This window comes from Paramormyrops kingsleyae, chromosome 10 (assembly GCF_048594095.1).
Source record: "Paramormyrops kingsleyae isolate MSU_618 chromosome 10, PKINGS_0.4, whole genome shotgun sequence".
Taxonomy (NCBI): domain Eukaryota; kingdom Metazoa; phylum Chordata; class Actinopteri; order Osteoglossiformes; family Mormyridae; genus Paramormyrops; species Paramormyrops kingsleyae.
This window is the reverse complement of record NC_132806.1, coordinates 9,026,497-9,096,346: the sequence shown is the minus strand read 5'-3', so window position 1 is coordinate 9,096,346 and position 69,850 is coordinate 9,026,497. Positions and strand designations below refer to the sequence as shown.

General features: G+C 48.5%; 3 protein-coding genes and 1 long non-coding RNA gene across 21 annotated transcripts in view; 1 reads left to right on the top strand and 3 right to left on the bottom strand.

The window, feature by feature from the left end:
- The first annotated feature begins 9,305 nt into the window (after positions 1-9,305).
- LOC111855157 (uncharacterized) lies at positions 9,306-39,777 on the top strand. The gene is made up of 2 exons (XR_002840820.2): positions 9,306-9,440; positions 38,585-39,777. It is a non-coding gene; the product is annotated as an uncharacterized lncRNA (long non-coding RNA).
- On the bottom strand, positions 34,868-45,190 carry LOC111855156 (hepatitis A virus cellular receptor 2 homolog). 5 transcript variants are annotated; one of them, XM_072717273.1, is made up of 7 exons: positions 44,951-45,190; positions 42,950-43,282; positions 41,861-41,920; positions 41,283-41,368; positions 40,541-40,574; positions 40,211-40,423; positions 34,868-34,989 (listed from the first exon to the last, which is right to left on the bottom strand). In XM_072717273.1, exons 1-7 carry the CDS (start codon positions 45,006-45,008, stop codon positions 34,976-34,978), a joined length of 798 nt encoding a protein of 265 aa, XP_072573374.1. In that variant the 5' UTR covers positions 45,009-45,190; the 3' UTR covers positions 34,868-34,975. The 5 variants fall into 5 exon arrangements, with proteins under 5 accessions (XP_072573374.1, XP_023689653.1, XP_072573373.1 ...); XM_023833887.2 differs by lacking the exon at positions 34,868-34,989 and adding an exon at positions 41,038-41,152; XM_023833885.2 differs by lacking the exon at positions 34,868-34,989 and having other exon boundaries at positions 39,831-40,423.
- A 3,877-nt stretch (positions 45,191-49,067) lies between these two features.
- On the bottom strand, positions 49,068-58,268 carry LOC111855186 (uncharacterized). 7 transcript variants are annotated; one of them, XM_072717267.1, is made up of 9 exons: positions 57,931-58,267; positions 57,249-57,584; positions 52,371-53,186; positions 50,966-51,043; positions 50,434-50,514; positions 50,060-50,097; positions 49,908-49,983; positions 49,578-49,611; positions 49,068-49,348 (listed from the first exon to the last, which is right to left on the bottom strand). In XM_072717267.1, exons 1-9 carry the CDS (start codon positions 57,983-57,985, stop codon positions 49,270-49,272), a joined length of 1,593 nt encoding a protein of 530 aa, XP_072573368.1. In that variant the 5' UTR covers positions 57,986-58,267; the 3' UTR covers positions 49,068-49,269. The 7 variants fall into 7 exon arrangements, 6 of the variants coding, with proteins under 6 accessions (XP_072573368.1, XP_072573367.1, XP_072573369.1 ...); XM_072717266.1 differs by having other exon boundaries at positions 50,434-50,520; positions 57,931-58,264; XM_072717268.1 differs by lacking the exon at positions 50,966-51,043 and having other exon boundaries at positions 50,434-50,520; positions 57,931-58,268.
- A 2,791-nt stretch (positions 58,269-61,059) lies between these two features.
- Positions 61,060-69,850, bottom strand: part of LOC140593275 (uncharacterized) — a 12,022-nt gene continuing 3,231 nt past the window's right edge. For 2 of the 8 annotated variants that reach the window (XM_072717258.1, XM_072717260.1), the window contains exons 4-11: positions 63,567-63,695; positions 63,282-63,347; positions 63,016-63,105; positions 62,749-62,856; positions 62,600-62,616; positions 62,444-62,519; positions 61,684-61,717; positions 61,060-61,392 (exon numbers count right to left, since the gene is read on the bottom strand). In XM_072717258.1, coding sequence (XP_072573359.1) covers positions 61,263-61,392; positions 61,684-61,717; positions 62,444-62,519; positions 62,600-62,616; positions 62,749-62,856; positions 63,016-63,105; positions 63,282-63,347; positions 63,567-63,695 — 650 coding nt within the window. In that variant the 3' untranslated portion in view covers positions 61,060-61,262. The remainder of the gene's footprint in view (positions 61,393-61,683; positions 61,718-62,443; positions 62,520-62,599; positions 62,617-62,748; positions 62,857-63,015; positions 63,106-63,281; positions 63,348-63,566; positions 63,696-69,850) is intronic. The other 6 variants (XM_072717261.1, XM_072717263.1, XM_072717262.1 and 3 more) reach the window with 6 other exon arrangements.

Genomic DNA, 69,850 nt, shown 5'->3' with positions numbered 1-69,850 from the left:
CCGAAGAAATAACGCACAAACATTCAGGTAGACTTGTATACATATAGGCCTATATAAACATTTCAATATCATTACTGGAAATCAAATTTAAGACTTAAGTTATTAGTTTTAAGACTTTGATTGTAAACCTATATAAAATGTTCTTTTTAAATGCGCAACCTTTGCTTCATTTTAAAATACCCTATTTTATGTTTAGTAGTGTATGTATGTATTTAGGTATGTATGTATGGATGCATGTTTGATACATATAAACATATAATATCACTTTAGTTTCAGCTTATTGGTGCGTATTCTATTATTTTATCCAAATTGTGCTTTCTTTGGAGTGCAAGAGAGTTATCAGAAAATGACGTGTAAGATGACTGTAATTACGAAGCGCTGGAGCGTTAATTAAATAGGAAGATGTTATTATTATTATTATTAATAATAATAATATATTTTTCTTGGTTAAACCTGTAGTTACAGCAAACAACGATCATCGGACCAGCCTCTCTTCATGTTACAGGTCATTCCTTGCAAATATTTTTCCTTTCTGAGGTTCAGTCCAACTTAAAAAAATTGTAACTTCTGAGACTGTCTCTTTTAATACGCCTCATTCGTACATGAATACTAATGTAAAATGCTAATGTCGCTCTCTGCTCAGACTAATTTCTCTTGTGCGCGGAAAGATCAAATGATATGGGAGGCCTCTTCCTTCTCTCCCCCCTGTTTTCTCCCCTCTTCTTTATAGCGGCACGGCCTCATTATAGACGGGATCCAAAGTGGTCCTTCTCCGCTTTGGTTTGCCTGCGCCTCTTTCATGTGACAGGCATGTGGGGAATATATAGCGTGTAGCCTGTGCGATTGTGGCAAATAGAGAAGTAAATCCGTTCGCCAGTATCTCAGTGAGGGCGAGATGATGAGAAGGCATCGGTGTTTGTGGCCTGCTTTTGACGTTTAGTTATTTTTCCCCCTCTTTTTCTAAGCCGGTATGTTGCAGTCACGGGGTACCTGTTGCGCCGTACGACTGATGCCCTTGAACTTTGTTGCGTTTCGTTGCTTTTCGCGACCAGGCCTCTGTATTCTCAAAGCAAAGAAGAACCGATTTCGACCGTTGATTTCTAGTTCCGCTTTATCATCATCACCATTATTAATAATACTTTTGTCATTGGCCCAGCCTGGAGTAACTCTTGTTCGGTTCTAAAGCTGCACAGCATGTACTAGTCTTGCGGGGAGGGACCGATTCTGACTTGCACAGACACGCATTTTGATTTGTTGGCCAAGAAATGATTTTAATTACACATGAGCACTAAAACCTAAGACGTAGGCTAACCCTTGCATCCCCACGAGCCTAAGTATGCGAGGTATGTAGATGCAAAGCTATGATTATCTGAAAAAATGTTTCATGGGATAGAAGATGAAATCCATCCATGTGTCTAATTCATATTCAGTTACCCAGTACAGGGTTGAGGTGAGCATGGGGTACAGTATGTCTCAGTACGCACATACCACATGGCAGTGGACAGCCTGGATGAGATGCCACCTCAGTGCAGGGTGCACATCACAAGAGCGAAGTTGAGACACCAGGCCACCCTGTAATACGCAGCTAAAAGTGCAAACTCCGCAGCCACAAGACTTAGGGTGAGAGACAATAATGATGCATCTGATGGTTGAGTTCCTCGGCACAGAACTTGTGCTGTACTGAATATTACCGGTTTTGTGGATATCCCACCATAAGGTTGCTTCTGAGCGGATAAGAACGTCATTACAACGTGGCATCTTTTACTGACTGCGTTTGCATATTCATGATTTCTGGCTGTCGTTTGTCTGACAGCCTGCGCTGTAATCTTCTGATACGGCCCCGGTTTCGCTGCAGATGTTCTGCGCATTGCCGGTGTTTGGCCGACCAGTAAGTTGCATCCGGCGGGTAAGTGCTGTTACGTCCTGCAGAATGCTGCGCTACTGGCGTGCAGATGGCAGTGGCTGTGAGGAATCTCAGGGCTGTTGGGGAGGTACATGGCTACGACAGCAGAGCCCCCCCAGCCCCCGCCCCCCAGCCTCTTTGAGTACGGTGAGTCCGCTCCGCTCATCCGCTTGATGCCCATCCGCTGGAGCTTCCGCAGGGACCAGCAGAGTTCCGTGGGAAATGCGATGTATCGTTCGGTGGTGTCAATTAGCCACATCCAGCGGCGCGCAAACCGCTGTGACTCCCCGGGTAATGCCAGGCGGGGGGTGTGGGCCGTGCCTGGGTCTAATGGGAACACACATCCTTTCAAATCTAGGCTATGGCATGTAAAGATTGTGCAGCCGCTCAGAAGACGTGGAACAGCAAGTGTCTGGTTATCTGTTACTATTAACTGACTGAAGTAAATGTGATGAAGGAAAATGCAAAAGATGTGAGGTAGATAAATGGGAAGGTAACTGGTAACCCGAGTGATTGGATCCAGTTTGGCTGGTTTTCACCAGTGGAGAATCCCTCATATCATCCACTTCCTGGTAAGTGGTTATTCTGTGGATGGCTTTTCCAGGACTACAGCTGATGGAGATTATGGATCCCATGATGGGAAGTCGGGTAAAGTCACAGGGCTTCTTGTGTCGCTATGGCAATGAACCCCACAGCTGGGTGTCATGAGTCATGTGACCCTTTGGATATTTTGGAATGTTACAGCACATTCCTGCAGTTGGGTTGTGGGGTCCGCTTTGTTTGGCTTTCTTAATTTGGGTCAAGGTCTGTTGTCTTTCCATTTAAACTGGGGCCACTGAGCCCCAATCCTGCCACGACGTGTGTAAGTGACGCACGAGCAAACGGCACGCGGGGAAGGATGTCCCGGTAACGAGACTCTGCATCATTAAGGAGATGAAATTACAACATTTTGGCTCACGCAGGGTAAAAGCACGCACTCTTAATTACGCTAATTGGATGGAATGGATCCAAATTAAGCGTCTCGTTTAACTCGCAGACGCGCGAAGGGCGGTGCTTTGCGAATCGGACTCTTTTTTTTCCCGCACGTTGCTCGTCCCTCATGTTACGCGGCACATTAGCAGAGCAGCTTGTCTCCTACTGCTTGCGTCCAGCCTGGTGATAAGGCTCATGCCCTCAGTGATAAGGCTCATGCCCTCAGTGATAAGGCTCATGCCCTCAGTGATAAGGCTCAGGCCCTCAGTGCCAGGTACAGAACCTCCTGTGCAGGAGGGCATGGTCACCGTTCGGTCCTGTCCGCCCCTCTGAGCCGAACCCTTTGGCCTTTAACTAGCCCTTTGTGCAGTATGCTGTTTGAAACCCCAGCCCCCCGAACTCTCCCTGCAGTGATTAAACTCTCCTTTAATGTGTTCCCGGAGCCGCCGTGTGCCGTCGTCCCTGCCTTTGCTGCCGTAAAAGGACAGCCTCGGAATCGCTGTCCCCACACCTCAGCGGCCCGGAGAGCTGACGCACCGAGCGACTTGCCTCCGCAGGGTGTCCCGCCTGACTCACTGTAAATGGCCCCTGTATATATTTCTGGTTTGCATTTCATATTCGTGGGGGAGGCGGGCTGCCTCCAGCTATTTTCTGTTTTTATTTCCAAAGATGCAGTGCGACATGCTTTTGCCCTTGAACAGCTTTACGAAGGGAACTCGCACGGATACGCGGCAGCTGTGCGTCGGTACGTGTTCTCTTTGGACTCCAGGTGCCTGATCGCCCATCCCTATAAGAGACGGAGACGCTGCTCTTCCCGCGCGCGCTCCAGCCCACACCGCGGGCCTCTGAGGATGCTTAACGCTTTTAAAGCCCTGCTGCACTCTGGAGTTTCCAGCTCGGCGTTCGGGATCCTTCCATCTTTTTCGGGTGTATTCCTGACCTCAGTGTTTTTTTAGCGACGGGGCTTTGGGTTAATTCTCCTCTGGATGCTTTCGGTGATGGGATTGGTTAAAAGACCTTGATTGGTTTGCTTGCTCTGTGATCTTAAGGCCGTGATGTGAGGGCAGCTGAGCTTTTTGTTCAGCAAGTCAGGGCTGCTGTACTGGACTCCATGTTCACAACTCTAGTGGTTCTGCTGCGTACTTTTCTGACTAATTGCACGAAACTCTTTGTCTATTCATCATGTCGGTGTTGCACTTCAGCCTCACAGCTCCAGGGCCGGGGGCTCGATTCATGCTGCTTTCCTAGGATGGCACCAGTCCGAGCTTGTGGTGGTCGGCGAATCACTGTGTCCTTCTTACTATGCAAACCCTCACACCTTCTCTCTGTGTGGTGTTTGTGGGTTTCTCTTGGTAAATGGTAAATGGACTGCATTTATATAGCGCTTTTTACTACTCTTACGAGTACCAAAGCGCTTTATAGTTATGCCTCACATTCACCATCCACACTCACATTCACACGCTGGTGACAGAGACTGCCATGCAAGGCGCCAACCAGCTCACCGGGAGCAATTTGGGGTTCAGTGTCTTGCTCAGGGACACTTCAATGGGGTCAGGAGGACCCGGGGCTCGAACCTGCAACCCTCCGGTTGCCGAACGGTAGCACTACCTCCTGCACCACCATCTCTTCACAGGATCTGGTGGATTCCTTTATTTTCCCTGGTATTCACCTGCAGACATGTAGTTATGTCAGTAGATATCACCAAATCAAGTGGTGTGTGTGTGTGTGTCTGCACCCTTCTTGGACCACAGTGTCCCCTTGCCTGTGCCCAGTATCTCAAGGCCCTGTCCTCGATAACCAGTTATGAAAATGATGAAATGGATTCATTGTACATCTGTGTGTTTGAGGTGGATGTCAAGGTACGGCTTCTTCTTCAAGGACACTGAGAGGGATTCCCTGTGGTGTCCCCCCCCGGCCCATGCTGACCCACAGTGCCTTACGCTCCTCTCACACACGATCGAGTAAGAGTGGGGGCCGTGTTAAAGGAATGCATCTGTTTGCTTCTGTAACGTGACGGACCCGGGGCGCGGCGTCATGGAGAGCAGCGGGGAGCTTTTAGAGGGGGAGGGGAGTGCGAGGGAGAACACGACAGTGGTGGTTGTCCTGTCAGAGGGGGTGAATATGTGGGGGCTTTTAGCAGAGAGGTAATTAAATTACGCGCACTCAGAGAGCGAGCTCACAGCCGGCTCTAGCACCGAGGCAGCCGTCCGGAGCGGTACGGTTCAGCGGGATCTACACCCTCACATGACACCTCAGCTGTCACGGCTCTCTGTTTGTTTGCGCGCTTTTCCTGCTTGTTAATCTCTGTGCTCTCAGGCCTCCGGCTCACTTCACGTTAAACAAACGACCCTCGGGTGGCTGTGAGTCACGGGTCTGCAGGTGCGATGCCTGGGACCAGTCCCACGCGGTACCAGCGGGACACGGCCTTCGACTTAATGCCAGGTTGGATTGTCTTTGCAACCCCAGAGAGATGTGAGATCTCGTCGGCTCCCACTGGTGTATGAGCTGTCCCTGACCATGGCTGCTTGTGGGAAGGATCCCGCGTCTAACAAAGGGCTTGGAGTTTGCCATATTTGATATCCCAGTCTGGTTTCCTTGTATCGATTGGGAGCTGGGTGAATTTTTAACCTCTCATCTGCTACCTCAGACGTATTTCTTCATATAATCCACTCTCTTCTGTTCTCACAAGGAGGATGGTATAGATGGTGGTTATTGTGGTTTTTATTCTGGTTGTAGGCTCTACCAGTGCTCCCAGACAGACTCGGTACAAAAGCAAAGGTGGGGGCAGATTTTGATGTGATGGGAAAGAAAGGGATCTTGACCACACACCCAGATGGAAGGTGGCAGAAGGGGTTGGGTTATATATTGCATTTTTAGAGGCACTGGTGAAATGCTGAGGACTTCACAGAACAGCTTATTTTTCCATATTCCTTCCCCCTCTCTAAGAGTTGGGGATGCAGGGAAAGTGGGCGGAAATTGTCAATGGGTTCCTCCGACTATAGGTTGGTTTTCACCCCAGCTATGGGCGGGGTTTCCCCAGCTATGGGCGGGGTTTCCCCAGCTATGAGCGAGGTTTCCCCAGCTATGGGCGGGGTTTCCTCTGCTATGGGCGGGGTTTCCCAACTAAAGGTGGGGTTTTCTCTGCTGTGGGTGGGGTTTCCAAGTCATGGATGGGGTTTTCAGCTTCACATTGTTAGTTGCAGGAGAGGTTCCCCCTGGGCTTGTCCTGCTCTGCATTCTCTCTGGTGGCCATATCTTAAGAAGCTTCGGTCGACGTGTGTTGGCTCGGAGCCGCGACACATTGGTCGTGGACGTGGATGCAGCTTGGAGGCCATTCAAGGGGTGCCACCATTGTCTGCCCCATTATCTCGCCGGAGTGAGGATGTTCTGTCCTCTGAGTACCAAACACCGCTGAGGGTTCTGAAGCCCTACATGACAGGCCAGGTTTGTTAGAGGGGGAGGCAGTCAGACTTAAGCACATTTGCCTGATTGTTTTTTTCGTTTGTTGTCCTGTTGGCACTCTAAATGGCCGGGGTAAAGCAGGGTCACATGGTCTCTGCCGGGAGGCCCACATCTGGCTGTTTCGCTCTGTGTTAATGTCAGGAACTTGAGGTGTCAGTTCAGACCAATGTCACCCAGCACCCTTCCCTCCTCCCAGCCCCCTGCGGGGAGTGCAGGCTGGCATCCGCCTTTCTGGAGTCAAGGCATTAAAGCTCATGTTGAAGAGACAGATGCTGAACATTTTCGATTATGTGGTGTAGACCTGCCCGGGAATTTTAGTAGCTGCACTGGGAATACCCAAAAAGGGTGACGCTGGCGATGGGAATCCTGTTATTTCGAATCTTCTCTTCAGGTTTGTTGGCTTTTGGTGCATAAATAGATTGTCAGACCCCACTGCATGTGCAGCCTGATGGATACGATATGCCACTGTCGTTCCCCCTCCTCCTCATTCCCTCTGACTAATGGGGCCTGTCACTGTGCCGTTCATCAGAGCAGGATAAATGGATCCCGTCAGGCATTTCGGAAGAGCTGTCTCTTCCCATCAGGCGACGGCGGGCAGCCAGGTACGACTCCCCTCCACACGTGGTGACACCATGACTGGCAGCGCGCTCGTACCGTCAGCCAGGCTAAAATGATGTGCAGTGCTGCTGCATAAAAGAGAGCCAGCTGATTGGTCCTCCTCACCAGATTGCTGATCGTTGCATTTTGGATTCCGACGTCTGCCATTGGCTACCCGCCGCCCAGCATGTTTTGCCATAGGTCTCCAGGGATAAGAAAGGATTTTCGGCCTTTTGCGCTAAACCCTGCAGACGCGTCCAATCAGCTTGTGTTAATTCTAGGGCGTGTCCAGGGTGCGGGTGTCTGCAGCTGGCCCAGCCCACAAATGGCTCATGCCTGCTCTGCTCTCATCCCACTCCAGTTCCCAACCTTCGATGTGGTCGCTTGTCGTCCTCGTGTTTCTGGGTGTTGGGGTGAGCTTGCAGCCTCTTCTGACCTACGAACTTGGCCACCGGCTAAATCTATGACAAGTTGTGGCGTGTGTCACGTCCCGATTCGAATCTGATCCGCACGAGCAGCACCTCGCACGGCTGCGGGGCAGGTCGGCTTGGTGACCGCTCATACTTGCGCAAGTGGCAGGCAGGCAAGTGGGGTGTTTTTCACTGTCCGTCAGCCGGGTTCTCCTCGAGAATTTCTGCAGTGAATATCAGGTAGCCCTCATGGCTAAATGTGCCGCTTCCACCATGGGCCGAATCCCGCCGGGATGCCTAACCCTGGTTAACGTGGTGACTCCCGCCAGGGTGTCGGGATCCGGACATGGGTGGAGAAGCACTCCTCTCTCGGGGTTCCCAGAGGCTGCTCCCGGACCCGGGATTCGGGGTGGAGGAAGTCACACATGTGAGTGTCTGCCCTCCTCCGCACAGCTGTCTCGAGTTCCGTGAAATCATGGAGGGTTATTTTTGGGCCTTGAAGCGGAGCCAGTGGCCGTCTTCACGCCTGAAGGTCTCCTGAGGGGCTTAGGGGCATTAGGACAGATTTCGGGGTATCTGCCTCCTCCAGGCCCCTGTTCCCATGCTCTCATCCCAGCAGGGTGAGCGAACGTAGGAGAGGTCTGCAGAATCTGTGGCTTCTCTCTGCCGTGCCGCAAGCCACTCTCTCTTTCCGATCCCTTCGTGGCGCAGCTCTCCAGCTGTTCTGTCCCCTGCACCGTGTGAGATTGAGGACGTTGAGCACACAGGTTTTTGTGCCCCCACTTGGTGCTGTGAGTATGCTTATGACCCCAGTTTTGGTCTGTGTTGGACCAGGGAATAGAGGCAGATTCTGGGGGGGGCGGAGGGGGGGGATGGGAGTGTTGTTTTTTTTTCAACTGGCAGTTTCCAGCATTTTGACACGGCTCACATAAAATTTTTCCCGTGGCAGAAAATCCAGATGAGGCTGCGGACTTGAGTGCCTCCGGAGTGTCAAGTGGCAAACTATAAATACCCCCAAGTGCCCCCCCCCACCCCCCCAGCTCGGTTTACTCCCCTAATGGGATTGAAGCCTCTGGTAATTGTGCTGAAGAACAAAAGAGCGGACTGGATGGTGATTTTTCTGCGCTGCCGGATGGAAATATCTGTGCCGTTAAGTGTAATTCACATGCCCGCTCCCCCCCCCCCCCACCCCCCGCTCCACCGTGAAATAGCACCCCGCTCTCCTCGCCGTGTTAGCCGTGTCGCACTGTGGAAATTGACACAACTGAACCCCCCCCCCCCCCCACCACCACCCCAGGCCTTATGTAAGCTGTGACTCGCGGTACGTTAAAGCAGCGAACTTCGGAAAACCAAGGCGGGGGGGGGGTGGGGAGGGCGCTCTCCCCGTCTCTTTCTGTGCCTCCCCCGTTATTAAGCAGCAACTGGCCAGTATTTAATCCCAGGCTGGGCAGTATTTAATCCCCCCCCCATGATGCACAGAAACATCACACAGACAGTGAAGTGAGGCCCTCTTACGCTACCCTGTTATGTGCCCCCCCCCCCCCCTGCTCAGTGACACTCTGCTTAATGTAGCTTAATGTAGAATTCTTTCTCCTTTTGAACTGGAATAACAACAGTGGTGAAGTTAAAAGCTTCTGAAAGGTGCTATTTTACAGCTGAGTGCTGTCAGTGTGCATGGGGGGGGGGGGGGGTTAATTCCGTTTCTCTTTAATCCTGTCATTGCCATATTTTCCTTCCAGTGGCCCCCAGCCCCCTTAGGAAATCTTGCTTGAAAATCCCCTGTATAAAGTCCTGAGTCAGTGGGAGCCCCCCCCCCCCCGGGGTGGGTTAGGTAGCACACAGGAATGCCAGTTACGCCATGCACGTGACTGGTGAATGACTGGGCAGGAGTCCTCCACGGTAACATGAGCCGGTCGCGGGATGGGGGGGGGTTGGGGGCTTATACGTCAGAGCCCCGACAGGTCTAGACTGTGCAGAAGGGACACCCTCCTGTTCGCAGGACGAGCAGCACCAGGTTGGGGAAGAACAGGGGAATATTTTCTGCAGTCTTTATAAACAGGGATGGGATGGCGTCACACGGCCTCCTGGGAAGCTCGGTGAGCCTCTGATTTGTCCGCCTTTAATGAGGCAGTATTGCTTTACCCTAATTCCTCACATGCTTGTACTGGATAATTAGGGAGTGGTGTCAGTCGGCGTCTGTTTTCCCCAGAGGGGCACGGTGCTGTCCCGTAACTTTCTCTCTCTTGGTTCCTGTCTCTCATTTGACGTGGGGAGGGTGCGGCCGTACGGGAAGGCTCCCGTGCTCTGCTCTGCTCCGGCGTGTTGCTCGCCTGAATCGGGCTGCGGTGTGACCGCAGGCGGCTGGGCCTCTGAGGACTGGTTCGGGGGGCCCCGCGTCTCTCGCTGAGATGGATGGGATGAGCAGTCCCTAGAGCTTTCCCGCTGCCCTCCATGGCTAAAAGGAACAGTGGAGCAAGGCCGATTTGCCGGGGGTCCTCGGGGGGGTTTCCACAGGATGTCAGAGAGACCAGTGTTTCCCATGCTCCTGCAAGTCAGTGAGAATCTACTGGCGTCTCCATATCTCGCGCCTCATTTACGGGGAAAAGAACTAGGTTTAACTTGGTGCCAGTTTCATGATAAATAAACAGGAATGAGCAGAGTGCAGCTGCCGTTCTGCAGCCCTGTGGTACGCGGTGCGGCTGCCGGACGTGTCCCAGGCCCTCCGGGGGGTAAGCGTGGCCGAGCGCGTCTGCTGTCATTGTTTATACGGCATCAACCGCCCAAACCTCTTCTGTTTCCAAGTTTCGTTTCCAGCGGCGACTTCCCTCCGCCCCGGTGCTGCCTGCGCCCAGGCCTGCAGCCTGGCGCTGCCATGCTCTCCTCCTCCCCTCCCAGGACGGGCAGCGGCACTGGAGCTCGGCTCTGTCCCGCCCGCCCGGCTCTGCGGCCGCTCCGCAGCCTCTCTGGGTCATGTGTTCCCTGCTCTGGGAGCCAATCAGCAAGGGGAATGTCACTCCCCTCAGAAGCCAGCCACCTCTCTGCCCATAAAAGGTTCTTCCTGTCCTGACACTGGTCTTCCTGCTGGCTATGTATGGTGGTTCCTGCCCCTCTCTTCTTGGCCGCCTGCCCTGGCAGGCTGCTCTTAATATTTTCTCTCTCTCTCGCTCGCTCTCTCTCTCTCTCGCTCTGTGTGGAACGCGGGCCAGGGAGTTGGATTAATGATATCTGCTGCGTGAAGGAACGAGGGCCCTGCTGCTGCCTCACCGTACGCCGTGAGGCCAGGGTGGGGGTGACAGTGTAGCCATTGTGTGCAGATGGGGGGGGGGGGGGTCTCAGAGAGCAGGGGGGCTACCATGCTGTTCCCATGATGGACAGAATCATGACCTATGGAGGGCAATAGATATGCTCACACACAGTGTTGTCGGGTTGGGGGGGGGGGGGGCTGTACATGTCACATGTGTCTTTTACTAGGAGCTTCAGGATAATTACAGCATGGGGGGGGGGCGGATTACACTCCTATGGTAAACGAGGGGGCAGGTCTCAGATACGTGTGCGCCGGTCCTCGCAGGTTCTGCTGCACGCATGCTGCTGGTCCGCAGCACCAGTCCGTACTGGTGGATGATTTCATTCCTCATAGCAAACTGGGATGAATTTACCTGCGAAATGGCAGCGATCACAAGACCACGCGCCATCCAGTGCATCTCTGGCACCACGCCGTTATCCATGCCGGTCTGAGCTTTGGGGGCCTTTGGTCAGATAAACCCCCACCTGGGTACATGTAGACCCATCAGGGGTCTCAGCGGGTTTGACCGCTGTGCCCATAATCGGAAGGTCGCAGGTTCGAATCCCGGTGTCAGCAGAGTGATTTTACCATAGGGCCCCTGAGCAAGGCTTTTAACCCAAGCTGTTCCAGGGATTGGCTGATCCCGCTTTCTCAGCTGTTTGGATCAAAGTTTCTGCTAAGCAAATATAACATGATGGATCAAACAGGAAAACATTTTTCAGAGGAGGTCAGAGAGGGAACACATGTAGCTGGATGCCCAGCACTTTGAGGATAAAAGTCGGTAATATATCTTGCTGTTGTACTGTTTTATCAGACGCTAAATCACTGCTCTCTCTCTCTCTCTCTCTCTCTCTCTCTCTCTCTCTCTCGCTCACACGCACACACATACACAGGATCCTGAACCTGAGCTTCCAGCCGTATTTAGGCAACCGTTACTTTGATCGCATTCGCTGGCCCCCAGGGCAAGTGAAATCGCCTGAGTGGCAGCCGTTAAATGGCTCGACTCCCCAGACACGGCTCATCCTGCTTGCATTTCCGCAGCGAAGCTGCCCCGTCCTCTCATAGTGCAGGTAGCGTGCCCGCACTCTCCAAGTCCGTCGGCGTGCCTCGGGGCCTCGATACAGTGGGCTCGTGGTCCCGAGCAGCTCACTGATCTTTTGGGGAAGGCGTGTCAGCTTGGTGGGAGGCTAAGGATGCGTCGGGACAGGAACGAGCCTTCTCCTAACTTCGTTGCAGCACAGAGCACGCCGCAGCATGGACGCGGAAACCCACTTACGGTTGCGTGGGGTGACTCTGAGGCCTCGGTCTGAGGGCCGAGCTGACGATGGGGTTTTTGAGCATTTTTTTTTTTTTTGCGACGATTTCGCTGTGCTGGGCTGTTCCCTTCCCAGCTGAGGTAGCAGGGGTCATGGAATAAAGAGTTTTGTTTGGCTTTACGGGCTCCCGTCCTGCTGCTCTCTGACAGTCTGTAGCTGAGAATGGGAAGACTGGGCCCAGTGCGAAAATCGGACCCTGGGGACAGTATCGCCAGAGACCCGCTCCAAATGCCGCACACCTCTCTGTCCACGCGAGGACACATCCCATAACTCCCCACAACACTCCCAGAAAATCTGCAGAGGTAGTACTTTAACTAGTACAATAGTTCATTTTTTCCAATGTTTTTTTCTTTGGTAAATGTTACTTGCCGCTCCCGGTCCTTCGGAGTGCCCTGCGCATCCTCCGCTGCGTTTGCACAGTTCTGTTCCGACGCAGAAAGCCAAAAAAAAGGTGTTTTTGGCAGGGCGGCCTGTTTGGCAGGGCGCCGGCCGGCTGGCCCGAGACCGGCGCGGGATTCTGCCGTCTCACTGGGGTGCTGCATTTGGCAGCAGTACTTGGTCTGGGGTGAGAGGCGCGTCCTGGAAATAGATTTGAGGAGCGGGGTGGCAGGTCTGACGGCGAGGCGGCGGGGGCGGGATTCCTCCGGATGGCCACAGCCTGGATTTTAATGACCCCCCCTGTTTGGTGGCTCTCCCGCGACGAGCCTCCGCTCTGCCGTTTTCCCCTCATGCACCTGTCGCATTCAAACCATCTGAGTCTGTCTGCGGCGTGAGGCGTAGCAGCCCCGGTGCAACAGGAACCTGCACTTTGTGTCGTCCTGCATCGCGCAGGATCGCCGGCACCCCAGCACGGCCCAGGAGAGGGGCGCCGATCAAAAATACAGGCTTCCTCAGTCAATGGCCTGTGATGTATTTCTAGTGAAGAATGATTTGGACCACAGCCTCCCCCCGGATCGCTTCAGAACCTCACGAATCAAAGTCGTTTAGTGTGTTTTTCATCTCCGTCTTCGCAGGACGTTGTCTTACACTGCGACTGATAAGATTAGTTTCTGAAAAAACGCACGCATACATACACACGCACGTGTGGTTTCCTCGCATGGCCGGCTGTCAAGCAGCAGTACATGACATGCGGTAATTGCAATCTTTTACACAGCTTCTCCAGATACACTTCAAAGAGACCCAAACGCGTCTAGTGCCTCAATTAACGAGACCAACGGCATTAAGAGTGACCTGCCGACCTGGGTCTGCTCCCGTTATTCTGATTACAGCCCGACCCAGGGGAGGACGCTGGAGAGTCGACCCCTGTGCCGGGACGGGCTACCGGCAAGCGTGCGAGAACTCCCCAGCGAATCAGGGGTTTTTGACACGGCCCGAGCCCCTGGGGGTTGGGCTCCTACATGCACGCTGCGAGGCACGTTCATATGTGGGCGGAGCGCCGTGCACTTGTTTACCGACATGCAAACACTGCAAGCATGCAAGAGATGAAGCCCCCCCCCCCCCAGTGCAATGCAGGCTCTGGGAAGGCGTGTGACACACAGGGGAGAGGAGTCACCACGGCAACTAGGAAGAAGAGCTGTCAGTGCTCAAAAAAAACAGAAGAAGCCAGCTTACACAACACGCTTCTCGCACAATACTCTGCGCTGGACCGTTACACAACGAGGCATCTGCGAAAACCCACTCACTGGGCGAGTCGAGGGGCCTGGCGGGCGGCCCGTCAGCCCAGCGCCCGGCGACGCCTTCGCTCCGCGCCCAGTGAGCACTGCTGACACCTAGAGGCGAGAATCTTCGCAGCCCTGACTCGTGGATCCTTACCATCGCTCACCTGTGCCGTCGTTTGGCACGGAAAGCTACGGTTTTCATTGCACTCGTGGCTGAGCGAGGTACGGCCTTGAGTGTGAGGTTTTCAGAGGCCTTTGTGTGAAGTTCATCATCCCCCCCCACCCCCCCATCCACCCCCTGTCACCATAACCGGCTGCCAGGGCCAGTAACACAGGCTGATGACAGGTTGGACTAAACCACTTTGATGTCGGTGGGGGGGTTGATTCTAGGGCATCACTTGGGCTCGCGCACATGGTGACAGACTGCGGCCGGCGAGCGGTCGGGCCATGGGACAGCCTCTCACGTCGAGATGTTGCCCTGCTTCCTCCATGCTGCTGTGCCCCATCACCTTCCAGATGGCAAGAATCATGTTTCTAAAAAGACGCCCGACTTCTTTTACTTAACCTTTTGAACTCATAAAAGTCTTATGGTTTATTTAACAAAAGGAATTTTCTACACTTTCTTTCACTTTGTGTTTTGCTTGATGCTCCATGTAGATTTAAACAGTAGCCAGGATGTCAGTGGGTGGGGGGGGGGGGGGGGGGTAGCATTTAGGATCCATTTCAGGGGGCATTGGGCTTTTTTAGCACGCCCCCTCAATCTGCCCGTTACTACTGGGGCTTCTTCTTTGTAGAAAAACGTCATGGGGTTGTGAATGGGGAGAACCTCCAGCGACAGCCTGGGAGAGTGTGCTGAATGGCGCCCCTTGCAGGGCAGCACTGAAGGGGCGGCTCAGGGTAATAGTGACACAAAAAAGATGTGTGCCCTGGGCAATGTTACCCCCTCCCTCAGCTGGTCTGTACAGCCTCTTGAGATGGAGAATGCCACACAGCCTGACCCCCAGATCTTACAAGCGCACTGTTCTTCACCTATTTGTCCAAGTGGTCTGCTTGTGGGGGGGAGAGGGAGGGTGCGGGACTTCAGATCTGTTATTCCTGTTTTGATCATGGATGCTTGGGAGGGTGTGGGTGCCTTTGAAGGTTAAGGTTTTCTTAAACCTGTCCTTCATTGTAAAAGCCTCCGTGGACATTAATCTCCATGGTCCTGGCATCCTGGAGATTTTTTCATCGCCCGCGATGTGTGAACTGCATTCAGGCAGCTCCGGGATGCGTACAGTAACATATCGCCGAAGTAGAGACCCCGCAAATGTGGCTGTTACCCCCTTGAAGGGGGATAATGGCAGGTAATTATGTTTTCCCTCGTTTCATACGTTTAATCTGCCCGGACCATCGCTGTTCGAGAAGTAAGTGTGAATTCGGCAAATGAGGATGCGTAATGAATCCGGCTCTGGAGAGTGAAAACACGGCACATTTTTTCACTTGGATATCCTGTTGTCTAGACCAAATTATTATGGGGTTTATACAGATCGCGTCAAAGCAGTAAAACCTTATTAGATGGCGTGTTCTTAAAAGGGCTGTCGCGTTTGTTTCATTTCAATGCGAGGTGTAGAGTGGTGACAGAAAGGAGGAGGGCTACTCTCAGTGGATTTTTTGGGGTGCATGGGGAGTGTGTGACGTTTGAAAGTGTGTGTGTGCGCATGCATGCGTGCATGAATGTGTGTGTGTGCATGCGTGTGTGTGCCTGCATGCGTGCATGAATGTGTGTGTGTGTGCATGTGTGTGTGTGCATGCATGTGTGTGCATGTGTGCGTGTGTGTGTGCATGCATGTGTGTGTGTACTGTATCTTTCACTTGGGGTATCATTGTGTGTTTACTTCACACACAGCCTGTGCAGTGTGACAGGGACACTGTCAGACTCTATGCTGTATGTGTGTCGTCCCGCCAGGAGCCTGTGAAGCTGCCCTGAACCACAGAGGTGCGGTTGCTCCCTGCGTATTGGTGTTAAAACTGCCCCATGGCCCTGCGGCCCGCCTCTGGTGCCGGCATGTCTGTGCTCGGCTGTCAGTGGGCCGCTGCTGTCTCTCGGACACCTTGGTGCGTGGCTGGAATGCGTCTGTGCCCAGTGCCAGCCAAGCCCCGGGTCAGCGTCTGGCCATTACAGTGGGATGAGTGCGGTTGCTGGTGTGCGCACACACACACACACACACACACACACACGCACACACACACACGCACATGTAGGATAAACATTTCCTTATGGGGACCGCTCATTCATTTCAATGGGAAAAATGCTAACGCTAACTATGACAACCTTAACCTCAACCTTAAGTTTTTGCATTTTTAGTTTTTTCATAGTAGTCACCGATTTTTATAAAATAGTGTTTTCCCTTATGGGGACCAGGAAACGGGGGGAAAAAATGGATATTTATTATGCTCGCACACACACACACACACACACATTCATTCATTCGTTCATTCGTGTGACGTCTGCTGGGATGACAAACCAAAAGTCCCATATGGGTCGCGAACCTGCGATCCCCGCAGTTATGCATGAAGCCGGCGCATGGCCGCATGGCCGCATGGCCGCTGCACCCTCTGTGTATGCTTTGATGCTCGCCCTCTCGGCATCCTTCGAGGGGCTGTCTTTGGTCGCCCCCTGTTACGCTGTCGCCAGGTACGACAGCTGTGACGAGGGCCTGGAGGTGGCATCGTCCTGCGCGACTGTCACGCTCCCCCCCCCATGAGAGTGGCTCTCTTCTGGAGGACATTGTTGGTGATGTTCCTGCCCAGTAGGGCGGATGGTTTCTGCCCCACACAGCAATGGCTGATGGGTGTCTGACTGTACGATCAAACTCCCCCCCTAAATCCCTATCTGCTCGTCACCTGCTTCCCCGTTAATCACCCGTCATTTTGCGGATGTACAGTTTCCCGTAACCTTTGCATTACACATGGCTGTCCTTTAAATGTTCTGTTGCACCGTTAGATTTCTTGGGCGGAGTCTCTCTGCTCCCGAGATCGCTCACTGTGTGCCTGTGGGCTCACTCCTGTGTCATTGCGGAGATCAAGAGTGGACCCCCCCAGCGCTCCTCCTGAAGGACCCCAGCCCCCCCCCCCAACCCCATCTCACGTGTGCGTCATGCAGTATCGTCGCTCTGGTTTGGTGGCCGCACACCAGTGCCCGAGGTTCGAGGCCGGGAACCGGCTTTGGCAGACCGTAACCCAAACAGCATTTAACGTGGTTTTCAAATGCATGGAATGAAACTAGGGTGGTAAAACAGCCAAACACATTTAATGTGTTTTTTTTCTGCTTGCCCATTTCTTCCATGGGGTGGTGGGACTGTTTGCCTGCTGGTCCTGGGGGGCCGAGCGGATTGCTGTTGTTACGCCAGGGTTTGAGCCCTGGCTCCCTGATGCTGCCCCCGGAGCCTGTGATGGGCAGCCCTCGCCGGTGGGGACTTTCCGAGCTCTGACTTGGCAGGGGGCCCGTGCTTTGGGCTGGGGTCATCCGCAGCCCACTGACTCACTGCCCCGGGCCGCCCGCAACTGGGACGGGGCCACGCACTGTGAAGGCCAGGGGATTTCTGGGAAAGCAGAGAGAGCTACGTGATCTGCATGAGGGATTAGTCAGCGGCACCTCGACGTTACACAGGCCTAAGGGGGCTGTAATGAGGGTCCCCTTAGCCCTTTAGCGAGTTTCGCTTCGGGCCCCCTGTGCTTGACAGATGCCTGGTCTCATTCCATGAATTCATTCCAAACCGTGTTTAAATGAACTGTACAAGATCTGAATATTGCTTTTATTTGTCCATATACAGTGTTTATGGGGTCACATATAATTTGGAAGACTGAGAATATTGGTCAGTTCTGTTAAAAAGGAGATTTATACTTGTAATTTTTGTTTGTATGATTCTGTAGTGTTCCAGAAGCTCAGTCTAAATTCTGTGCCTAGACTGCCTGGGGCAGCGGAAGATTAGTGCGGTAAATGCTTGCAGCACTGACTGGGTCACCACACCAATTAGCAGCCATTGTTTGTCTCCTTGGCGCCAAAATGGGGGGGGTCGTGGTCCCATCAGCCGCTTCTAAATATTTCCTTTGCAAATTCGCTCCGCGCCGCAGCGCCGAGAGGGGGGGAAAGCGCTGACTCAGGCTCAGCTTGGCAGATTATGACCAGTCTGGGAAGTTACCTCGTGTGCACACACACGGTCACACCCCCACTCTTTGTCTGTCAGACACACGCAACCTTCACCCTGATTTAATATGTCACAGAAAAATGTGAACTCGCAGCTTGTGCCGGGTCCCTGCCAAACGCCCGGCCTATACCTGCCCCCCCCATCCTAACCGCTCCAGCCACACGCCCTGCCTTGACTCACTCAGACTCTGTCCCAAAAATGCTGTTTGCAGCTCATGACACATCTAACTTGTGTTTCTTTCAGTGCTATAGCTCACACCGAACTTAAGTGATTCACTAAATTTAATATTTAAAGCGGGTAATCGGCACATCAAATGTAAATGTGTTCCAAGATGGTGCCGTTTTTGGCTGCCAGTTCGCTATTTTGTGCTTTGATTTAGCTGTTTTTTCTTCCGTTTTTGTCTCAATGTTCCTTTTCATTTAGTCTGATCTTGTTTTGCGCTAAATTTCCTTTGTTTCCTTTTGTTTGGCTTTTCATCACCAAAATGCTTAGCGCCCAGAAAATGGACGACAGGACCCAACATAGGGCACCCCGCCCCCCCATCACGTTGGCACCGAGAGAGGGGGAGAGAGAGAAGGACAAACAGCCGCATGTTCTGCCTGCTCGCAGCTAATACGGGGAAAGTGAGATCGCTTCCGAACAAGACAACAAGCTCTCCACCTTGCTGAGGAGCCGGAGGGAATACGGGAGCTCAGCTTAATGTGCCTCTAGAGTCACGGTTGGGAGGGGACGCCCCGGACCCGCCTTTGCCCTAGAGGTCCTGTAGTCTGTGGAAGAGCGAATCTGCTGGCCAGACGCTGAACCGCCGTCTCCAAGCCTGTGGCTGTGTCACCTGTCGCGGCAGCGTCCTGAGCACAGCCGCCGTCCTCCACGCCTCACGGGAACGCCCTGCGTGAGGGCGACGTCCTCCGCCGCTCACGTGCTCTGTAGAGCGACATGCCGGCTCGCTGATAGTCGCCTCAAACCTCTCCCTGCAACACAGCCCCATACAGCATGATCCGCATCAAAAAGCAGGCAAAAACGCTCCTTAGCGTGAAGAAAAAGAGCATTTAGCATTGGGGGGAAGGGAGGAGGACGGGATAATGCAGACGGAGGAGGAAGACCAGGGACAGGAAGATGGACAGAGGTGGAAAGTTCATGTCCGGAAAGTACAAATCCAGACCAAGATTTTGTTTCAACCAGCCATTTGAGTATAAAGAGTCACAGTCACAGAGTACTCAACTGGTTGGTTGAAACAAAAACTTGGTCCGGATTTGTACTTTCTGGACCTGAACTTTCCACCTCTGAAGAAGGAATATAGGACGACTGGACAGCAGCATGAGGGGGGTGTGGAAAGCGGTGAGGAAGATCCCGGCTCTGTTTTCCCGTATCACACATGACTCTGCTAACCTCTCCCTAAAGAGTCAGCCTTGTTGTCTGTTCCCAGGTCTGTCTGTCTCCCTCACTGGGGTTATACAGTAGGAGTGTTGAGATGGGTGTTTGTGGGTGTGACTTCGGCCACCCTCTTTAAAAGCCTTTTCCTTCCACCTGGGAGAGACCCTTTAATTTGTCCTTGTCCCCCTCCTCTGGAAAAGTACAGGCATAGACCATGGGCCCAAGGGCCTTTAAAGGGTCCAGACCAGTGACCCTATCATCCCATATAATGAGAATATGTGAGAGGTTCGATGTGTTTACAAACAAATTTCCACCTCGTTTGTATCAGCTACATTGTGCCACATACCTGTCTGTCTGCCAGCCAGTCAATCATTCTGCAGAAAGCTAAAATCTGACGGGCTACAAACATCCCCCTGCCCCAAGTCTGATTGAGGTAGAGGCTGGGTGTGAAGCGGTCAGGTCGGAGTTGCGTCGCTGGTCAAAGACGTAGCCTCTTTTCTCAGCAATTGTAAAAATGCAAATTACTTGGGCTTCTGGGAAATCGTCCTGTGACGTGCTGGGTGGAGATTTGGTGAGTATGTCACCCACAAAGAAGCAGCTGTGATCCAAACCAGTGTGAGGAACTGCCAGGTGGGTTGTTAAAAATAACGACCGAATCATACAGAGATCGAACTGACCTCTGTTGGTTAACAGGGCACCGGTTCAGCTTCCCGGGACTCTGACAGATGAAAAGGTTTTATAATGAAAAGAAAAATATCTCCCATCTGTGCAGTGTTTGGGGCGGATGGGATGGTGCACACATTGACTGCTCTCATGCTCATGTGTTGTGGTTTTCCTGCTACGATGTGCGTATTAGGATGTTTACCGTCCAGCGTGTCACGACGCGACCGTCCGCTGGGGCGAGGCCCGTCTGGAAGCCCCTGGAATCCCTGGAGCGTCTACTCAGAAAAGTTTAGTCTGTGTTTTTTTTTTCTTTACAAGTCGTTAATTTGGTTGTTTTGCGTCAAACAAGTCGTGTTTTGAAAAGACAAATTCAAACTGAAGTGAGCCTGTCTCATTTTATCTTTTTTTTTTTTTTAAGACCGAAATTACATAATACGCTGTAGCAAATGGGTGTTTTTTTGAGACTTGTAGACATGTTCTAATATAAGTTTGGGGGGTCGGGGGAGAAGCAAACGAGAGGCTGGGACGCAGACGACATATGGTTGTGTTTGTTAGTTCAGTCAGTCTGACTTTAATGACACTGCCAGCCAGACGCTGCTCGCAGGACTTTGCAGGTCTGAGTAATTTTGGTGAACCACACATATTAAGGGTTCTATTTTTAGTGCCCTGTGTGCAGAACCCCTTCACTGGAATTTCATCACACGCGGGCCGGCCCGTTTAGGCCCGATGGTGTCTGGGGGGGGGTGAGTGCTCCGGTGGCCATAGGCTGCCCTGAATTCGCTGAACACTGCAGGAAGTTTGGGGTTTGACTCTGTGAAGGGATGCGAAGATCGGCACCGGAGGTCAGGGAGAGACCTGTGGGCCTTCAGGCTTCTCACTGTGGTTCTCGTTTCCTCGCCGAAGGTACATGTGCTCTTGTAAACTTTTTAAAGTCTCAGATAAGAGCAATAAAATAGCAATAAAGTTAGACTTGACTAAACAGTTCATTGGCTTCTCTCCCCCAAATGAGGCTCACACCTTTAGGTAGGGCTGGCAAGGGGGTCCAGGGAGACTGGGTGGGAATTAAGGAGGTTCTGCGCCAGGATGGAAAGTCTCCCATGCGTAGCGGACCGTGGACCGGGATTGACCCCGCCGCTGCTCCCGGTCCCACATCTGCTCTCTACCCCTGGCAGCAGCTGACAGACAGGCCCTACTCCTCTGGGGGCTGTGGCCAGGTGGGGGGCTGGGAGCACACCAAGAGGGGGGTGTTCACGGGGAGCAGGGAGATGGCCCTCTGAGGAACTCTGCGACACCTCCAGGCTTAATCCACACCAAGCTTAACGGGCACGAACCTCCAAAACGCATCTCGACGTCCGGTATAAAAAGCAGCTCGGTCAGCGGTAGGATGGTAAGTCTGTGACAGCTGGCTGTCTCTGTGGAGAACCAGGAAGCTGAACCGCCACGGAAATGCACATTGTTTTAATTTGGGGGGGGGGGGGGGGGGGCGAAAATGGGAAACGCACTCCGTGTGCCTTTGTTTTACAGGTTATTAAATCCTTCAACGGCTTTGAAAAGTCCGGTTCTCGGTTCAGGAGGCTGGCATATGTGCAGTGCCATATCGGAAGCGGAAGCGTACGGGATATCCTGTCCCTATGAAAATCTGCGGAACAAGGGCCACATTAAGAGGTCCTGGAGGAGGATGTGGTTCTACTAAATCTGCTTTGGTGGTGGTGGGGGGGGGGCAGTTTAATGTGAATGCCGGTCGCATGCTGATGGGGAGGGGTGCCCTGCCCGAAGATGGGGGCATCTCGCTCGGCCCCGGTATGGAGACAGGGGGCAGTCGTTAAATCATTGATGTCCCCGGAAAGGTCTGCGGCACTGGGAACTAAATGGCAGGACGTGCGGTAAACACAGCAATCCACTGAGATGGGGGCCGGTACCATTTACATCGCTGTGTCTGGGGGCTGCGGGGAAGTATGGAATATTGGGCGAGCCGGGTGGAGAAGAGGGTGATGATCTGGGGACCTGGTGACAGGTACTGTATAGCGAGACTTCGAGCCTCGGGTAGGTCGGATTACTGAGGGCTGCCAGTCACTGACTGGTTTAATTTCTCAGCTCCCACTGGGTCATTGATCGACAGCAGGGGATAATCTCATCCTCTGCGGGTTTCAAAACCAAGTTTCATTCCATTCGGGTATAAACAGGTCCTGTAACCATAGTAACAGGTGGTGTATGGGTGGAAAGGACTAATTGGTGGAGTTGGGTCCTGTGTTCTACGGTTCTTATGCAGGTCAGCAGTACACAGAACACATGGCCGAATGGCCTGAGTTTCTCTCCTGGCCCGGGTACCTGCAGTCCATGTTATGTCAATATTATCCAAGGCGGTGTGTAGGTGCGAGTCGGCTCTTCCCGGTTTTTGGGTGGAAGTGAGGGCAGGTATTAGTCCTACCAGGCCGGTGTGAAAGGTCCCGGCCGGGGACCAGACCCAGGGCCTGCTGCCGCATCGCCGCGTGTCGCGCTGAGCCCCCGCTTGGCTGTCCGTCCATCTGCTGGGGTCGCACTGCCTTTGGGTTGCGTGAACAGCAGGCAAAACTGCAGGCCCCCCCCCCGCCCCGTTCCAGTCTGTGGTTTATCTGCTGTGGGATTGTTCTTCACTTATTTCTTTCATGTTAGTCAGTTAGTTCATCAATTAATTAAAAATGTGTTTTGGAAACAGCAGAACCAGCTTCTGTCCTGACAATAAGCCCCCCCCCCCCAACTTGAACCAACAACCTTCTGCTCTTCAGTCTTTAAGCTTTCAGCGCTAGCCGCCTGCCTCGCAGTCCGGCTCCGCCACCGTAACACCGTGTCTTAGCCCCCCCCCCCCCCCTCGAAGGCTGAGGTCAAGGCTCCCTCATGCTGCCAGGATCGCATGTGTACAGCAAGCCAGACGGGCACCTAGAGACCTCTCGCTACCCCAATCCATCCCCCCCCCCGCCCCACCTGCATCAATCTCACCCACATCAATAAATCATGAAAGTTATTTTCTGCTGAAGGCTTCGACGTTGCCCCTGAAGTGGGAAAAGTAACACAGGCTGAAGGGAAAGGCTATAAATGGGGTTATGAAACTCGGCGAGTGTTAGCTGACTGGAGACGCCATTCACGGGGAAAGGTCGCGCCCCGCTGGATCGCACGCCTCTGACATTTGGGAGCTGAGCGCCGCAACATGTTGTTCATCTGTTACCCGTCCGCCGAGCGCCGCACGGCCTGCGAGTTCTCTGCCGTTTACCCAGAACGCCTTTCTCTTCTGCGCAGCTCTGTGACTCACGGAGAGACAGGCAGAGCGGGAGGTGGGTGACTCAGTGTAGCGAGTGATTGCAGTGACCCACAGCGGTCCACGGGGCGTGAGGAACAGGCCCCCTGGTGGTTTAAAGGTGGTACGGCAGATGGAGGACGTGGCTCCCTCCCTGACAGATATGAGGTGGTAGTGTCATGTTCCCCCCCCCCCAACCCTGAGCCCCTCTGCCTGGAAGTGTGCGGAGAGGGGGGGGGGGGCGGTGACGCCCTTTCGCTCTGCCGAAGAACATATTACCATCAAATTAGCGAGGGGCATGGAGAAGGTGCCCCTGTTATCTCTTACTATTCACACTTTCCCCCTTTTCCTCCCCTTATACCCTAATTGGGCCCGATTGCCTTTGACAACGGTGGTGTTTGATTTCTCCACCTGTAAGAGGAGGAGGAGGGAGGGGTGGAGATGAAAACGAAGCCGGGCTGCAGGGGCACGACGGCGCCACCGCGCGCGGAGATGAAGGCGGCCTGCGCATCTCATCTTCGGCGGGGGCCGGGGCGCGCGACACAGGAAAGGCGGAGGGCCCGTTCCGGAGGCGCCCTTTGAAGAAGAAGGAGGAGGGAGAGAGAGGGGAGAAAGAAAAGAAAACAAGAATGAAAACAAGAAAGCAAGAATGAAAGAAAAAGCAGAACAAAGGCGGCGATGGCCGTGCTGCGCTCAGCGACCCGCTTCGTTAGACGCGTCTGCAGGCATCTTGCGGGCCGTAGCGGGCCGGCTCAGAGTTTCAGACTTCAGAAGTGTTTGCACATGTACTTCTAAAATAGAGTGAGATTACGAATCGACAGTTTGTAAATGTGACGCTAATTGTGATGAGGGGGTGTGCGAGCGGGCCCCGCGGCGTGTCGGGAGAGTGAGGTCATCGGGAGGTGTGCCGTCGGTGTCCTTTCGCGCCGTGTCGCCGTGGGGCTGCTCTGGGCGCAGACTGCCGGTGCTTTCCAGGGTGGCGTTCAGCAGAGCCGGGGCCAGTGGGGGGGGCTCCGGCTGCCTCGGTGCGGTCACATGATCGGCCGTAAACACCGCTGCACCGGCGTTGCCTCACTGCTACTGGGATGTTTTTGCAAGCTTCTGGCAGACGGCCCACGCGTGCGGTCAGGGCCTGTTTACGTCTGTCTGGGCTCGGCAGCGGAGACACCAAAAAAGTCACAGCTAGGGGCAGACGGGCTGGACTCTGAGACCTCACTCCATAAACCGTCTGAGATGTGACATCAGCAGCCTTCCGCTCCTCCTTCACTTTCAGACTTTGTATGGTTTGCCAACCCCCCCCCCCCCCCACATACAGGGCCCTGCCCCGTCTGCACATTCCAAAGAAGCTGTTCATTTCTGTCAAATGTTTCAGATGTCTGTCGTGTCTGAAATCTTCTCGCCTTGGAACAAACAGGGTCCCACCGAACAAGTGGACTGCCCCCCACCCCCCCCCCCTCAAAAAAAAGGGGCTCCAGAGGCAAATCTGAAAGTAGGTTTGGCGTAAATTAAAAGGAAGGGGAAAAAAAAGCTGGGAAAATGAGTAAAAAGATAAAGCGCAGATCTCAATTGGCTCTCATCTCGGGAAAAGCCAGGGGCTGGGGGGGGTAAGGAGGGGGCGGGCACCCAATCTGATATATTTCATTTCTCTTGTTTTGAGTGAATCATCAAGCGGATAAGTGTCGGATGGTAAGCTAAGAGGGAATAGAAGAGAGGAGAGATCGTCTTTACGAAAACGAAGAAACGGCTCATCTGTTCCCTCGCTCTCTCGGGTTCCGCAGCCCCTAATGAGGCATCTCGGAAATCCCATGTCCAAATGCACGCCTGAGACAGGCCTTCAGCACCGGAGGGAAAGCCGGTATCATTTCCCTGGTGACTGTATGTCCCTCAGTGTTGTTGAGCAGTAGGTGGGGGGTCACTGAGCTGTGTGGATGTTTCCTGTTACCTTTCCTTGCTACCTTTTAAATAGATCGGCTTTAATGGCCGATGCGGATAAACCGTCTCCTTTTGGACTGAACTCGGGTTCGTGGTCCTGATCTCAGCCTCGACTTTCCGCTTCATGACGTCTTCTGGTCCATGCGGGGGGGGGGGGGGTTGTGGGGGGTGGGGGTTTTCAGCGACGAGCTCTAGGTAGAACAGGTTTAGCCAGCTGTTGATGAAACACAAGGTATGAAGACTCGTAACAGGAGACACAGGCAATTAAGATCGACAGTGTGGTGATAACCAATAATGCGGAGAAGCATGGTAACATGAATCCACGGGACCCCAACGGGATAGGCTGAGATGGGATTAGGGAGGGGCCTATCCGACCCTGCCGACAATGGCCGTTGGAAGAGCCAGATATTTCCTTGACAAGACGTCTCTATCTGCCTTGTACAAACTTGTCCTATTTCAGTCTGTGCGGGTAATCCAGTTTTCTGCTTGGCAGACCACCAAGAACAGTCAGTTTGTATTAGCCTGACTGAAAAACGATGGAAAAAAAAACAAAATCGCAAAACAATCTTCCACGTGCAGACGACCGTTTTTTTAAATTTTTTTTTTTTATATTTAATTGGAGATCAAAATACGTTAAAGGAACAGCCATGAAAACAAGGAACAAATGTTAGGTGGCTACTGCTTTTTATCTGTGTTCAAACTTTTCTGTTAGCTTCCCGCTAATAGTGTAGGAATAAGGTAATGCTGTGTCTCTATGGCACAGTCAGTCCATCCATGCGCTTCTCCACCGTTCAGCTTTTAATAAGCGCTAATCCAATCATCTGGGCCTGTTGTGAGCCCCTGTGTGGTTAATGTGCCCCAAACGCGGCACTGCTCCCTGCGCTCTGGCACGAGGGCTCGCTCCCCGCGAGAGAACCCGTGTGTGATTTCGCACAGTAAGGTGGACGCCATCTGAACATACTCAGCCAAGCGGAGGTGAGAATCTGGCGTGTTCGTCACGTTCCACTCAGGGTCCTCACCCACACATGGGTCGACCCAAAAACTGAAAAGTCTGTTATGATCACTTTGACTGAAGAGAGGAATTTATGATTGCCCCGTTTAAAGTATAACAGTCATTGCCTGCTGACATTGATTAATTTTAAATCAGAAATTTTATTTGAAACTTTCTCTGGTTGAGAAAGCCTGCAGAAAATGGGATCTTTATTGGGGGAGGGGACCCTGGGCTCTTTTCAGGGGTAACGCGGATCAGGTTGGAACAGGCCGCACAATTGATAAAGAGCAAATATAGAAAACTAAAGATGGAGGAGGGTGAGGGACACATGGAGAGTTGGGTCTCCTGGCCACGGCCTCAACATTAGGAGGCATATAAAGACAAAGGAGGCTGCGATTCAGATTGAAGTTTCAGCTGATCAGCACGCAGACGCTTTCCGCATTTTAACAAAGGCTCTGTCGACATCAGCATGATCACATTATTACCCTAACACCCTTTCAACGCAATGTTAAAAAAAATTGTTTTATTATAAAAACACTATTTTATGAAAGCACTCTGTGTAGTGAAAATGCGCTGTGCAGCTTTGATCCCAGGATCTTTAAGCAGTCGACAACACCACCGGGGGTGGGGGGGGATGGGGGGGGGGTTGGGATGGGGGAAAGCTACCTGCTTCTCTCCTAAGTCCGTTATTTGATTCTCTATTATTATGTTGTGGTAGTAGTGGGAGAACATTCTCGGAATGTAAGGAGAACTGCACACGTTGAATGTTTCCATACCTTAATTGTAACGTAAACGTTCCTAGAATGAACAAAGTTGTTAGCTTGGGAGTCACTGGACTCGCACACCATGTTCATTGGTGATTAGTGAGCCGTCTCTGGTAACCGACGTGCATGTGGAATCTATGTTGCAGGTGAATACATTTTTTAAAGTGACCGTCTGGTTGCTGGCTTGTAACCCGTACATCTGGAGCCTTTGCTTCTGATGAAAGAGACGGATTTTTATTGCTTTCTCTTTCTGCATCCTCGGGTGAAGGTTGTTTGGTGTGAGTAGGAAGGAAATGGAAAAGCGAGCTCTCCAATAAAAGAGGGTGACACGGACAGACCCGAGACCCATCTTAAGGGCGATGTCTTGTCACCCACGCTTCTGCTGCTGGCCTGGAGTATCCGTGGACCTGAAATCGCAGACGCCACTTAGGCTTCAACTCAAGCATCAGACAACCCCCTCAGCCATTCTCAAAAATAATAAAAAAATATATCAATTAGTGAATCTCGCCGTGGAAAAGCAGCCGGCATCGTGCACGAAGACCCTCGGGGGGAAATTGCGGTGTGAAATTTACTTTGCAAGATTGAAACTCGCCTGGACAGCCAGTGTGATTATCCGTCCCCCTACAAGTTTAGGATGCTAAGCATTCGAGGGAGCGAAGGGTAATTTACATATTTGCCCACGGTCCTGTGGTAAAGCCATCATTCAGGGAGTTTGCGGGGATAATAAGGTGAAATGCTTCAGAAAGAAAAAAAAATGGAGGGAACGAAAAATCGGATATTAAAAATGCGTACGAAGGCAGTATCGCCCAGGGGTGAATGTTGTATGTGGAAACGGGGAATTACCGCTCACACCTTGCCGGAGTAGATGCCGCGGCTCGCGAACGTGGTGAAGCCCATTAATCACGAGCGCTAATCCGCTAATGGGATTATGCATACTCCCCTTACTGCGGTATACGGGCCGACGGCACGGGTTCGAGCTACGAGACCCTTATATTCCCAAATGCTGAAGAGTGATGTTATGGGGGTGTCTGGATTTGGATTATAATAAAGGTAGGGTAGCAGGGGTTTGACAAGGTATGTGTGTGTCTTTGGGGGGGGGGGGGGCTGCTGTGAAGTGATTTTAAATGAGTCATTTTTATAGAACCATCATGGAAGCGAATAGGTGGAATGCATCAAGGTGTCCTGGTGCGAATCCTCTAGTGACAGAGCTCGTAGACACTTTATGGATTCTGGTAATAAAGGGTAAATTGAAGGGAGTCGAGAACTTTCATTTTCGGTCCTTTCAGATCCCAGTTCCTATTTCTGAATGTGTGTGTGTGTGTGTGTGTGTGTGTCTGTGTGTGCATGCACGCCTGTCAGAAAAAGGAAAAAAAAAAACCTGTCAAAAGTTTGACTAACAGCATCAATAAAATCCTCATCTGTTTCTATGGAAACTCCGAGTCTTGAGTACGTTTACAATTTGCCACAGTGCCTGGAAACACAGAAGCGCAAACACGAGCTTCTTGTACTGCGAAACGGCCTTTTTGTTTCCTATTTTGTGGCACAGTTGTTGAGTTGGAATGTTATATATCTATCTGCTGAACAGATAACCCTGTAAACAGATGATACCCGACCGATGGGCTGTTCTCGTCCTACTGCTGCTGATGGGACTAATTTACAAACTTATGCAGCAGGCGAAGAGTCTACCCCAAGTCTGGTATGTGTAACCGAAACTTTTTGTGAACTCTCATGGAATATAATTGGAAGGCATGTCCATAATTTGAACCCTAACAGCTAGTTTTAGCTTAATCCCGGCCTGTCAATGTGCAGCTTCATGGTTGGCATGTGTACAATGGCACATTATGAAGGGGAGGTGTAGTTTAGAGACAAAGGGAGACAAGAGTCAGTGTAAACCTCCCCCCCCAACTCCATCTCGAGCTGGTTATTCTGGTGACGCTGCTCAGAGATGCTACAACCTGCCTCATCTTGTCTAGCCCTGGCTCCTCCACGCATCAGACTAGCCCAGTGATCACGTGGGTCCCCCTTCGAAAATGGAACCTCTGTTCTCTGAATGGTCACACGTCCACAGGCTAGATGCGGCAAAGGCCAGGCAGATTTCACCTTTTGGCTCAGAATAATAAGGTCAATCAGTGGTGATGGGATCAGTGAGACTTTAAAAACTGGTTGGATTTGTTTCCTCTGTCAGTTACTGACCTGTTTCAACCAACTTTCAATTACAGTAAAGCAGGGAGTGACTAATAGCACACAGGAAAATCACCAACCCTGAGCTTAAAAGCTTCACTAGAAGCCAACTCTAGAAGAGAGTAACGCTAGTTATCACATATCCAGCTTTTACAGCCTTAATACGAATTAACTAGAGTGATTTGAGTATTCAGAAATCCTGCCTTCATGTATTGCTGTGACCCCGAGCAGGGGTCTGAGCCCTGGAGGCCGAGTCGAGTCATTAACAGTTAATCAAGGCATAGTGACTTTTGTCCTGCTGTCGCTGCAGCCTGATTTACGGTTTCTGTAATGCCAGAAGCCATTTTGGCGCCTACACTGAGAGAAGCACCGGCATCTGATTGGGATGAGTTATGTTTACTGTAGGGCTCTGCGTGTCTGTGTACTTTGTCCAAGTTCAGAATGCATGGGGGAGACGTCCGTCCAGGCGTGAGAGAAGACGCCTGGCGCTGGGTGGAGAAGCTCATCTCACCCCTGAACCCCACCCAGCCCTCGTCACCTTCAGCCTGAGTCCATGATTGTGGACTCCAGCCCATATTGATCCACTTGTGCCTCCATGGTAACCGTTCAATGATGCTCATTGGCCGGGATCCCAGTATCATCTGGGCCCGGCTGACAGACAGACGTGCGACAGATGTGTGACATAAGGACCGTACTCTGAATGAACCTTGGGATGTGGCTGACAAGTTCGGGTTTCCCTTGAAATTATTACACACTCATTAAATGGGAATTAATCACTTTATTTCAGCTGCTGGCATGAGGTCCCGGGCCATGTGGATTTTTAAGATGTCACACGGTGATCAGAAAGTGGGGTGAAAAAAGGCTGGGGAGAGATTCATTTTATTCTGTGAGACAGATCAGAAAAAAAACAGAATCAGACACAGAATATGGGAATATTTGTACTATACTAGGAATCAAAGTGTGTGAGATGTGAAAGCATGTCAATATTAATCTTGCATTTTCGCCACCAGGGGTCACTGTAGTTAAACTCTGCCGTCTCACTTGATACACCGTTTGGGCGTCAAAAGCATACAGCACATCTGTAACCCGTTCTTGTTGCTTCCCCTTCAGAATTGGGGAGCAGTGGTCAGGTTACCCCCGCATCTTATGAGGCTCACACCAAAGCAGACAAGACGTGTCCATTTGTTCAGCCGTTGTTGGCGTCCCTTGTTTGCCGAGCATCTTTTGTTGTGATACTGCCTTACAATTTCTGCAATTCGCCTGAGGACAGAGATCCTTGATACGGCCTTTTGGAAGAAGAGACGGAGAATTCGTTCCGCGGGGATCTGACTTACTTGACGGCGTCTCCATGGTAACGCTCCGTTCTGACCTTCAGTCATCGGAAGATTCTTCCGTCTGGCTGACGTTCCGTTATTTGTTAATCATATCCTACATGGCGGCACTCTTTTGTGATGACAACGGGCTGAACAAAAGCAAAAAGGCTAATAATACCGCGGTAAAGGGGAGCGTGCGGCACTGCGCATCAGTGCCGGCTCACCTCAGCGCTGCTTCCGGAACACAGACACACGGCCCGTGTCGTCCAGGCAGGAGCAAATGGCTGCCTTTATATTTCTACTGAAAGTTTGGCTGTATGTGTGTGAAGGGTGGTTCGGGCTTCCAGGAAGACCTTGACTCTCCAGTGGCAACTCACATAAATGGCAGTGACTCAAAATGTCGTCCTTAAGACATAGTGTCCTTTTCGTTATATTTATTCATTATTCTTACTTTTATCATTTTTATTATTAACAATAATGCTCATCATTATCATCATAACGGTATTGTAGTAACAGCAACATTATTTATTTTTTTTTTATCTCAAAATAACTTCTGCCTGCTTGGCAGTGATATTGGTTTTTAGTAAAGGCAATACTCCATGAATAAACTGCCGGAGTATTAGAAATGAGCTTCGCTTCATCTTATAACAAAGAAAAAGTTGTTTTTGTTTTGTTGCATCCTGCTTGCATCCTAATGATCCACAGCCAGATATTTAGACAATATATAAAAATTAGAAAATGTTCATTTTGGCATAGTAATGCAGTGTTTGTGCAGTAATGTTTAAATATGAGCTGTATGAAATCATTAAATATTTAAATTCTAATATTAAATCATGATTTGTTGTAGCAGTAGTAATTACACAGATATTTTATACCATTTTGTCCCTTGTGGGGGAATAATTATGTTTTTTTTTTAATAGTTGTAGTAGCTGTATGGAATTGTTTACAGCTTTGACAGCTGTAGCTTTTAAATGACTTGCATTATTTTCACACCTTTACAGTTGCCACAGAAGGATCTTATTAAATAAATTTGTCACAATGTTGAAGTAAGTTCCGTTTCTTGGGATTCGAAACCTGGCAGAGAGAATGGCGCTTATTCCTGTATCAGAGACAGAGGCAGTTCAGAATCACAAAGAACAAAAGGAAACATGGAGGACCTCAAATAAGTTTTTCAGCTTCTGGTTGTTAACCCGCTTGAAGAAGTGGCTAGTGGTTTGGTCTGTGGTGGATCTGGAAGGTTATAAGGACAGTCACATGATCCCGGGTGGTTCCCACAGCGTCCTCAAATCCATCGGGACAAGTGCTGTGCAGCCGTTACTCAGACGACAGCTCAAGTAAGGGATGAAAATCAAAAATGTACAATTTGAACAAAGGTTAAATTAGTGGAGAAAAAAAATCACGGCTCAGAATTTTGTAGCCTCAGCAGAAATTGATGCGTGTCAGCAACTGAAAGTAGGGATATGATCATCAAAACGTCTAAAACGGTCTCTGCTCACCAAAGAGGAAGAAGAGGCGTGTTGGAAATGGAGGAAGGTCTGGAAAAGCAGTAACTACAAGTTCCCCTTTGTCCTAGCCTCAGGCTGACGGTGTAATATGTTAAGTATAGCGAGTTTTTAATCTACATTTACATATTTAGCTTATCACTGCTTCCCAGACAGAAATTGTAAGGCTGCTCATAGTGGAGGATCTGTGATGTAGGAAATTATTATTGGAAGAGCCGACTTATTCAGAAAGGTGAGAGACTAAGGCCTTGTGTTAGCATGTCGAGGGGTAATTTAGGTTAAAGTTACTACAGTGAGAGGCAGTCAGGAGACGTTCTTCTCTCTCTTTAATTTACTCCTTCAACTGTTTTGGAATCTCCCCAAACTACAGATCAAATATCTTCTTCTGGACATAACATTTTCATTTAAATGTTTTTTTAAATTTCACTTTTTTTTTTTATAAGAAAAAGCTAAAAGCTGTGAATAGACATAAACAGAGTTATTTTCACAGGGATTTTAGTCATTTTTGGTACTGCTTCAGACATGACTCTCTGCGTTGACTCAGAGCCTGCAACCGACATGTGCTCCTCCGACTCGCAGCCCTGCCGGTCCGTTCTCTCTGGCGTGCTTTGAACCGCGAGACCTAGGTGCCGAATCGTGTGGCAGCCCATTCTGCTGGCAGACAGTAATTGGCAAAGGCAGGACAGACCAGTCCAGTATGGCATCCAGCCCACATCCCTGGCCAGTTTAACCCCGTGCCCCCCCCCCCCCCAAATCGGTGTGTGATGGCTCAGATGTCAACCGTGACCTATATTTCCCAGCCGTTCTTCTGCGTGTCTCTAATGTAGTGGGGTTGGTGAACAGCTCAGTAGGTTATGGGATCTGTGTCCTTGTCCAGAAGATTGTGGGTTCAAGTCCCCTGCCTGGCAAAATAATCATGTCATCTTTGGGCTCCTGAGCGAGGTGCTTAAACCCAGCTGTTCAAGGGATCCTCTGTGCCGGCTGAACCTGCCCTCTGACCCCCAGCTTTCCAAACTCGTGTATCTCATTGGACAAAAGCGGGCTGCTAAATAAATGCAATTGTACCACAAGTGTGATCGAGTTAGATAAACTATATACATTTGCACAGATGTCCCCGGTGCTCACTCTGTTATCCTCAGCAAGCCAGAGATGGATTCGGCGAATTAATGTTAAAAAAAATATCTGCATAAGGTGACAGCAGCAGCCGTCGAGCCCCAGCGAGCAACCAGTGCTGCCGCTTGGAGAGGTTTGTATCTCCCCGGTTTGCACAGCCAGCTCTCCAAATGAGCCCTTGAAACATCCGAATAGCTCTGGGTTTTTTGACCTGTGCGAAGCCGGGCCTTTTAAAAACCCGCTGTGCCGGCGACCTCGCGGCCCCCGGAGCGACGCTGCCGGATGATAGAGGGCTCGTCACGCCGTGCCTTTCTGAAGTGTTTTGTTTTCCTCTGTCTTCCATCGGCGCCTTTCATTGTTTGCAGCAGGTACGCGCTGTCGTTCAAGCTATAATCTGATCCACAGAGTAGCCATTTAGCATAATTTTCAAATAAAAACAATAAAGGTTTTAATGTATCTTTTGCACCATGAGCCATATAGCTCAGTTTGTGTATAAATATACAACGTTCTGGAAGAGTCCACGTGTAGATAAAGCTCTCAAGTGTTTGGGGAGCGAGTGAAATCTCTGGGGATGACTGAAGCAGACTCGGGGGGGGAGGGGGGGGTCTGCTGTGTAGCTAGAGAATTCATTTTTGACAAACTGGGCCGTTTTCTTGGCGATCCCCCACCCCCTGGAGAGGGACAGCTCTCGTCAGTAGATCGGGTCTCCCCCCTAGGGCAGTCCCCCCCACCCCCAACTTCGATGCTATAATGGAGAAAATTCACTCCGAATCACTGGACTGTCATAAATCCTTCTGGAATAAAAATGGTCTGAGGCTCTGGGTTTGCCCTTGTGCCATTTCGAGTTGTGAGTCGTATCAGGCCTTCCGGGCCACAGGACCCTGGTCTGCAGCCGTATCGCCGAAAAGCCCTTTGCCAGGCAAGCGGATCTCGCTCAGTGCTTCAGGATTTGGGCGGCGAATCTGCCAGACTGCCAGTCTTTTCTGGCGCCTTTTATCAAGGACAGTCTCTCTACAAATGAAGGGAATGCTCATGGAACACAAGCTGGGCGATAAAAGAGTTTCAGATGATGATGAACCTGCACTTTAACTTGGCAGGGAAGGTGCACTGGGGGAAACCACCCCCCCACCCTACCCCCCCGTATGATGGCAGGGCATGGAAACACCACACAGCATGAGCTTAGGTCCCGGTTTGCACCTGTACTCGCAGTAAACCAGACCATACAGAGACAGCAGAGGCTTCGTCGGTGGAGCCGATTGTGAGAAGCTTTACGATGGGGGGCCCGGACACAGCGTCATCACCAGGGGCCCCGGACACAGCGTCATCACCAGGGGCCCCGGACACAGTGTCATCACCAGGGGCCCCAGAATCAGCATCATCACCAGGGGCCCTGTGCACAGAATCATCTCCAGAGGCCCCGGACACAGCATTATCACCAGGGGCCCCTGAAACAGCGTCATCCCCAGGGGCCCTGGGCTCCAGGCACGGTTGAAGAGCAGCCCCACAGAAATGGCCACCCTCACATAGAGACACACACAGGAAGCCAGGTCCGTGTGATGAAGCACCCCCCCGCCCCCCCCCACTCCCCCGGGCGGCCTCGTGCTCTCGGCAGACGGCGACGCCCCACGCCTGACTGAACTCCCCGACGGCGGCCTGCTGATGAAACCAGGGGAAATAATGTACCTCACTTAGTCTGCCTTCAGCCCTTCAGAGGCGCTCAAGGCGACTACGACTCATACTGATAGTGTCATTTCCACCAACCACACGTATTGTCTCGCTAATCCTGCCTTGATATTTATGAAGAAGCCCGGACTGTTCTTACGTAAAAAGTGTAGTACTGCCATGTTTTACAGCTTGTTTGCAGGGAACAGAGTCATCTCCTGAATACTTATATGCAAACAAACCCAGCGATGCCTGGCACGTCGATGCCCCTTCTTACCTGCTCAGGTGACTCTGGAGTGTTCCGGATCAGTCTGGAGGTTTAGCGAGGAGTCTGTGAGGTTCAGGTCACGGAAACAGGAGAACAGAAAGCCGACAGGAAGCGTCATCCAGAACCATGAAGGTGGGCAGACAGATCAGGCACTCAGCACCCTGACTCTGAAAAACCAGAAGGAGATCGGCTGTTGTACCCTTTACATCATTTGTTTTGTATAAATGATATATGTCTGAAGTATATTTCAAAACTTCATTGTCTATTTTGTATAAAAGCCTCTAAGGCTATAAATGATTTTGAAGAATGGTGAGTTGCTGTTCTAAAAGTGTCTCCATGCGTACTGGCTGTAAACTTGCCAGATTGCCTTGGCATTCGTACGTGTGTGTGTGTGTGTGTATGTGTGTGTGTGTGTGTATGTGAATTAGGTTTATATTACGTTGTGGGGGCCAAATATCCCCCATAATGTGATAAAAACCTATTATTTTGACATTGTGGGGACCATTTTTCAGGTCCCCACAAACATCTGTGAATGCAATCAAAAGACTAAAAAAGCCAAAAGTCTCGTATTCAGTTTGGTTACTTATGGTTAAGGTCAGGGCTGGGTAGAGGTTAAGGTCGTCTTGTTGGGATTAGAGTTTTCCCCATAGAAATGATTGGAGAGTCCCCAGGAATATATAATTACAAACCTGCGTGTGTGTAGGTGTGTGTGTGTGTGACAGGATTTCATGTGCACGCTTCCATCAGCAGGATAAGCTGCCCCCCCCCGTCCCCCGGGAATGTCCGTCCGCCCTGCCTAGCTGTGTGATTATGGCCACGTTAGGCCTTTTAAAAGAAAGCTCATTAAGGCTAATTAGGACTCGTCTTGGCGGCTCGCTCTTGGCATCAGCATTCTGATGAGGTTGGAGGGGGTATCTGAGCAGGGGGCCCCTCCTGCTGGCACCGTCGGTAGTCAGGTGATGGAGGCGCCCCCCCCCCCCCCCTCGCCGCCTGAACGCAATCTGTCTGACTTCAGCTTCGGTTTGTTTGGGAGTCCATTCCACTCTGTGGTTTCTTTTAACCCTGGCACCACCTAACCCTTTTAAAGGGTTGTTTAATCTACCCCCCCCCCTTAATTTCCTTTGACTGCTTCCTCTCATCTGCTGGAGGAGCTCCCGTCGAGCCACATGTGGCCCGGGTACGAGGCGAGAGCTGTGCCTCTCCACCGGGGGGGGGGGAGCAGTGGAGCTTCTTCTGGTGTCTAGCACTTCCTGCCTCCACATCCCGCTTTCTTCATGTGGTCACATCGCTTTGTCACAGACTCATCCCCAACCCCCCCCCGCCCCCCCGACCTCACCGTGTCCCACCCTCCCGGACCCCAGAACATTCCGGAAGGCCTGGTGCTCACACATGGCCCAGCTTCTGCCGTTTCGCCTTTGAAGGAAAATGTTTTGTTTTGCTCCTTCTAACCTCCACCCGTTTTCCTCAGCTCTCCGGCTGCTTGGGGGGGGGGGGGGGGGGGGTGGTTGTCAGCTTGTGGCTTTGTGGTCGATCAAAGGCCCTCTGATGTGCAGGGACTGCGCAGCCCCATCAAACACACTCGTTTATTTCTTCCTCCATTTGTTTATCGGCTGCCCGTCAAAATAATCGCTGCAGCCGGAACGTTCCGGAGGAGATGCCGATCGCAGTGTAAACGTTCGAGTGGACAGAGGGATTACGAGATGTACAGGAAGACAAACCGAGTGGGGGAGGTGGGGGAAAGATTCTGGAAAAATGTTTGCGACTGGATGGCCAGTCAGCACCATATTTTCTTTTTGACAAAATGCGGATTGAGCAGGATACCAAGATCTTAGACTTTCCCATTTACTGGCCAAACCGTTAAATGGTCAACTCCAGACCAGGTCAAGGCAAACAGAAACATACCCACCAATGAGCACCCGAATCCACAGGGGGTAGGGTTGCCTAGCGCTGCCAGTCACTGCCGTGGTTGTAGTAATTGGGAGCCAATGAGCAGTGCGAGGTTGGTGATAAACAGCACACAATAATCCCTCCCACGGTGGGGTTTCACACCTGACTTCTCCCATCATTCCTCAGTAGCACAAGCGCAAGCCTCACATGAGTGAAGCTGTCTTGAGAAATAATCCTCTTCTTAGCAGTACTAAGCTGACAGCCGGTGGAATCTCACTTGTTCTGCATGCGCTGCGTGTTGCTCTTCGGTGTGGCCCATATATGTGGATGCCTGTGACATGTGTACACGTCCTAGCGTCTTTGTCACCTTGGCGATAATTTCCACGGGAACCACCCCAAATAAACCAATAGGGGCTTAGGATGTACAGGCCCCTGATGGTACATCATTCCTCCAGATGCTGAGGATGGGGTACTTCCAGCCTGTGGACCCCCCCAGCAACATCTGTTTCCCATCCCAAGAAACGTATCGAGTCTCTCAAATTAGGTAATTAATTAGGCCAATTAAGTGATTTAGAGGACAGATGGAATGAAATCCAGGCGGCTGCCGAACTCTAGAGGGAGGCTGTTGATCAGGGGTAATTTAGCTGTAAGGATAGCCGACTGATGTGCTGCTGTTTCCCCCTAGTGTTCAAATGTGGAAGTGCGAGTGAAAGAATGAGTGGCCATTCGACAGCAACTGTGCAGATGCCGTAACTTGTAATGAGGAAAAGGTAAATCTGAAATAGTTAAAAAATACATCAGAAGAAGCACAATGTATTTATACAGCCATCTTTGTAGCATTTAATGTGCGTTTGGTTGTTATTTTACTTTTTTTGTTGCGTAAACAATATTCCCGGCGTAAACAATACCACCAGCCCATGAGCTGCCCTCCGTGATGATCCAGTATTTGCAGCAATTGTCTGACATAGTCCTGAGTCAGAGCAAAGCCAGCCGGAATGCATTTCACATGAATTAACGCATCAGCTTATATCCGTGAAGCACGTCACACTGTTTCAACTGATGCAGGAGAAACACTGCAATGTCAGGCAGGTCGAACAGGTACCTACACAAAGCCGTCTACACTACTCAAAACATTAATATTTCCCAACGCGTCAGACCAAGATAGAAGTAAGAGCCGTGTCAGGGTCAGCACCTGTCTGTCCCAGCCTTTCGTGTCGCTTCCCCGGTTGGCCAGCAGGTGTCGCTGGCCATCCTGTCCCTCCTCATTGTTGCATGGGTCAATATGCTGAGTGCGCGGCCACTAACCCCTCTGTCGTGTGTGAAAATCCCGCTTCCTCTGTTTTTGTATTTTGCAGATTTTTGTTCCCTAGTGTTTCATTTGTATCAGTTTTTCTAGTTCCTGTGTCTTGTGATTTGTATTCGGTTTTGGTTTCCTGCTTTGTGCCCATGGTTGTGCTTCACCTGTCTTTGTTATTCCTCAGTGTTAGATTCTGTTTCTTAGTTTTTCTCTCAGTTTCTCAGTTCCTTGATTTAATAAGTCGTTTCACCCGTTGCCCATTTTGCCAGCCCTTGTTAATTGTTCCCACCTGTCCTGTGTTATTCTTGCTGGCCTCTGTATATAAATCCTGATCCTGTTCTGCTCCGGTGTGGAGTCATTGTTTATGATATTTTGTTTGATGGTGTTCTGGTTTACCGTGTTATTGCTAGTTTTTGATTCCCTGCCTGTTCTCTGCGTAACCAGTTTCCCTTTGTAGATTATTCTGTTCTGTTAGTGACTTTGTACCCCTTTATAGTTTTGACCCCTTGTGGTCTGTCTGTTTTGTAGTGTCTCCTAGTGTTCTCATGTGCTGTTAATAAACCCCTTTTGTTTTGCAGAGCTGCCAGTGGATCGTCCACCTTTCCCTGCCTGCACCAGGCCACGCCCCCGTGGCAGAAACCCCCCCATATTGTGACAAGCGGATTAAACTACAGAGATCGTGCATCATGAAAAATGGGAATGTTCCCTCATTAATTCAGAAAAACAGAAAAAATATCACTCATAAAAACAGGATGATTATCTTGTTATTTCAGAAAAACAGAAAATATTACTTGTAAAAACAGGATGATTGTGTCATTAATTCAGAAAAACAGAACCAATTTTTTTTCCTAGATGAATGCAATATGCTTTCGTAGTACAGAGTTTCAGCTGCCGTTTTTCATAGATTTCAGGCCAGCTCAGTTTCCTGGTGAATATGTCAAACTAAAGCCACAGTGTTAACAATGATTTTATTTCCAATTTACACCAGTATAAATGCAGGTATATTGGAATGTTTCTTTTCATGTATCCCATCGTGAAATATATACACACACACACACACACACAATGTTTTCCAATCCAGTCCTCGGCGACCCAAAGATAATCCATGTTTTTGCTCCTTCCCAGCTCCCTGTAGGCAGCAAAAATGTAGACTGTCTGGCAGGGAGGAGGAGGAGGAGGGAGCAAAAACATGGACCATCTGTGGGTCCCTGAGGACCGGATTGGGAAACACCGATGTAGGCAGTTGAGAGTGAAGCCTGGGGTCTGGTCACAGGCTCAGCCATTTATCCAGCAACCTGTAGCATTTCAGGGGTTAAGGGCCTCTCTCAGGGGCCCGATGGACATGTGACTATTCTGCTCACAACGGTATTTGAACCAACCTTCCAATCGCAATGGAGGCTTACCCCGCTGAGCACACAAAACTCCCCTGAAAACATATTTGTTTCTACCCGCTTTTGAACTGGAGACCAGTGATTACATGATAACCACCACACTACAGAAACCAGCCATTGCGTTATAATACCCTCTATAGGATCCAGATATGTTTTACACGCAGTTGTTTGTCCCTACCATCACCTCATCATCCATTACCCCCTATCTAAGCCTGGGATTTGGCTTTAAAAAATCTGTACATACAAATTGTGCAAAGTATCTATATGATTACTGCAGCTCTTATGATGCAGTATGAAATTAACCACAGGGTCCATGTGACAGACTTGGGCCAATGAGAACCAGGTCAGTTTGCAATGAAAACAATAAATGGATATTTTGATGCTGTGTGGGAGTATATTTCTGAAACTTACTGGACTAAATCGATCGGATCATCGCTTCCCTGCACCTGTATGCCAAGTAATATATTTTTATTACCAGTGATGATAAACATTGCAGAAACATACCAGCTTTCAGCATGCCCTAACCACCTCATTCATACTCCTTAGCGTGTTAATAATCTGAACTGCAATTCCCCCAACTTTCTCGGTGTCTTAACCCTTCCTGCTTCTTGCTGTAGTTTTCTGTTTACTTGCTTGAGTTTTGATTTTGCTTCCTTGTGTTTCAGGAGGTCAGCAGAATGGAACGTTTTCATCCCCACTTTAACTTCCCGTTTTTGTGTTTATACATCACAAGTTCTATTTGTGAGGCCGGTTATTGTTTAGAAATACTTGTTTCTTCTTCCCAGCATTGGAGTAAGACAGGAAAGTACAAACCTTTAGCGTGCTCCCCCAAAAAGAAAATGACAGCTGAAAGAGTCTCAGAGTGGGAAGCAGAGGACTGGCTGATTTCACGCCCGTGTCCGTGCTGAGATCGCTCCCCTCCAGCTGTGCCCTTGGTCCTCCTAGTCCAGAGTGTATATATTGTCTTCCACGGGTCTCCTGGTCTGAATCTCCCAGATGATGTGACGGGGTTCTCTACCTGCCAGACTGGGGACGCCGCCATGCGGAGACACACCAGCATATCTTAAGCATCTTTGCAGTATTTAGAGCACATGTGACATTTTGATGTTTGAGAAAAGTCACGGCTGAAGGTGCAAGTCTCACCTGCCTCTGAAGGAACATCTCTGGTGAATCTTTCCTGAAGGGAAGACGGGTGTGGACAGTGTTAGCTGCAGTTACACTGTGTTACGATTACATATGTGCTGTTACAACGTGGGAGTGTGGTGTTTGGAGTAATAGAGTATTTAGAGTATTATGTAGGTCGGGGGAGGCAGTGGTGCACCATTGGTCAGTTGTGATGATGGATTTAATGGTTAGCAGGTGGGTATTGGAGTCCTTGTGATCTTGTTCTGATGGAAATGGAGGATCCATTCATTCATTTTCAACACCGGGAGAACATCCAAACTCCACACACAGAACCAGGAGGACACTCAAACCCTGGCCCCATAGGTGAGAGACAACAGTGCTAACCATTGCACCACTATGTCATGGATGGATGGATGGATGGATAATTATACAAATTGTGCCATTATTGATGATAATAATGGTGATGATTCCATGATTGCAGAGAGCACCAGTAATCAGAGGGGTGCTGTACCTACGTTTGAACCCTAGCAGAGCAACCAGACCCAGTAGCAGCAAGAAGAGGAATGAGACAGAAAGGTACAGCGCAGGGCTGTGAACACGGAGCGGGAGACTGGGAGTGGGCTCAGCATTCTGGAAGCAGAATACAAAACACTGGGGGTGAATGGAATGGGACAGGCAAGGGGTCCAGCCCATACAGGCTGCCCTCACCAGTGCCTGCGCCGTTGAAAGGCTTTAGTTAATCCCTACTTTCTATACTCACAATGCTGCCAGCTTTGGGATGATTGGAACGAGGATTCAGAGTATATTCTTCTAGAAGAGGCAAGGGCTCAGTGTCTGGATACCTGTCTGCAGACAGAAACTACTGAAGAAGTGTGGGGTGAGACGGCGAAACGTGGGAACAGCACCGAAAAAAAAAACACCACTCTATGCTGAATCTCCATGATGCTGCACATTTCTGAGACCCTTCAATCTTGAAACATTTGAGTTTGAAAGGTTACATCTCAGAGCTGTATCCACAGGAAGGCCCCCTCCCCGAGAGAGCAGCAGACCATTGGCGTGTTTAATTTCACTTCCCACTTCCCACGAAACCCAGCATCCCAAAAAGTCTTACTGGTGACCATTGCACACAGTAGAAATTTCTTTCTGTTTTTTTTTTCACATTTTTTTCAGCAAGCTTTTTTTTGGCACCCAGAAGCAAACCTTTTGTATATGGTGGTGTTGTTTTATGCATTTAAATGTTAAATAAAATTTTTTACATGTAATCATATGTCAGTATATTTTAAATTTTACTAAAGAGCAATAAAGTTTGTAATGTGACACAATTGCCGACTTCCTTACCGGTGTAGGAATCAGATTTCTCTCCTTGGATTCCCGTTGGTGCAGGAAATGGGGTCACTGCTGAAGTTGGAAACAATCACTGTTACTTTTTCAGCTTTAACAATAACCGGCAGCAAAATGTTTCTTCTGGCCCCCTCTGGTTTGCTCAGACACAATATGATACGTGCAGTAGGCTGTGTAACATTGTGTGTGTGTGTGTGTGTGGATTAAGTTTAACCAAATGTTCCCCACAATGCAATCAAAACTTGTTATTTTGATGTTGTGGAGAACATTTCTCAGGTCCCTACAAAGATCTGCGAATGCAATCAAAAAACTAAAAATGCCAAAAGTCTCATATTTAGTTTGGTTACTTATGGTTATGGTTAGGGCAGGGTAGGGTTTAAGGTTGTATTATAGTTAGCGTTAGCATTTTTCCCATTGAAATGAATGAGCGGTCCCCATAAGGATATGTTTACCCTACGTGTGTGTGTGTGTCGGCTCGGCATCCAGGGTGTCCCCTGCCTTGTTCTCTGTGCTCCCCAGCACAGACCGCAGGCCCCCTGTCATCCTGTCCAGGGTAAGCGCTGCGGGTGAGGAATGCAAACCTGGCAGCCACGTACTTGTCTCTGCTCTGATATATCAGTTGCCAAGTGAAAATACTGAAAATATCACTATATTCAGTAACTTCCCAGATTTTTATTCCATCATTTCAGCTCCTGTTTCCTATTGTATATTGATTTTCATGTGTGGCTGAAATAGCTTGTGTAATGAATATTTAGCCTGAGTAATTTATACCAGTTTAGTGCGTTCTCGTCCCATCATCAGTATAACTCAAATTACTCTAATCACAACAAATTATTAAATTTGCATAACTAATTGTACTTGCTCTGCCCCAGCGGTGGCTAATTAATGCTCAGAGAGGAAGGTAGGGTCTGTAGGCTCTCACCAGCTCTTTAGTAATTAATTAACAGCAATTATCAACCACCAGTTAGTACACTGTTGTTAGACTGTGTCAGTGTAACATGCTGAACTGATGTGTAGAATGTTATACGTAATGTAAGCATCCCCCAAACACACACGTGCTGGTCGTAGAATAGGGGCATCACCAACCTTGTGTCACCCGTATGGTGTGAAGCACTTTCATGTCATTGAAATATCCATTGATGTCCACTCTGCAGCAGTACGGCCCGCCGTCTGTCCGGCTGATGTTGGCGATGGTCAGGTCTACCCGGCCCAGCCGCAGGTTGCCTGTGAGCCGGTACTTTTCCGACGCCTTGGAGATCACGCGGCTGCCGTCCATCTGCAGGATCGCACCCGAACACCAGAGGGCGCCACAGCCGCGGCCCCAGCACACGCGGCTCTGTCCGTAATGCTGGACCGAGTATCTGCAAGGCAGGGTCACTTGATCCCCTTCCATCACCTTGTGTGCCAGTGCTGAGGATCCTGGGAAGGAGGGAAAGGGAAGTTGGGCGAGTGTCTGACTGACTCTGACCCACCATGCCAATATATAAACAACTAGTGAGGCTATCCTCACCAAACATGGCAATATACAGACATGGACAAATTTGTTGGTACCCTTCCGGAAAAAAATAACTTGAAGCTGACAAAAGTTTAATGGCATCCCTAATTGTTCATTCCATATTTAACACAAATCAGACTTTTCTTTTGATTACTGATCCAGTTGAATATTTAATATAATTAAACAAATGAAAATGGTACAGACAAAAAAGATGGTACCCTTAATTTAATATTATGTGACACCACATAATATTATAGTACAACAGTACTTCATGCATCAAGCATTCCTTAACCCTAAAACATTTTGCCTAAATTTCTGAAGCAGTCTTTATAGTGATTTATCTAAATAGGTCACTGTTCTTCTGTTAGCTGCAGTTTAAAATACGTCAGTCTTGCTACCTCCCAGATAGTAATTTTTGCTGCCTCCCAGATAGTAATTTTTGCTACCTCCCAGATAGTCCCGATTTGTACTAAGATACCAGCCATTACATGCTATAAATGATTGCTGTGAACAAATTGGCAATTCAACAAGGTTGATTTATGCGCTGTATACCGTAAACTTTACGTTAAATTTAAGCATTGTTTAATTCTTTTTTTTAAAAGGTACAGCTTCTATATGAATCAAAAAATGTAAGTTTTTGTAGCATCTCAAACCTGTATTTTATAGACAATATTGATGGATGGATTTGCTGCTAAATACCTTGTGTTTATGTCACACTGCATTATATGCAATGGCAGTAACTGATGTACTAAAAATTACAAATCAACCAAATTCTTGAATTTGTTTTTTAATTTACATATGGTAGCATGCTCATATTTGTTCTATAATAATAATAATAATAATGACACTTCATTGATCCCCTGGGGGGGAATTGTCTTCTTGCCTACCCCATCTTGCTTTCCATGATATACAGATACATATATAGGTGAGAGCAAGCCTGGGGATGAGCTCAGAGTGAGGGGCCTCGCTCAAGGGCCCACAGACAAGACTAATCTATCAAGGCCAGGCCTGAACCGGCGTACTTCTGATCACAAACGCGGAGGATTAGCCTGCTGAGCCACACACTGCCCCCATTGTACGTTGCAGTGTTTTATAAATGGGCTAATGTTTTAAATGGCTGTGTCTCCAGTGCCCTGCAAAGTCCCATCATCAACGTCAAGCCTACCGATAATGTCATCCAGATAGTGTCAACGAAGCCCAGAGCGTGTAGGACCAACAAGCATCACAGCATCAATAGCATGCATTAATGTTTCTTTCATGCATCTGAACAGCAGTTTCCACCAGGATTAGCAGCCGTGGTAACATGCACTGCCGCTTTAGTAGATTAGTGTGTGTGAAAGGGCCAGCGACTGTATTACGCTTCCGAGCACTCGCCATAACCAACACTGACAGAGAAGCCGTACCTGATTACCTAAGAAGCATTAAGAGTTACCTCAACTTTACCTCAAGGCCCGGCTAGTAGTCGAAGCAAACCCGACGTTTACGAATGATCAGTGGTGCCGAAATGGCTGCTTTTTGAGTTCTGGTTAGTAGCACGTTCGGGGAGCGGATGCGGGTGTTAGAGCGGCAAAGGTTTCCGTCGGCTTCCCTGCCTGCCACGGCGACGGCGAGGATCACGAGCGGATGATGCGCGCCGGCGAGCCGCTCCATCCCGGGGAGTCCTGGACTGCGGGCTGCGGCGGCAGGGTCCCTTGCTGAATAGGCCGCTGTGTCCTGACGTTTCTGGATGTGACGTTTGCACCAGGGACAGCCGCGGCACCGTTAACCCTTCACAATAGCCCTCGGCCCAGAAAAAGGAACCTCTGTTGCTCTGTTGCTGTCGAGGGACCTCCCAGTGTCTGGCGGGGCCGCTAAACCGTGCCCCCATTGCTGGGTGTGCGCAGTCCACTGTTCTGCTAAATGCCATTCAGTCGATCAGTCTGTAACCTGCTTTATATCTCTATAAAGCTGCATGCATTCATTTGTAAATAGTGCCTAACAGCTGTTCAGTTTCTCAGTTAATGGCTCGCTGCGGGGTGTAGAAGGCTGTCTGCTGGAAAAAAGAACAAGTGGTTTATCTTAAGGAAAACATTGCGCTCCTCATTAGGCCAGCAAACACTCGGCAGGTCACCGAGAGCATAACCCCCACAGCAGTGTTGTGTTTGATGATGCTGGTGTTTGATGAAGTTAACTGCTTTCATGTGCAATGCCAGTGAGGTTCTCTCTACTGTTAGGGTGAGTGATGTCCACATTCTGCCGGGTGAGACAACCTTGCAGTTAGATAACCGGCAGCGTGCTTGAAATATGATAGCAGCACCAAGACCATTAGCCACTGGGAAGGTTGCAGGTCCTGGCACTGTGAGGTGAGCATGACTGGGAGTTTTTGAGAACAAGCCGTTTTACTCGTAGAAGAGCAAGAAGTGAAAAGAAACTGTGTTCCATTACCATAGCATGAGGTCAGGTCTGTCATCCGCCAGGGAGCTACATGCTGCGATCAGGAGATACACGGAACATTCTTTTGCAGCTTAAATGGTTTAGTGTAATGTTCCACAACCGATTCCCCAGGGATCGCCAGACAGCCCACATTTCTGCTCCTTCCCAGCTCCCAGCATATCTTAATTAATCAATTAAGAACCCAAAATACCCAGTACAGGTGTGTTGTGAGCAGGGAGAGTTGGATAGGGTGGACTGTCTGGGGACCTCTGAGAAATGGGTTAAGAAACTCTGGTTTAGTGTGATTTCATTGCTCTCCTTAGTCAACTCCAAGCTTGTTCTTACTTCCTTAGTTGACTCGCATCACAGTTTACTTTGTAGTCTAACTTTTGCAGGACCATCTGTACCAGGAATATTTTGATTACAGTCACCAGCAAAAACATCACCTCTAGGCTGAGACTCTCAAGGTCCTCCACCATGCTGGATGTTCCTGTTTGGAGGTAGTCCAAGCAGTAGTAGCTGGCCTGAGGGTAATAAACAGATGTTCTGCCCTGCAGCATCCACCATTGACTGTGTCCCAAGTCTTTTCGCTTAAATTTATTTGAGAATATCCATATCTCTTGAAATGGACGGCTGTCGGGTGGAGTTATGACCTTTGGCCATCTTCAGAGGAAGAGTCAGGAGACTCAGGTCATTCATATTGAGTCCTATCCATAGTATCACCTAGTCTCTCTATTAATCAGAAATGTTTATTTTCTGTTGCATCTCAATCCTCTACTTCATAGACCACATTGATGGATATTTTGTAGCTTTTTTGTACGATAGATCTCTGTTTTATTGCAAAATACCGTATGTTTATGTCATACTACATTATATGCAAAGGCATTAATTGGTATACTCAAAATTACAAATCAACCAAATTCTTGATTTTTTAAAATTTACACAGAGTGGCATGCTCATATTTGTACTGTAATCATAATAATGACACTTTAGCAGGTATTTTGCTGTTTATGTATTAGCAGGTATTCTGCTGTTTATGTATTAGCAGGTATTCTGCTGTTTATGTGTTAGCAAGTATTCTGCTGTTTATGTATTAGCAGGTATTCCTGCTGTTTATGTATTAGCAGGTATTCTGCTGTTTATGTATTAGCAGGTATTCTGCTGTTTTGCAGGGTAAATCTGATGCCAATTGACTTGTGCTCTTCTCATCTGCAGTCATTCCCCACGGAACCGTGACACATCATACTTACAAGATGTGCAAATGTATTCTTGCTTTTTCTCAAGTTCCTTGCCTCCAACTGCATTGTGTCAGGACCCCCCTCCCCACCTCCCATGCAAAAAGCATTGCCTTGTCCCTCTGGCTCTCCCACCTTGTGGTCTTGGTTGGTGAACCGATGCATTTTCAGGAACTGTTTCTGGTAAAGACACATGACGAGTTCCTCTCATCCACCAAATAAACAACCCAGACTATTTAACAGGGTTTACCCTGGTATAGATCAGGAATGAGTCAATGCTTGATTCTCTTTGTGTTGCTGGTTGTACATCATCTGGTTTCAATGAGCTGTCAGATAAGAGATACGGCTGTAAACTTTTCCTACTACTGAGGGGTCATTAAGTGATGCCTCTGACCACAGCATGGTCTCAATGAGTCAGACATCCATAGGTAGACCTACTCCTAATATAACAGTGTACACTCTGACACCCTCTCAGGTCAGTGTACACTCTGACACTCCCTTAGCTTATTGTACCGTCTGACACTCTCTCAGGTCAGTGTACCCTCTGACACTCTGTCAGCTTATTGTACCCTCTGACACTCTCTCAGCTCAGTGTACACTCTGACACTCTCTCAGGTCAGTGTACCCTCTGACACTCAGCTCAGTGTACCCTCTGACACTCTCTCAGCTCAGTGTACACTCTGACACTCTCTCAGCTCAGTGTACACTCTGACACTCTCTCAGCTCAGTGCACACTCTGACACTCTCTCAGCTCAGTGTACCCTCTGACACTCTCTCAGCTCAGTGTACACTCTGACACTCCCTCAGCTTATTGTACACTCTGAAACTCTGTCAGCTTATTGTAGCCTTCCAAACCTGCCCTTCATGTCTCCTCCCTGTTTGGCCAGCAGGTGTCACTGGCCATCAGTGTGTCCTCCTCCCTGTCTCTTGCCTTTCAGCCCCAGTGAGCCTAAGTCTCTCGTGTGTTTCCCCTGTTCCCCAGAGCACTGCTTAGCAGTGGTTTGAGTGTGTAGCTCAGAGACTGTTGCTTCTCTGGTTATGGGTTTGAGGCCAGCCTAATCTGTTATTTTGTATTTATTTGTTTTCTGTTTCCCTAGTGTTTATTATTTTCCATTTGTTTCCCTGTCCAAGGTTTGCTATGCTTGTGTCTTGTGGCCTGTACCACAAAGTGGGGTTACTGGCTCATCGGGGTAACTTGTCGGATTTAAGGTAGTTTGGGCAAAATGTAAGTGAATGAATATGAAGTCCATTTAAACTGTGGTACCTTAAATCTGACAAGTTACCCCGATAAGCCAGTAACCCCGCTTCATAGTACAGGCCCCTGTTCTCTTCTAATCCTGTTTGTATTTTTGTTCCCTGTTATTATCTTTATGTAGCCTTCCCAGTGTCTTTGTGTTTTCTAGGTACAGTGCTTGTTAATTGTTCCATCCTTTGCTCGTTGTCTTGCGCCCCCTGTGATTGGTTGTTTGTCTAATGTTCCTGACCTTGCCCCTCTAGTTATCCCAGTTGCATTTTGTACTGAAGTGCCTGTCCCTGCTCAATTCTTTAGTCAGTAATTTTCTGCTAATGTTGCTCTGTGTTGTTACTTGGCCTGTTTCTGAGGTTCGGTTCCTTGCGTTGCCAGTGGCCTGTACTACAAAGCAGGGTTACTGGCTTATCGGGGTAACCTGTCAGATTTAAGGTACCACAGTTTAAATGGACTTCATATTCGTTCACTTACATTTTGCCCAAACTACCTTAAATCCAACAAGTTACCCCGATAAGCCAGTAACTCCACTTCATAGTACAGGCCACTAGTTTCCTTTGTAGTGTTTTCCATACTTAGTTCAGACCTCTTGTGGTCCTGTTATTTTGTGATCTTCCCAGTGTGTGTTTGTTTTAGTTTCTTCAATATACTCCTTTGTGTCTAAGAGCCCCCAGTGGATTGTCACCCTTTTTTCCTGCCTGTGCCTTGTCCTGCCATAACAACCAGTGTTCACTCTGAAAATCTCTCAGCTTGGTGTAAGTTCTGAAACTCTCAGCAGCTAAATCTGCTTTATTCAGACTGATATACTGAAAGGAATCAGCTTGGAGTCACTTTTTATTAAAATTCATGAACTTTTAAGATTTGCAAGGATATAAACATAGACATGTCTTTATGCAAAAAACATTTTCAAGGTTTCCTTTTAAACCTGTTCAGAAAACAACTCAGTGAAAAGGCTGCTGATGAAAAGTCAGTGATCATTCAAGATGTGTTTCTGAGTTGCTGTTACTCTACAGGTTCTTCATTGATTTCTCTGGTATGTTGCTTGAATTTCCTGTTTTTTCCACAGCTGTCTTTGCCAAAAAGCATTCGACTGCCGACTGTGGGAATGGGAGGTCTTGTTATTGTCTGTACAGGACATGTTTGTTGTGCTAATTTCCACCCTGTTGTTCAAAGGTAATTAACAACTAGACAAACTTACACATTTTATAGACAAATCCAGTTAGTGACCTTTGTAATTGCTTAGTAATGAGGTAATCTATGAACTGGGAAAAATGTAGGCCGTGATATATGCACAAATTTTCTTTATAGTTAAACATGTTTACTTACAATAGGTTAAAACTGCCTGATGCCTTGATCTTTCCTTCAGAGAGAATAAAGGTTAAGAAAAACAAAAAAGTTCATTTTAATGGTGCGTTTCTTCCACATAGTGGTTTCGCGAATTTGTGTAGAATTTGCTGGAGGCAGAATTTAGCTTAGGAACATTTTTGTGAATGAAACATTAATTCATCATGGTCATTCATTTATGTCATGACAGTAAGTTTATGGGGTAAAAAACACTAAGTAGTGTTGCCTTAATAGTCCTACTTCCTCTAGTCCTTGATGTTTCTTATAATGAATCAAAACCACAAGCTAAACCATGACTTTCTGCATACTTACGCCATTTGATCAGACCCACAGCCACCAGAAACATAGCTGACCCAGGTACCAGAATCCAGAGGCTCAGTCGTAGTATCTAAAACAACAGCATTTTTGGTATTTTCTCGCAGAAATACTGTTCGATGCTGTCTTCTTACTCACGTACTACGTACATCTTTCCACTTCTCAGAAAAATCTGGATGAGTTGCATCTGTTGGACATACAGAATATTTCATATTGTATGCAAGGACTGTAAGCTTAAATGTTGTTTCCTTAGAACAGTGGTGGCCAATCTTATCCGCAAAGGGCCGGTGTGTATGCGGGTTTTCGCTGCAACTCCCTAATTAGATTACTAATTAGAGGACTGATTGGATGAAGAGCCCTCACACCTGGGTTTGGACAGCTCACCTACAGGTTATCCCAAAAACCTGCATACACACCGGCCCATTGCAGGTAAGATTGGCCACCCCAGCCTTAGAATAAACCAATGTGACGTGAATCCTTAGGGTTCATGGTTCTAATGCAGTATAGTCAATAAGGTAAATACCTTTTCTCTCAGTGCTTGCGGTAGGCAGCATCTCTGTGTTTTCATGGATGGGTCGCCATGGTGATGACGTAGGAGTTGGTGCTGATGCTGCACGTAAGAGATGTCATGATACACAGAAATTAATATTGCAGGATTTTTTTTTTTTAGCACGAGCATGAACATAGAAACAGTAGGCGTTCCATGGCTGTCTGTGGGGGGTGTCGTATGGGGTCCTGGGGGTGTCTGCATCATGGTTGACTGTCCTTTGGAACAGTGGGCACGTATTTCAAATCTCACTCACTGATTACATTTTCGTATTTGTGTATATATACATCTGTGGAAGGTTACAGGATGAATATATCTGTTAATTGGTTTTTTTTCTTCGGTTGATCAGCACAGAGAAGATGCAGGAGCTGGAGTTAATACTGCATGTAAGAGCTGACAATGTGATGCGGGAGAAGCATTACTGCAAGTCGCAGAGCCGAGAAGTTTGACACTTGAGTCGTGGTTTTTAGCGTCAACGTATAAACTGAAACGGGAGGTGCTGCTGTACCAGGAGAGTGGCCTTTGAAAGACGCTGGATGCACCGGCGAGGGCAGCATGGCAGCAGAATCTGTTTTCACTGGAGCAGCTGGGGGCATATGGGTACAATCCTGTTACATAATAATTGAGCTTCATACACCAAAAAAAGTCAAATTTTGTGTATATACCCAGCAATAGGTTTGATCCATGGACCTCATTTCTGGGTGTAATCTGAATCTATGTGTGTGCACCATTTTTACTGTAGGTAAAAGGTGTTATATGACTGTAATGAAGGCAGTTCTGGAGGGTGTGTTTTTCTCTGGTGGGTGTCCCTGTGGTCTCCAGGTGTCGGCCGAGTAGATGACTGAGTACGTGTATATGTGTTGGGGGTGCAGTGGAGACATCAGTGTAACAGATATTTAAAATAAAAAGTTCGAATTACAACATGTAAAGGGGAACTTTGAGCATAATGTTCACTGTACAGTAACAGCTGCCCTTGATATTCTTTGGGGGAAATTCACTTCCTCTTTGTGTTTGGAATTGTATCCTGTGCCATTGTTTCCCAGCTTCCAGAATTTTTTTTTCCATAATCCTCTGGTTTGTTGACTTGCATCCACCCTATTTTGGATTCTTACATACAAACAGAATCAGAAAATGTAACTGTGCGGGATGAGTGCTGTGTAATGCTGTGGACCCCCTGTGTCCCGGAAAACACCTTTCCCCCCCCCCACACCGGTTATAATGTTGTTTCTCTATGTGTTCTGCAATGGCTACAAAAATTATCAGTGTTTATTATGTTTTAATTTGCTTACACCACCAAACAATGTGACTTCTTTTGAACATGAACAAGGTTTCGCTCCACTATATCCGGCTACTTCTCCTCAGTTTACGATACTGCTCTCAAAAGAGAGGAGGGCTGTCTATGAACAGAAGAAAAAAATCTAAAAACTAAATCTAAAACTAAATGGCAAATGGCTCTAAAATTATAAACCTGACAATCATTAAACGTGAGTGTAATAAATTACAGTCATTTTAAGGTATTAGCTTTCAACAAAATAAAATGGATGTTGCAAATTGCGATATTTTTCACAATGTTTTTAACTGAAACGAATGAAGTAACAATTATTCCTCGTATTTCCATACATCAATTTCCCCATGAGATGCTTATATTGGGATTATGTATAACGTCATGACCGAAGCTCTTGCGCTATTTATAGCAATTTTTGATTAAAGTTGAAGTAAATCGATATAAACGGTAACTGTCATCCTATATCTTGTTTTGGAATAATATATATATTCATTTGGAGGAAAACATTAACATATTTGAGTGTGTATATGTCTTCAGGAAGTCAAAGAGGACACTGAGGGTTAGGGGACCGTTTAGAATTGCTGTATATCTATTGAAAGCTGATTTATGGCCATAATGAAAGTTATACCATGAGTGTCCATGGCTGTACTGGTCAGTGTCCTTGTGGTTTCAGTCGGCGCAGTTGACGTCATGGGAGCCTGTGTTGTCGTTGGAGGTCCTGTAGTGGTCTGAGGCTCTGTCGGCGCAGTTGATGTCACGGGAGCCTGTGTTGTCGTTGGAGGTCCTGTAGTGGTCTGAGGCTCTGTCAGCGCAGTTGATGTCACGGGAGCCTGTGTTGTCGTTGGAGGTCCTGTAGTGGTCTGAGGCTCTGTCGGCGCAGTTGATGTCACGGGAGCCTGTGTTGTCGTTGGAGGTCCTGTAGTGGTCTGAGGCTCTGTCGGCGCAGTTGATGTCACGGGAGCCTGTGTTGTCGTTGGAGGTCCTGTAGTGGTCTGAGGCTCTGTCGGCGCAGTTGATGTCACGGGAGCCTGTGTTGTCGTTGGAGGTCCTGTAGTGGTCTGAGGCTCTGTCGGCGCAGTTGATGTCACGGGAGCCTGTGTTGTCGTTGGAGGTCCTGTAGTGGTCTGAGGCTCTGTCGGCGCAGTTGATGTCACGGGAGCCTGTGTTGTCGTTGGAGGTCCTGTAGTGGTCTGAGGCTCTGTCGGCGCAGTTGATGTCACGGGAGCCTGTGTTGTCGTTGGAGGTCCTGTAGTGGTCTGAGGCTCTGTCGGCGCAGTTGATGTCACGGGAGCCTGTGTTGTCGTTGGAGGTCCTGTAGTGGTCTGAGGCTCTGTCGGCGCAGTTGATGTCACGGGAGCCTGTGTTGTCGTTGGAGGTCCTGTAGTGGTCTGAGGCTCTGTCGGCGCAGTTGATGTCACGGGAGCCTGTGTTGTCGTTGGAGGTCCTGTAGAGGTAGCAACACAATTGATGGCAATTCAGGTTCATGGGAATGACTGGTAAGGAAAATAAAATGATGTGGATGACATGAGTTGAGGTGCGTTCCCTACATCCGCCTCTGTATCGGCAACTAGGCTTCAGATATCGAACAGACCTCATATTTGTGAAACAGGGACAGGCTGCATGAGGACAGGGAGCCATAACAGCTGCCTTTTCAATGTTTGATACACTAACCAACTCAATATAACCTGCTGTGATGAAAAAAAATAGGAAGCAAGTTAACAGAAGCTCATCTTGACGCTCAAAGAGACACTTGCTAAAATTGTAAAGGTAGGCATGTGCTGAATGAGCAGAATGCTAAAATTATTAAAACACCCATTAGTATGAGTTGTTAGGTTTGCAGAAGCCATTTGCTCTATAAATTGCTTCCCAGCAGCTGCTGGGTCAGTGGTTCTGCTGCAGTGTGTTCAGCCACGAGCAGAAGCCCGGATTGGCTGTGAGTTTAGTTAGCAGGAGGAGTCTGATTGAGCACGTGGGGCTGCGGCCGTCCTGAGTCCCAGAGTCACTTTCACAGCACTGACAGTGGTCAGGGAGACATCACCCTGGCTGAACTTGCCCGCTAACAGGTATCTGACACTTCTTATGAAAATCACTGCGCTCCCGTTGGTACTGATGATCCTGTTACTGCAGCCTCGTACAGTAGTGGCACTGCACCTCGCCCCCAGCACGCAGGCAGACGGCCGTAATAATTGCCATTATTACTGCAAGGCAGGGTGACACTCCTCCCAGCGAACCCAGTGACTGGAGGCTCACTCGCTGTGGAGAGATTAATGGCTGGAATCCCAAAGACTTTCAAATACCTTTACAATTTAATTATTGTCCATTTGCTCTTTAAGTATCCCAGCGGCTGTTGGGATGGAGTTGTCAATTCTACTGCATGTCAACATATAAACGTTTGAATTTGTTTCTTAGAAAAGTCTTTATAAATATATTTTAATTGTGAGAAATAAGGGTCTTTTACATATTTCTTGAAAGTCTGAGTTGTATCATGCCTGTAACTCATTACTAATCCATGTCCTACTGTATACATGCATTTGTAACTTCCAGACCGGACTACTGTAATGCCCTCCTGTCTGGTTGCCCATCTGGATCCTTACATAAACTTCAGCTGGTACAGAATGCAGCAGCCAAAGTTCTCACAAACACTAAAAAATTTTATCACATTACACCAGTCTTATCCTCCCTTCATTGGTTACCAGTTAAGTCTCGGATTGGCTATAAAATCCTGCTATTAACCTATAAAGCACTGAATGGCCTTGCACCAGAATACCTTAGTGATCTGCTGACCTTGCTTTGATCTCAAGGTGCGGGATATCTGTTAGTACCTAGGATAGAAAGATCTACGGCAGGCTGCAGAGCTTTCTCCTATAGAGCTCCTCAGCTGTGGAACGGTCTTCCACCGGATGTGCGGGTTTCAGGCTCACTTTCAATATTCAAGTCTAGACTAAAAACACACCTGTTTAGTTTAGCTTATAGGGACACTAGTTCTAGCTCTAGCTAACTCCTCACTCCCAGTTAGACCTATAGTGTGAGATGTAGAGCTGGGTGGGGATCGGTGCCATTGGCTTTGGATTAACTGAATTGACAGTGCTGTCACTCTAGCTTCACAATCGCTTGTGGGATTGGAGTGCTGACATTTCAGGGACTCCCCATGCCTGCATTCCCACCTGCCTCTCCCTCCTACTTATGCTGCCATAGCCATATCTGCCGGAGCTTGCACATTGTACTTCATATTGCACTCATCTAACTTTTAGCACTGCTTATAGTCTCCCCTACTTCGACTAATTGCATATTTTATTTCCCCTACTCCTCCTGGGGGGTGCTGCCTGGAGACCTCAATCTATCAAGATGTCCAGCACACCCTGCTACATGTGACGTCACCATTTCCAATGATGTCCCTACATTCAGCTCGACGTTCTGCCTGTGTCATCCTCCATGTATGACCCGCTGCCTTACTTCTGGTTGCCTGGTGATTGGAAGGAGCTTCGGCACCGGCTTGTTATCTCCCTCCTGCTCCCCGTTTGTGTCTCAAATTTTATGATTTGGACAGTATGACTCGGCACTTAGCCATCTCTCCTATCTGACTCTCCCTGCCGGCCCCTGGAGGATGGGCTCCCCCTTTGAGTCTGGTCCCTCCCAAGGTTTCTTCCTTCTCGGGAGTTTTTCCTTGCCACTGTCGCCTATGGCTTACTCACTGGGGGCTTTGGGTGGGGATGCTGTAAAGCGCTTTGAGACGATGTAATGTTGTGATAACGCGCTATACAAAAATAAATTTGCTTGTTTGTTTGTCCTGATAATCTCTTTCATATTTTATTTTTGATGTTAAAGAGCTCCTTACAAATGTTCATCCTTTTTTACAGTTGGATATTTCACAGGAGAAATTTGTTATTTGCTTAAGGTTACAGCAGCAGAGGTCCGCAGTGACTCAAACGGGCCACATTAGGTTATATGCAAGTGTTGCTTTTGAAATCTGTTGTACAGCTGTGTCTTGAGCCTGGGCCATTTGGGGCTTTATGTGAACAAACTCTGAATGATTTGTTTAGCTCAGATGTTTTAACATGTTTGCTCTCAATTCCATACATCACAACGGTCCAGGGCTGCTTTCCCAAAACCTTTGTAATGCTACGATCATCTTAACTTCAGAGAGAGCTAATTCAGCAGATGAAGTCTCTGGGCTATATAGCTAATGATGTCTTAAGATCCTCACAACATCCCTGGTTCAGGGCCACAGCCAGCTATGAGGTCACCCAGGTCCGGACCTCGGTCATTTTTTAAGAATTAAAAATAAAATTTAAAGCTAAATATTAACCTGAATTTTAAAAATCAGCAGTTGAAAATGTCTGCGGGCCAAGTGCATTCTTAATTCAGTTTGAGTGTGTTATTAATGGTGTGTGTGTGTGTGTGTGTGTGTGTGCGACAGAGAGCTAGAGCATTCAGTATCAGCATGACAGAGGATGCTGACTCCCGAACTGAAAGCAGTTTGAATTCACGTTGCGTGCCTGTGATCCTGTAGCACTGTGAGGGAGGCTGTGCAGGCTGCGTGTCATTCAGTTAGACCAAACAATGATCATAATTTGTAAAATAGAATGTTCTAAAGCAGCAATCTGCTATAGTATCTGGAGTAAAGACAACTGTATGAAACATGTCAAATATAAGCGTAGGCTAGGCTACTCTGTAGCCTGTACTACGAAGCGGGGTTACTGGCTTATCGGGGTAACTTGTCGGATTTAAGGTACCACAGTTTAAACGGACTTCATATTCGCTCACTTACATTTTGCCCAGACTACCTTAAATCCAACAAGTTACCCCGATAAGCCAGTAACCCCGCTTCGTAGTACAGGCCACTGGGAAGGTTAAAGGTCGGGTTTCTTTCATATTACCCCTAATGGACTACATTAGGCTAACTAACGTTTCACATGATGTCATTAATAAAAACTAATAATAAACAGCTTATGAAGGGGACGGTATCAATTATAGTGTCCATAGAAACATTTCAAAGCCAAATTTGGATATCAAAGCAAGGGTATTTGATGTTGGCTTGTAATGATGTGTTAATATCAAGCATTTCTCTTTCATTTTAATGTTTATATATGGTTACAGATAACCTTAAATTACATGCTTCATACCCATAATATTTTACTGCTCTGTAAATGTTCTTCTGATATAGTCCTAAATTCATTAAGTAATGCATATTCATTCAGATTTTCAACACCAACAAAAATGTTTTCTTCAAATACAAATAGGCCTCATGTATGTAATGTGTGATTGGCGAGACTCACCCCTACCAACCCCCGCACCCCCAGGTCCCACATCACACTATTTTTCAAACCCTATCGATAGAAAATTAAACAGAAAAACAATGAAACAATGGCAGAAGTTTGTTTCCAACCTTGGCAAAGACCCAATCAGCCCCCCTCTCCCCCCATCCCGTCCTCCCACAATATTGCTAGGAACACATCCTGACCGCCCATAGTCCCAGAAGAAAGTAGAAAATAAGATTTGAACTTACCTTCTGCAATTTTCAGCGTAAATCTTTGAAAGCAAAAACTCGTTGCGGTCTCCACAAAACATGCATAATTCCCAGAGTCATTTTCCTTGACATCACGAATGGACAGAGAAACATTACCGCTGAAAGAATCAGCCAGTAACTGGTATCGATCACTTTTTCTTAAAATCATGATTTGGCTGATGCTTATTAAAATTTTTTCGCAACAGTTAGACCCATTCATGGGACATCTAACCCATGTTATCTCTATGGAACAGGAATTGTGCGTCTCATAAATGCAGTGCAGGGTCACATTTTTCCCAGAAGCTTCATTGATATCCGTATGTTGTGACCCACATACTATGAATAGAAAAAAATACCGTTATAGAAACATCATGAAATAAAATCAACATTTGCACACCAATATTGTGGTATTTTTAATAGTTTTTTGCTTAAATATTACAATTAAATATTACACATACTGCAATGCACAGCTTTAAAAAATAATGGAATTTTTATTTCCATACTGTAAGCCAGCAGTAAGTAGAACTTGTAGGCAGTGCATTACTTAAAGGTCATGAAAGTCTTTGCATGATGTAAAACACAAGCAGCCCTTGTACCAGTTGATAAGTAAGGAGACAGTGAATGTTTCATGTTGACCACAACCAAGAACTGCGCGATCAGTGTTAGTTTAGCGGGAGTTTACCTGTGAGTAGTGAGAGGAGTCCGCTTGTATAGAGGATGCTGCTGCTTCTATTCATGTTTTCCCCATAAACATTGGAAGGGTTCCAGTACAAACCCCGTCCCTCCAACCCCGAGTAAAAACACAATTATAGTAACTTTTCTGTATAATGACTCATTTTATTCTTCTGGGCTATCCAACTATCCCAGTCTCTTCCCCCTTCCACGCCCAGCTTCCCATTTGATGTGAGGGACTTGGAAATCCATTATTCACATACAGGAATGTACAGGAGGTGAATGATGAATATAATTACTGGTAATTTGATTGCACAGAATGTGCTCAAAAGTACTCTCACAAATAAAATATACAGATGTTCATATGTACTCACTTGTCTTGACTGCAGTGGTTCCCCTATCTAACACCCATTGCTGTTGGATTTTTCAAATGTATTTTTTGGCACTTTAATCACCACAGAAAGAATGCCATTCAGTCTCATTATATTTGAGAGAAGTCTGACATTTCTACGGCTGATATCTCCAAACCTAGGCAACTCCCAGTAGAACAACATAGATGGACAGATAGCACTAAAGCCCTCCTAAAACACATCTTTTACAGTTTTGGGGTGAACCACTCCTTTAAATTTTCTTGGAACATAATAGGAGTTTATCAATGCAATGAACACAAAGGTCGTACTTGTGTTCTTGACTAGAGCGGTCTTGCTAACTTACTTCCCAAGAACAAACCTGGGATGCAATGAATCATGGGATTGGTCTTGTTATTGAGGATGCAACTGATGCATCCTTGATATTGGAGGTGGGACCAGAACGACATCTGGGGAGTTTTACTGTAGTCTTTATTTCGGTTCTTGAGTATTGGACTGTACTTTGCCAGTGGAAGATGACGTCAAACAGGTACACGAGAACACACGTATGGTCAAGTACCTATTTGGATAAACACCCAGAGTTTTGATGGCAGAAAGCCACAAAGTACTTCCCAGGAGTAGGATTCTCTTCTGTACTTGTACTCCCAGACTCACAATGAACAATGATTCTCAGCCAATAGCTGAAAGGCAAGACAGGCACATAACCAATCACAGCCTGAGACACTGAATAATAATAATAATAATTAGGTTACTCGGGCATCCTGACCTTCCAGTGATTGACAGTGATTTGACTGGAGTCGAGTGATCCATGTCAGTCATGAAATATAAACTATTGTCCTACAGGGGAAAAAATGGAAACTGTAATTTGGCTCTGATGGAATGTGATTGAATGATGCTCCTGAACACACAACCTGTAGATGGTGAAATACTAGTGAGAAAACTGACTCTTGATCCTCTCTGGTAGTAGCGCTGAGGATGGATTAGCGACTATAGTTGGCTGATCTGGTTGATGTTCAGTGAATTGGAGCAGAACAGCAGCTGGTCTGAGAGAAAGCAGGTCTTCTATCGATACAAGAGCCGAGAGCCACACCTTTGTTTCCAAAGCTCCCGATATTGAACAGGACTGATGATAATCTGCAGCAATCTTATAGTACCCACCAGTTGGATAAATGGTACAACCCAGGCTTCAGAAATGTCACCTTTATAATCTGTGGTCAACTCACTCACACGTTCAGTGTTAGCTGTCGAAGTGACCTTGATGACATCAGTCAATATGGATGCCAACTCAAGCACCCCCTGTGGTCTTTGGATGTTATCCAGTTGTTTATATAGATTATCTTGGCAGTGTGAAAACTCTCCCAATTGTGTGTGCATGTCTTGTGAGAGACCAGCATTCTTTCTTAGGTGTATCCTGCATCATATCCTGTACTTCCTGGAATAGACTCTAGCCTCACCAACACCCTGTACAGGATAAGCGGCAAGAAAGCCCAATGGATGGACTTCCAAAAACATGCTGAGGTTGATTGGAGTTACCAAATTGCCCAAAGGTGTGAATGAATGTTGTGTGAATGTGTGAGTGAATGATATGTGAGTGTGTGAGTGAGTGGTGAGTGTGTGAGTGAATGGTGTGTGAGTGAATGATGTGTGAGTGTGTGAGTGAGTGGTGAGTGTATATGTGAATGGTGTGTGAGTGAATGGTGTGTGAGTGTGTGAGTGAATGATGTGTGAGTGAGTGGTGAGTGTGCATGTGAATGGTGTGTGAGTGTGTGAGTGAATGGTGTGTGAGTGTGTGAGTGAATGGTGTATGAGTGAATGGTGTATGAGTGAATGGTGTGTGAGTGAATGGTGTATGAGTGAATGGTGTATGAGTGAATGAGTATGAGTGAATGGTGTGTGAGTGAATGGTGTATGAGTGAATGAGTATGAGTGAATGGTGTGTGAGTGAATGGTGTATGAGTGTGCCCTGCGATGGGTTGGAGCCTCATCCTGGGTTGTTTCATGCCTTGTGCCCATAGTCTGTGGGATAGGCTCTGGGTGGATTGATGGATGGATACACACACACACACACACACACACACACACACACACAGATACAGTGGACCAAATATACCCCACAATGTGATAAAAACTATTTTTTTCAGGTCCCCACAAAGATCTGTGAATGCAATCAAAAAGCTAGAAATGCCAAGAGACTTGTATTTTATTTGGTTATTTATGGTGAAGGTTAGGGCTGAGTAGGGGTTAAGGTCGTTATGTTGAGATTAACGTTTTCCCTGTGGAAATGAATGGAGAGTCCCCACAAAGATATAATTACAAAATTGTGTGTGTGTGAGCCCGGCAATGGACTGGCTCGGCATCCAGGGTGTCCCCTGCCTTGGTCTCTATGCTGCCCGGGACAGACCGCAGGCCCCCTGTCACCCTGTCCAGGGTAAGCGCTGTAGGTAAGAATGCAAAAATACTGAAAATATCAAAAAGTAAGTGTGTGTATGGAAATGACGGGTGGAAATGCTAATTGTGGTGTCTTCCCTCACCCTTAAACAGTTTTATTGTATTTTACTGCATCCTTTATATTTTCCAATTGTAACCCTAAGGTGAAACACAAGTGGGGCAGCGTGTGGCACACTAGGTTAGTGTCTGGATGGTGCTGGGTTTGAATCCTGTGGCTGGCAGAGTAATCCTATCACCATTGGGTCCTTCAGCCCTAAACCCCAACTCCTCCTGGATGGCTGACCAGCGTATAACACAAGTGTTAAAAAAAGAGATTCTGTATCTTGATAATAACTGTTTTACTTTTAACATCTGTTACAGTATTGGAATACTCTAGTAGAACAGCTAGCTTGTGAATATAATTAGTGGTAATTAGTTATTTTACTGGCAATTACTGATTCTCAGAGCATTTGCATTGAGGAAATCAAAGTCACTGATTTAGCATTAAGCAAAACAAGTAATCCAATAACTCTGAGTGACAGAGGCTTTAAGGAAGCAGCATAGGATCAGACTCCTTCCCGTTTTTCTCCATGTCCTGCATTACTATGTGTGACGTCTCGTGGCTGCGGCCGATGTCCAGGGTCTCGCAGTCTTCTGCGCTGTGCACTATCAGTGACCTGAACACCAGGAAAGGAGATGCAGTTACCCTTTGTGGTCAAGGGCCGCACACGGCATCTTGGGACATGGCCTGTAGTTTGGCTAAAAGAGCGCCGTACAGACTCTAGCGTTTGTTAACTCATTGAAAATAACCTCCAACAGCATTCATGAAGACCTGAGAAATAAACACGAGGCAACTAACATGCTGTGAGACAAAGGAGGCCATCTTATATCTCAGTGTAATTAATCCTGCTGAACCCTCTGCCAGATCTATCCCACTGAAACAGTTAAAGAGAGAGTACAGTACTTACGGAATGGATAAGCTGCCCATTTTCCTCTGTTTACCTTTGTTGAGAAAATGAGTGAGAAAATCCTTTTATTCACTGAGAATTTGCTGACGTTTCTGTACGATTTTGTTTCCTGGTCCCCATAAGGGAAACTTCAGTTTTCTAAAAATCTATACTGCAATCAAAAAACTAAAAATGCAAATATATTTTGTTTGGTTACTTATGGTTAAGGTTGGGTAGGGGTTAAGGTTGTTGTAGTTACAGTAGCATTATCATTTTCCCCATATTAATGAATGGTCCCCACAAAGATATGATGACAGGTTTATGTGTGTGGATTAGGTTTATATTACATTGTGGGGACCAAGGCAGGGTCAGCTATTTGGGCTTAAGGACCTTGCTCTCTCTGCTGACCCCAGGATTTGAACCAGCAACCTTCTGGTCAGAGGCCTAGCAACCTAACCTTCAAAGTCATGCACCTCTTCACTGAACTCAGCTGGCCAGTTTCATAGAAGGATTGTTAGATGAAATTTTAAAGAAGAAAATACCTGACAAATAATTTTATTAATATGTAGCTATGAAAGTAACATTGTTATTTTTTAACTGTTGTGCAGTTGTCATGATCCCCATGATGAAAAACTGAAAGAAAGGAGTTTTGAATGTTACCACGGCCTGCCCTAAAGCCAAAATGACTGTTACAGTATCTGGGTACCGCTGTTTAGAAAACACACATCATTATGGCTTCTCTGAGACGCGCCTCTGTGCACATGAACGTCTGCATACTTACACCACAAGATCAGGCCCACGGCCCCCAGAAACAAGGTTAACCCCGGTACCAGAATCCAGAAGCTCAGATTCAGAACCTGAAAAACACGGCATCTTTGATCTGTGTTTCCGTGTAGAAATATTCTTCCGTTGGTATGAATGGTTCTTGAATACTCACGTCCAGATGCTTTAGTTCTGCAATGAGCAAGTAAAAGAAACATGTTGTATTTTCCGTAAAATTAAATGATGTTTCCATAGAATAAACCATAGTCAAGTTAATTCTTAGGTTTCATGATTGTAATGCAATATAGCCAGTAAGGTAGATACCTTTTCTCTCAGTGTCTGCGATAGTCTGCATTTCGGTGTTGTCTTTCATGGATCGTCGGAGCGACGATGCAGGAGATGCTGCTGCTGCATGCGAGGGACGACGTGATGCTGGGAAATCGATATTGCAAGAAATATGGTTCAGAAGATAACATGTTTTCAACAGATGGCAATAGAACGGCGGCACGATGCTTCAGAAGCTGTGTGTAAACTGCACAGAGCAGAGAAATATGATATGTGGGTGTAATAGGGGCAGTGTGGAAGTTATACCATGAGTGTCTGTTGCTGTAGTAGTCAGTGCCCTTGTGGTCTGTGAGTCTGTCAGCCTACTTGATATCCCAGGATGTGTTGTCGGAGGTTCTGTAGCGATATTGACAAAATGCATATATATTCATAAAATCCATGAGGAATACATTAACATATCTGAGTGTGCATACATCTTCAGGAAGTCCAAGAGGACAGTGAGAGTCAGGTGACCCTTTAGAATTGCTGTATATCCATAGAAAGCTGATATTTGACCATAATGAAAGTTATACCATGAGTGTTGACAGCTGTACTGGTCAGTGTCCTTGTCTGTGGGTCGGTCATTGCGGCTGGTGATTCTGCAGAGACACAGGGGTTAACACAAACACACTCAATCGTTCATATTATTCCGACATCACATCCAAATTGCCCAAATCAAGTTAAAAGTTTAATATATCTGTTAAAGTACAATTTTGTCATTTGTCTCACACAGGTTTCAAAGACAACAATCGGTTTAATGTGTGAATTGTCAGACATATTTCTAAATAAAGGTGTTTAACCAACTCCAAAATGGATACCAGTAAGGACTGTAATGAAGACAGCACTGGAACCATGGGTTTCTGTTTCTGTACTGGTCAGGGTACTCGTGGTCTCTGGGTCTGTCAGCCAGTCTGTAGTAAGCACTGGCTGTATTGTCGTTAAACTTTCTGGAGAGACATTGGTAAAAGAGATTTACATTCAGTGGTCACTTTGAAAGGTATAGAGCAGTGTTTCCCAACCCAGTTCTTGGGGACCCACAGGCTGTCCACATTTTTGCTCCTGCTCAGCTCCCTGCCAGACAGTCCACATTTTTGCTCCTGCTCAGCTCCCTGCCAGACAGTCCACATTTTTGCTCTGCTCGGCTCCCTGCCAGACAGTCCACATTTTTGCTCCTGCTCGGCTCCCTGCCAGACAGTCCACATTTTTGCTCCTGCTCAGCTCCCTGCCAGACAGTCCACATTTTTGCTCTGCTCGGCTCCCTGCCAGACAGTCCACATTTTTGCTCTGCTCGGCTCCCTGCCAGACAGTCCACATTTTTGCTCCTGCTCAGCTCCCTGCCAGACAGTCCACATTTTTGCTCCTGCTCAGCTCCCTGCCAGACAGTCCACATTTTCGCTCCTGCTCAGCTCCCTGCCAGACAGTCCACATTTTTGCTCCTGCTCAGCTCCCTGCCAGACAGTACACATTTTCGTTCCTGCTCAGCTCCCTGCCAGACAGTCCACATTTTTCCTCTGCTCGGCTCCCTGCCAGACAGTCCACATTTTTGCTCCTGCTCAGCTCCCTGCCAGACAGTCCACATTTTTGCTCCTGCTCAGCTCCCTGCCAGACAGTCCACATTTTTGCTCTGCTCAGCTCCCTGCCAGACAGTCCACATTTTTGCTCCTGCTCAGCTCCCTGCCAGACAGTCCACATTTTTGCTCCTGCTCAGCTCCCTGCCAGACAGTCCACATTTTTGCTCTGCTCAGCTCCCTGCCAGACAGTCCACATTTTTGCTCCTGCTCAGCTCCCTGCCAGACAGTCCACATTTTTGCTCCTGCTCAGCTCCCTGCCAGACAGTCCACATTTTCGTTCCTGCTCAGCTCCCTGCCAGACAGTCCACATTTTTGCTCCTGCTCAGCTCCCTGCCAGACAGTCCACATTTTTGCTCTGCTCAGCTCCCTGCCAGACAGTCCACATTTTTGCTCCTGCTCAGCTCCCTGCCAGACAGTCCACATTTTTGCTCCTGCTCAGCTCCCTGCCAGACAGTCCACATTTTCGCTCTGCTCAGCTCCCTGCCAGACAGTCCACATTTTTGCTCTGCTCAGCTCCCTGCCAGACAGTCCACATTTTCGCTCCTGCTCAGCTCCCTGCCAGACAGTCCACATTTTTGCTCCTGCTCAGCTCCCTGCCAGACAGTCCACATTTTCGCTCTGCTCAGCTCCCTGCCAGACAGTCCACATTTTTGCTCCTGCTCAGCTCCCTGCCAGACAGTCCACATTTTTGCTCCTGCTCAGCTCCCTGCCAGACAGTCCACATTTTTGCTCTGCTCAGCTCCCTGCCAGACAGTCCACATTTTTGCTCCTGCTCAGCTCCCTGCCAGACAGTCCACATTTTTGCTCCTGCTCAGCTCCCTGCCAGACAGTCCACATTTTCGTTCCTGCTCAGCTCCCTGCCAGACAGTCCACATTTTTGCTCCTGCTCAGCTCCCTGCCAGACAGTCCACATTTTTGCTCTGCTCAGCTCCCTGCCAGACAGTCCACATTTTTGCTCCTGCTCAGCTCCCTGCCAGACAGTCCACATTTTTGCTCCTGCTCAGCTCCCTGCCAGACAGTCCACATTTTCGCTCTGCTCAGCTCCCTGCCAGACAGTCCACATTTTTGCTCTGCTCAGCTCCCTGCCAGACAGTCCACATTTTCGCTCCTGCTCAGCTCCCTGCCAGACAGTCCACATTTTTGCTCCTGCTCAGCTCCCTGCCAGACAGTCCACATTTTCGCTCTGCTCAGCTCCCTGCCAGACAGTCCACATTTTTGCTCCTGCTCAGCTCCCTGCCAGACAGTCCACATTTTTGCTCTGCTCAGCTCCCTGCCAGACAGTCCACATTTTCGCTCCTGCTCAGCTCCCTGCCAGACAGTCCACATTTTTGCTCCTGCTCAGCTCCCTGCCAGACAGTCCACATTTTCGTTCCTGCTCAGCTCCCTGCCAGACAGTCCACATTTTTGCTCCTGCTCAGCTCCCTGCCAGACAGTCCACATTTTTGCTCTGCTCAGCTCCCTGCCAGACAGTCCACATTTTTGCTCCTGCTCAGCTCCCTGCCAGACAGTCCACATTTTTGCTCCTGCTCAGCTCCCTGCCAGACAGTCCACATTTTTGCTCCTGCTCAGCTCCCTGCCAGACAGTCCACATTTTCGCTCTGCTCAGCTCCCTGCCAGACAGTCCACATTTTTGCTCCTGCTCAGCTCCCTGCCAGACAGTCCACATTTTCGCTCTGCTCAGCTCCCTGCCAGACAGTCCACATTTTTGCTCCTGCTCAGCTCCCTGCCAGACAGTCCACATTTTTGCTCTGCTCAGCTCCCTGCCAGACAGTCCACATTTTTGCTCCTGCTCAGCTCCCTGCCAGACAGTCCACATTTTTACTCTGCTCAGCTCCCTGCCAGACAGTCCACATTTTTGCTCCTGCTCGGCTCCCTGCCAGACAGTCCACATTTTTGCTCCTGCTCGGCTCCCTGCCAGACAGTCCACATTTTTGCTCCTGCTCAGCTCCCTGCCAGACAGTCCACATTTTTGCTCCTGCTCAGCTCCCTGCCAGACAGTCCACATTTTTGCTCTGCTCAGCTCCCTGCCAGACAGTCCACATTTTCGTTCCTGCTCAGCTCCCTGCCAGACAGTCCACATTTTTGCTCCTGCTCAGCTCCCTGCCAGACAGTCCACATTTTTGCTCCTGCTCAGCTCCCTGCCAGACAGTCCACATTTTCGTTCCTGCTCGGCTCCCTGCCAGACAGTCCACATTTTTGCTCTGCTCGGCTCCCTGCCAGACAGTCCACATTTTTGCTCCTGCTCGGCTCCTTGCCAGACAGTCCACATTTTTGCTCCTGCTCGGCTCCCTGCCAGACAGTCCACATTTTTGCTCTGCTCAGCTCCCTGCCAGACAGTCCACATTTTTGCTCTGCTCAGCTCCCTGCCAGACAGTCCACATTTTTGCTCCTGCTCAGCTCCCTGCCAGACAGTCCACATTTTTGCTCCTGCTCAGCTCCCTGCCAGACAGTCCACATTTTTGCTCCTGCTCAGCTCCCTGCCAGACAGTCCACATTTTTGCTCCTGCTCAGCTCCCTGCCAGACAGTCCACATTTTTGCTCCTGCTCAGCTCCCTGCCAGACAGTCCACATTTTCGTTCCTGCTCAGCTCCCTGCCAGACAGTCCACATTTTTGCTCTGCTCAGCTCCCTGCCAGACAGTCCACATTTTCGTTCCTGCTCAGCTCCCTGCCAGACAGTCCACATTTTTGCTCCTGCTCAGCTCCCTGCCAGACAGTCCACATTTTTGCTCTGCTCAGCTCCCTGCCAGACAGTCCACATTTTTGCTCCTGCTCAGCTCCCTGCCAGACAGTCCACATTTTTGCTCCTGCTCGGCTCCCTGCCAGACAGTCCACATTTTTGCTCCTGCTCGGCTCCCTCCCAGACAGTCCACATTTTTGCTCCTGCTCAGCTCCCTGCCAGACAGTCCACATTTTTGCTCTGCTCAGCTCCCTGCCAGACAGTCCACATTTTTGCTCCTGCTCAGCTCCCTGCCAGACAGTCCACATTTTTGCTCCTGCTCAGCTCCCTGCCAGACAGTCCACATTTTTGCTCCTGCTCAGCTCCCTGCCAGACAGTCCACATTTTTGCTCCTGCTCAGCTCCCTGCCAGACAGTCCACATTTTTGCTCTGCTCAGCTCCCTGCCAGACAGTCCACATTTTTGCTCCTGCTCGGCTCCCTGCCAGACAGTCCACATTTTTGCTCCTGCTCGGCTCCCTGCCAGACAGTCCACATTTTTGCTCCTGCTCGGCTCCCTGCCAGACAGTCCACATTTTCGTTCCTGCTCAGCTCCCTGCCAGACAGTCCACATTTTTGCTCCTGCTCGGCTCCCTGCCAGACAGTCCACATTTTTGCTCTGCAAAGCTCCCTGCCAGACAGTCCACATTTTTGCTCCTGCTCAGCTCCCTGCCAGACAGTCCACATTTTTGCTCTGCAAAGCTCCCTGCCAGACAGTCCACATTTTTGCTCCTGCTCAGCTCCCTGCCAGACAGTCCACATTTTTGCTCCTGCTCAGCTCCCTGCCAGACAGTCCACATTTTTGCTCCTGCTCAGCTCCCTGCCAGACAGTCCACATTTTTGCTCTGCTCAGCTCCCTGCCAGACAGTCCACATTTTTGCTCCTGCTCAGCTCCCTGCCAGACAGTCCACATTTTCGCTCTGCTCAGCTCCCTGCCAGACAGTCCACATTTTTGCTCCTGCTCAGCTCCCTGCCAGACAGTCCACATTTTTGCTCCTGCTCAGCTCCCTGCCAGACAGTCCACATTTTCGTTCCTGCTCGGCTCCCTGCCAGACAGTCCACATTTTTGCTCTGCTCGGCTCCCTGCCAGACAGTCCACATTTTTGCTCCTGCTCAGCTCCCTGCCAGACAGTCCACATTTTTGCTCCTGCTCAGCTCCCTGCCAGACAGTCCACATTTTTGCTCTGCTCGGCTCCCTGCCAGACAGTCCACATTTTTGCTCCTGCTCGGCTCCCTGCCAGACAGTCCACATTTTTGCTCCTGCTCAGCTCCCTGCCAGACAGTCCACATTTTTGCTCTGCTCAGCTCCCTGCCAGACAGTCCACATTTTCGCTCCTGCTCAGCTCCCTGCCAGACAGTCCACATTTTTGCTCCTGCTCAGCTCCCTGCCAGACAGTCCACATTTTCGTTCCTGCTCAGCTCCCTGCCAGACAGTCCACATTTTTGCTCCTGCTCAGCTCCCTGCCAGACAGTCCACATTTTTGCTCTGCTCAGCTCCCTGCCAGACAGTCCACATTTTTGCTCCTGCTCAGCTCCCTGCCAGACAGTCCACATTTTTGCTCCTGCTCAGCTCCCTGCCAGACAGTCCACATTTTTGCTCTGCTCAGCTCCCTGCCAGACAGTCCACATTTTCGCTCTGCTCAGCTCCCTGCCAGACAGTCCACATTTTTGCTCCTGCTCAGCTCCCTGCCAGACAGTCCACATTTTTGCTCTGCTCAGCTCCCTGCCAGACAGTCCACATTTTTGCTCCTGCTCAGCTCCCTGCCAGACAGTCCACATTTTCGTTCCTGCTCAGCTCCCTGCCAGACAGTCCACATTTTTGCTCCTGCTCAGCTCCCTGCCAGACAGTCCACATTTTTGCTCCTGCTCAGCTCCCTGCCAGACAGTCCACATTTTTGCTCCTGCTCAGCTCCCTGCCAGACAGTCCACATTTTTGCTCTGCTCAGCTCCCTGCCAGACAGTCCACATTTTTGCTCCTGCTCAGCTCCCTGCCAGACAGTCCACATTTTTGCGGGAGCCAGGAGGGAGCAAAAACGTGGACCATCTGTGGGTCCCTGAGGACCGGGTTGGGAAACACTACTATAGAGTAATCCGGAAGTAAAATAGCCACCATTACTGCAGTGGCATCTCCCCACAAATATACATGCATGTGAATGGAAACTGTCCTCATAGTGTAATATATTATTTAACGTTACTTTGACATACATGCCCAGGAAAGCAGGAAGAACTTGTATTGTCATTGGCTGCTTAAACAGTAGCGGAAAACTACAACTTTGGAGAAAAAGTGAGTGAAAAACACACAAGCCTTTAGCCTTTAGCAGAGTTATTTATCCATTCTCTAATAGAGCTAGGAGGTATATTAAATTTTTACAGTATGTCGATATATTTTCAAAATGAGATATGGGATGGTAGAATACCCTTTATATAGATATACTTTTATTGTGTTTTAAAATTATGACTCTATTCAAGATTTTTAATAGAAACCTATAGTATTCCTTCCTGCTTGTAAACAACTTGAGAGCTTTGGTCGTGACGTTGCACAGAATGCCAGAATTCACAGCTACTTCAGGCTTTTGGTGGTTGTTAATGGGCTGTGAGTATCGGACAGGTCCTTTTAGAATAATGTGTGCATTGTCTGGCCCAGTGTGTAATATTTGCCCGAACCATCCGGAGCTCAGGTAACTTTAAAACTCTGTGACCGACCTGTAGTTGGCATTCTGTTGCTTACCAGAGGCCAAACAATTAATGAAATAATTTTGAATACTTATGAAAACAGAAATTTGTATTTTCATTTTTTGTTACTGATGTGACTGGTA

Bases quoted from the DNA above. Each gene is read 5' to 3' on its own strand.
- LOC111855156 (XM_023833885.2), bottom strand. From the start codon at position 45,008: ATGGAGCGGCTCGCCGGCGCGCATCATCCGCTCGTGATCCTCGCCGTC. The intron at 41,921-42,949 runs GTTGGTGATGCC...TTCCAACTTCAG, and splicing joins CACCATACGGGTGACACAAG to CAGTGACCCCATTTCCTGCA. The intron at 40,424-40,540 runs GTGAGACTTGCA...CGGCGTCCCCAG, and splicing joins AGATGTTCCTTCAGAGGCAG to TCTGGCAGGTAGAGAACCCC.
- LOC111855186 (XM_072717266.1), bottom strand. From the start codon at position 57,985: ATGAATAGAAGCAGCAGCATCCTCTATACAAGCGGACTCCTCTCACTA. The intron at 50,521-50,965 runs GTACAGCAGCAC...TCTTACGTGCAG, and splicing joins TTTCAAAGGCCACTCTCCTG to CATCAGCACCAACTCCTACG. The intron at 49,984-50,059 runs GTACGTAGTACG...CTGTTGTTTTAG, and splicing joins TTTCTGAGAAGTGGAAAGAT to ATACTACGACTGAGCCTCTG.